A 71,651-nucleotide genomic window follows, 5' to 3' on the forward strand; every position below is an offset into this window, starting at 1 on the left:
TTAGGTACGACTCGTCATACTTTCGATTGAAAGACCCTTTCTTTTTCTTTGCGGTTTCTTGCTCATTATGGTCAGTGGGTGTTTTTCCCCCGCTACCCGTTCCAAAGAAACTTTGTAAACACGTCTGTTTTGAGTTGCCCATTTTCGCAGTTTAGCTAACTTAGTGTGACACTACTGTTGAACTGAACAAGTGAAGTGAGCTCAGGCTGCGCAGCCGCTGAAGCCAATACGTGTTGAGGGCGGGACAGACAGACAGTTATGCCTAAGAAAAGAAGTTAAGACCTTGACAAAAATGCAAACATGTTATATGCAATCTAACAACTGCATATAGACTTATGGCATGTAAAAGAGTGACAGTATTGCGAAGTAAATTGAGTTTATTAAGTATGCATGCATTTTGCATGAACTTTTTTTTTTACTCATGTCGTAGCCTACGAACCTACGGCCCGGTTAGGAATGTCCCGCGGCCCGGTGCCGGGCCACGGCCCGGTGGTTGGGGACCGCTGATTTAGAACACACCGCTAACTAACCGCTAGGCTGATGTCACCATCAAACCTGTATCGACACCCTCTGATGTCAATAAATGACTTGTAATAGTTTATCCACAAACCTTAGCGTCTCACACCCGTCTCCGGTTAGCCTGCTCCCAAGTTTAAGTGCAAAGTTCACACTAAATCCTACGCTGTAACTAGCTAGTTTGAAATTTAGGATATTAAGATGCATCATAACTAGCTCAACGTAAAGGATGACGTCTCTTTTAGTGACGTTAACATCGTTATCTCGACTAGTCTCTATAGAACGATATCAAGGCAAAGAAAAAAGCGCAACTGTCGTCAGCGCTTGCCGATTGGACCCGGGATTGTTGCTCTCCACACGGACAGTTTATCTACATGCAACCACAGCATGCTCGAACTTGATTGGTCAAGATTACTCAGACTACAAACCGAGACCAGAACGCTTCCAATACCACAATCTTCATGTGAACACATTTGTTTACAGAGATTATATTCTCTGTGAGGGAAGTGGTGCCCCATTTGAAGGGTTACCTACCAAAAGTCTATTTTATCTCAGAATGATCTGGAAATTGTTATGCATGCTTTTAGTACCGGATTACTGCAATATTTTATACACTGGTCTGACTCAATCCAACAGTCATAAATTACAGATGGTCCAGAATGCAGCAGCCAGATTGCTTACTGGTACCAAAAAGCACATCACACCAGTCCTGGCTCAGCTGCACTGGCTTCCGGTTAAAGTCAGAATTTATTTTAAGACTTCACTTTTTGTTTTTAAAGCTCTAAATGGTTTAAACCCCCCCCCATATTGCAGAAATGCTTTCCCCACACTCCACCACCAAGTCAACCCGGTCGTCCTCGAATCAGCCGTTCTCTGTCCCCCGTACACATCTCAAATCAAAAGGTGACCGGGCATTCTCTGTTGCTGGTCCTAATTTATGGAATCCCTATTCCTACCTTTTCTCTCTTGCTTTTAACACCCCCCTCCTTTCCTCATATCTCTGTTGGAATTCTTACTGCTTTTATTTTGTTTACTTTGTTTACTTGCTCTTCATTTTGCCATGTAAAGCGCTTTGGGTAAGCCAATTGAGACGACTGACTTTCCATCTAAACCACTCTGTATACCAGAAAACTATGGAAGTAAATCTGTCTCATCGAATTTTGAAAATAAAAGCCATTGAATTTTAAGAACTGAATATTATATATATTCAGCATTAACATCTGGGGACCCAAGGAAGAGCAATACATCTTAGATGTTAGACCGCGGTCAAGCAAGGAGAGTGAAATTCCTCTCCTGGGGGTCACAGAATTCTGCGACCCACCGAAAAGTGTGACCCCAGGGGGCGCTTTTGCACGTTTTCTGCAACATGCACGAGTTTGAAGCGTAGACAGGCATGAAGTCGTTCACTTGCGGAAACATGCACGAGCTTAAAACGTAATGTTTGTATCGTCATTGATCACTCAGATTGGGGGTATTCGTTTTGTGACACAGGGCGCATGTTAAGTGGCTGGAGCAAAATGGTTGATTTGCCTCTGTGGTGGCATAAAAAGAGCGCAACGAGCGCGCAGAGCCAACAGTATTCCGCACCGATCGGCATGATACAGACATGAGGATGACAAATTAAAAGCAAGTTGCTGTCGGGCAACAGGCTGCGGCCGCTTCATTTGTGCGATACTGTCGGCTCTGCGCTCTCGTTGCACAGTGGGCTTCAGATCGCCCCAGCATCACTCCAAACGTTGCCTACCCACTAACCCACTACAAATACCCTTACGCTGCATGTTAATCCAGCCAAGTCACTGCAATCACACACACTTCCCATACAGGCATTAGTTCATCGTTTAATTCATAGCCTACTGCAGTAAAAAAACAAACGGTGTGCATTATAAAAAAAACATAAATAAAACATAAGATCAACCCCCCCCCCCCAACCTTGTTATTAAATGTGCTTAATAAATACATTTGATTTGATTTGATTAGCATTAACAGACCGATACAATGGATAGGGCGTTTAGTAAGGTCCACCACCGTTGCTTCTCTCCCCATAAAAAGCTAGTCAGTGTTTAATGACGTTGATTTACCTTTGAGCATTTCCTATTATAATCTACTGTGTGAAATGCTGTTTAGAATTAACGTTTGTACCAAAAAAGAAAGAACCAGCTAGTGTCGCTCTTATTCCCGCTCTCCTTGCTTGATCGCGATCTAGCATCTAGGATCGATTGCTCTTTCTTGGATGTTAACACTGGGGTGACTTTGGCATGTTGAATTTGGGGACGTTGAAAATATTTTAGTTGAATTTGTTAACGTTGAATATTTGATTTAGAATTTTTTTAACATTGGAAAATAAAGGGGAAAATGATTTGTTGAAAATGTAAAGAGTTAAATTAAGAGGCAAAAAATACAGATACGTTATTTCAATGCATAAATATTCAGTGCTTTAAATTTAATTATTTTATTATTTTTATAGTATATGAGTTCCAGAAAACAAGTTTCTGAAGCTGTTGGCTGGAAATAGCTTTTAGGATAAAAAATCTTGCCTAACGCTATTCCCCTCTGTTTCAGTCCCTTAAGAATGCGCTGTTTCTGGTGTCTGTAGCTGTAATGCAAATGAGCTGCTGCCCATTGACCAATGAGCTGTCAGAGTGAACCACAGCATGGAGGAGAAGGGATTTTTGCCATTTGCGGACTCCCGGAGCTCTATATCTATATAAAAAAATACAATAATAACAATAATAATATTATATACATATATTATATATTTCTGTAATATATATTATATATTTCTATAATATTATATCTAATAACCCAGCCAAAAGCTATGTGCGCCTCAGATGATAATATAGAGACTTCGTCGGACGTCTCTGGTACTTACACAACAAGTAAAGACTGGTAGTGGTCCAAGTCAAGTCCCTGGACAGACTGTTTTTTTAAATGCATTGATGAAACCCATTATCTTCAGAGGTGACCTCAGGGCCGGCGCTCGGCATAGGCGTCCTAGTCGATCGCCTAGGGCGGCAAATGCGTTGGGGTCGCCCTCTGGTGGCGCCCTTAATTAGTCAATTAAAATATACGAAACAAACGGAGAAGGGAGGGGGCGTGGGAGCAATAGCTAGGGCGCACCGAAACCGTCTCCGTAGTACGCAGGACAATGCAACAACCCCATTTGGGTGGAATGAATTGAATTGAAGTAAAAGGACAAGCCCCCCAAGATGTCAACAATAGTAGAACAGCCTGCTCTAGGTGCTGATAATTCAAACATGTTTTTAAAATTAATAATAATCTCAATTCCTATGGTTATTATTTAGATCCTTGATAATCTGTACATCTGCAGTGCTTTCGTTGGAAGTCCGTCCTCCACCACATATTAAAGTGCAAGTGAACCCTCCGCATTCGAAAAAAAACAACAAAACAACCAAAGCGTGTTCTAAGGAGGGTGCCGCCACACGCAGTGGTGTTTATACTGTGTCCGAGAAGCTTGGCCCTCTCTCAGACGTGAGACAATCAACGGTTTACCCAAAGCCTAACAAAAAGTATCATGAAAATCCTTGTGATGGGGTACGTGCAGATTAACCCACAACAACCTCCAAATTAGATTTAATCGAATTGAACAATGTTCAGTATAAATGTGGACCATGACTAGAACATGAACAGAATCCTTCAATGCAATTTCTATATAAACTTAGCTCGGAGCAGGGGCGTAGCTACGCAGGGGCCCTGGTCAGAGGTTGGCCACCCTGTTGCCCCCCCAGTATTAAAAAAAAAAGAATAGAAAAAGATCCTGAACGAAAACGACTTAAGAAAGCTGATATATATGCACTATTAGTTTGATCTAACTTTGACTTATCAATTTTATGTAAAGTGTTATATAGTGCAGGAGGGTGCAATACAGGCCTGAAACCCCCGGGCTGAAAAAAGGGTCCCACTCCGGCCCTGCTCAGAGCAGTTGGAAAAAGAGAAGCCTCATGGCTGGAGGGTGAAGTAACCTCGAGTCTTCTCTTCCTTTATTCGTAAACAGACTTCGTCCAATAAACAGCCAATAGTAAGAATGTGAACTCTACCGGTATTAGCTAATGAACAAATCATTTTTTTCTTCTGAAAAAAGTAGTATTCATACACGTATATGTATGTAAATATGTATGCAACGAACAGGATGTCATTGATCACATCCCCTCATGCATTTCCTATCAGCAGTGCAGTTTGACACACGACTTCCACCCCCAGCAGTGGTTGTTCCGCCAGAGAGGGTGAACTACCGCATACCACACACTCGCACTCCAACGGAGTGTAGCCGCGGACTGTCGTAGGTCACAGGTAATGCATGAGAAACCACACGGGGTCGCCATTTCAATACACACCTTGACCCACCTTGTTACCTTCTGTATACTATGGGGTCAGAACAGTCTAATAATGCATGCACAGAGAAGGATTCACAAATGTTTTTTTTGATTTATATATAAATGACTCTCTTCTCACAAATATATTTCAATGCACACACAAATGGATATCGGTATGTATAAATGTAAAATAAATCCATAAGCTAAAAATACTAACACATTTTTGATACAGACACAAATGTGCGATGTTTTAAATAAACTACAGTTTCCACACGCGAGCCTCTCAACCTCTAGTTGTAATTAAACCTATATCAAAAATGTGGAAACCCCAGTCGATAATGTAACAAATTTCTGAGCGCATAATATTATAACATTTTGCCTATAATTTACGCATAACATTTTTGTTCACCCATTACGCAATGAAGCAAGCATAATAATTTCCTCCTTATATTATGAAGCAAGCATAATAATTTTCTACTTATAAGCCGTTTTCACACATTTATGCCACATTTGTGTATCAGAAGATTCTACCCTGAGGGTGATGCACACTTGATGCTTTATATGCAGACATCGATGTTAGTTAGACATCAGTAGAATCAACGGGGGGTTGAGAGGGGGTGAGCTTGCAAGGGGCGGGATATGACGTAGTGTCTAAATTCGCAAGGGAGGGATAGGCATCGATCAATGAAAGATTTGAGCATGAGTTAGAGACAAATAGAAGAAACGTCGAGGAAGAAAGGCGTCGCGAACGACTGCGTTACCGGAAATAGAGAGTGAATTTGTTTGATTCATTTCACGTTTAACTAACACTTGGACAAATGTAGTTGATTTCTGTGTTTATCTGAGAAAACAGGGAGTGGAAGGACGGGACCCTATAATGTTCAGCTGACTAATAACAATAACACTTATACAGTGTTACGGCTGGGGTTTATGCATGCTGTATGTTTGTAGGCATGTCTTGTTTGCTTCTGTTTTGTGGTGTTTTTGTCTCCCTCCGGTCACTTTTCTCAGATCTACCCCTGGTTTCAGTCACCATCATTCACCCCACTTGTTCCTGATCAGCAATCAAGCTTCTCCTCACCTGATATATAGTCCCTTTGTGTTCAGTTCGGGCGGCGGTTTTTGGGGATCAAGTGAGGACAGGAGGATACCCTGGGTTCTACATCTTGCATCACGTAGGTTTACCTGTTGTTACAACTCTAGATTAGAGTGTGCACCACCCACTGTATTTTTGGGTGCTTAGCACCTGTAAAGGGGGGGGGATGGGTTATTATTTATTTTTGTTTACTTTGGTGCCACTGTTAGTCCACCCCTGGGTTGCTTGTTTTTTTGTGTAAATAAATATTGTTTGATACCTGGTTTCACGGTTTTGTGTCATTACACCCTCCCCCTACGTCTGTTGCCCTATGTTGCGCCCTTCTAATGAGTCACCACCAGGGGGCGTAACATACAGTTATGGAGCATGGTTACACATGGCAGAATATTCCCTGCACAGCTCCAGGGTATCAGGTAGTACACCCTGACCCCTAGACAGGATAATAATAATTATAGGTTCTGGATTCTTGGTTTTGGTTAAAGGATGTAACGCCACACAAGTGGGTTTGTCTCAGAGGGTTATAGTGTTGCAGATAAATGTTTATCGTGTTGAAGATAAATGTTATACTGGGGAGTATGTTTACTGTTAATTATTAATATTCAAAGTAAACAAAATAAATGCCGGTATTTCACTAAAAGGGGGAGATGTAGTGACATACATAGGAACCTGTATGTAAGGAGGCAGGGGAAGGTTGAGGAAGACGCACACTAATGTAAACTAGAGATGGGATTTATGGCTCTTTGAAGGGAGCCGGATCTTGAGGAGCCGTTCTTTTCAAAGAGCCGTTTAAAAGACTGGCTCATTAATTTATTTTTAAGAAGCTAGCCTAGTGGTAATCCTTTTTATCTGGGAAATAATCACTGGGAGGAATGATAGGATAAGATTTGGATCAGAATTATTCAGACTTAGACATTGGATATCTGAGTTTGATATATTTTAAATATTGATTATAATTTAATTTAACATGTGTGAACTAGATTTTAATGTCTGATCTGCATTCATTGTAAACATTCCACAAGGTAGTACTACATCCCTCTGCTTTGACACTGAGAACACTATTTTGGATCTTTGTATACAATGTGTCGAAGTGTAAATACAGATCTTTTCACTTGTTCATCATGTATTACCTTTTTAATTGTAGCACAATAAAAACTAAGCAGGCAATGAACTTCCATGCAAAAATATAATTAACAAAAAAATATTAAAATAGAAAAACCTTTACAAAAAAGTTTCTTTCAAGTATAACACTGCAGAGGAATCCTGAACTGTCCTTCGTAACATTAGTGCAAATCTTAGTAAACAATATTTTTTGAAAGATGCTGCTGCGCTTTCTTTGGCTCATAGTTGCAGTGCTCTGCCTCCGCCGCGGACGCACTCACGTGAAACAAACAAACGCGTGTTCCGCTTCTGACTGATGTGAAATTTGCATAACATTCCACCACGGGTGCACTCTGCACGCTCTCCGACTCAGTGGAGGAGGAGCGTGTGTGCGCATGCTGTGAACGTGACAGCGATAAAAAAAAAAGAAAAGAACAAAAAAGAAAAAGAACGGCTCACCACTGCGACTCGGTTCTCATCGTTCACGTTAAAGAGCCGTTCAATAGATTTGGTTTGTTCGTGAACGTCACAACTCTCATGTAAACAGCTTGGAAAAGTACTCAAGGCTACACAAGTGTCTCTGTCTATTAAACCTGCACGGCATATTAACAATCCTGTTACTTACTGTCCTTAATCTCAGCCAACCAGTGAATTTCTAGCACACTCACCAGAAATATTCAAGTCATTATTTGTCAGCTAGCCTTTGTCCTTCCTAATCAGCCACCATGCAAAAAATACGAAATAAGTTGAATCAAAAACTGTTTAAGCATCGCCTTTGCTTTGAACCGGTTTGTGCCCACCCGCCGAGCGATCCAAAAGTATTAAAGGGAGGGGGGATAGGGCGTCACCATTGAAAACTTGAACAATGAACATGTCAGTCAGTTTTACAGAGGGCCTAGACCACCATAGCGCAATAACAGGTTCAAACATCATCAGTCTTTGTCGGAGCCCAGTAAATGAAAGGGTTATTTTGTGAACTTTTGCGGCCTTTTTATACAAAAGGCTGGAACCACTTTCTTTAAAATAAAAATTAAGCGTTTCTTCTAAAAGGAAACGCACATTGGTGTGGTTGCGCTGTGACATTCACCCAGATACATTCTACTTCTAAGAAGACATGATAGTGTCACGTTAGTGGCCACCCCGTGTGTCTCATTTGTTTTCTGGTAGGATGTGGCTTTGTGGCCACAAGAACAGTAGAAGCACTGATCTTTTTAATGGTTAGGAAAGTTTATGACTCAAAAAGGCTTTTGTGTACATGAACAATGGGGCTAGCTGCAGTGTTCCAGACTTAGAAGAACTACCCACGAGTTGAGAATAGGTAGGAGAAAGTACCACGGTTCACACAAAGGCAAAATGGAGGGGAGTAGATTTGATGGACACCATTACAATTACATTGTAATGGTGTTCATGAAACCATTATGATTGTGGAATCGTTTTATTAATATGTCAGATCAAGGGCGTAGGAACCGGGGGGGGACGGAGGGGACGTGTCCCCTCCAATATTGGAAACAGGCGCAATTGTCCCACCTAAAAATTATACCGGGGGGAGAAAAATAATTTATTTTAGTTTGAAAGCGCAACACAGCATCTTGTCACCGCTTCTTATTCTAAAAAACTGGATGATTGAGCAATTAAAGAATTGATTTGATATTTATCAGTTCATTACTGCCATTCAAAATGTGTTTTCCTTTACATTTACAAATGTATCTTTTTAGTAGAATAAAATATATTTATGAATTTTTTCAGTGTAGTTAATTTATGACATATTTCTGTTCAAACCATTAACGGATCTGTCAGGTTTCCGATATGTGTCCCCCCCAATGTGAAACCCCTGTGTCAGATGACAGGATCAATAAGAAAGTTTTCCTTTGGAGTAAAGTCCAGAACTCTCCATGGGCCGCAGAGATTCATGCTGTCTGCTGGGAAGAAGCCGAATTTCAGTATATCTATAGAAATAATTTATCATGCAGCATAAACAAAATTAGAAAAAAAGTTACTTGTCGGGTTAAATGAAAAATGGTTAAATGATATGTTAAAACCGAAATTACGGACATACGTCCAAATCAAGCATAATTATGAAACAGAATTATATGTTAAAACAAATTTACCAAGAAATCAGAGATCCTTGATTGCCCAATTAAGAATGGGAATCCTTCCCCTGGCACTTGAGGTCGGCAGATTTAAAAATATCCCAGAGGAACAGAGACTTTGTGAACTTTGTGATTTACGAGAAGTGGAGAATGAATCTCATTTTCTTTTACACTGTCCCTTCTATGATGAACGAAGAGTACCTTTTGTAAATGAACTGTTTGCTCAAAACCCTGAAATATTTTGGTGTAATGATGTCAGGATGGAATGTTTGTTTACCTTTAATGTTTATAAGTTAGCCTCTTTTGTTACTAAAGCCTGGATGAAACGTCAGGATGGTTGATATCGTTACTGTTAGTATTGTTTAGCATCTACTTTTGGTTTTTGGTCTGTCTATGTTGTCTTATAATGGTGTCTTGTAAGCCCTTGTGGGCTGGGCATGCTAATGCATGACACAATACTAAAAATTCAAATTCAAATACATTTACATTTAGGGCAATTAGCCGTAAGACACTTTGGATGAACGACACTTTTATCCAAAGTGACTCACAATAAGCAATAAATATATAAAACAATATCGCTGTCGGTACAGTAAGGATGTTCATGGAACCAAGTGCCAAGCACTAACAATCTCTAGGTTAACCCATTGCCCGTATACAACAAAGATAGCTTGGATAAGACGCTACACAATGCTAAGTACTATTGCGTAAGAGGGTTGTGGGCAGAGGCGGAGTGTTTCCCGGTGGGCCGGTCCACTGATTCGGGCCGCGGGCCGCGGCAGTAATTCGGGCCGCTAGCATCCACTAGTGGCCGCTGTGTAGTAGGTCACGCGAACAAACAATCGCGAAATGCACGAGATCTCCGTCAGGATCCCCCGGCCAGCACCTCGCAACCTACCTCAACATCCCCCCCACGAGCCAGGGAGGCCGGCCTGCTGGTTTACACCTGAGGAACTCTCTAGTTCAGATAACTCTGAATGGACAAATAGCTGCATTAGAACATTTAAATGCTGCAGGTTTAATATTACAATGAAACTGTTTCTTACATGATATAACTAGATTGGGAAATGGAAAAAATGTACATAGTTTGTGTAAGTTAATCCTTTTAAATAGAGACTAGTAAAGTCTCAATTAATAAACAACTTTGTTAAACAGCCCAAACAAGTTTCCGGATATGCAGGGGTTGTGCAATTGAACCTTGGTATATTCTTACGCTATAATAGTAGTTCATATGAATACATACAAAAAGTTGAGTTGTATAAGTGTTCAATACTAATGTTGTGCATGAACCTTACTGCCGCTACTTGTGTGCTTATGTGTGATAAGTCTCTCGCTCTCTCTAACTTCCTGTCTGCCTTGGTCATCTCTCGCTTCCTCTAAATTGCTTTGTGTCGCTGGTAGCTTGGTGCACTGCAACAGCGGTGCACTCTACTCAGCCCCACAGACGGCTCATGGTGAACACCTTCCCATGGCCCCTGTCCCCTGCCTCATCACCGCCATACTCCTGCTCAGCGTCTGGCTCTGTGGTACGTCTTCTTCCCTCAACCTCAATCTAATTGGTCTTAGGTGTCTTTTAAAAAACTGTGCGCTATAGTTTTGTATTGTACTATATTTTCCAGTCAGCGAATTCTGTGAAAGAACTGTTGTTGTACAAACGTGATGGATAAAGGGGGTTGTTACTGACAAGTGGGCGAGGTCCGAGGGTGTGTTAACATATCCGTGTGGATCTGAGTGTGCGTCAAGGGTCCGAAATGAACACCTGCCAAAGGCAGATAGATGTGACCCTCTGTATGGCAGGTTACATATTACAACTATTGCAAGGCCATTACGATTCTTTTCCTCTGGCCGGTAAAAATACCAACCAACCCTTATAAATGTTAATTTGATGTGATGTGAAACTTGATGTGAATGCAGTCTTTTGAAGAACTAAGGGCACGTTCATATTGCAATCTGCAAGTTGCCCACATCGGATATATTTTCCTATATAGCCGAGTGTTAACAGCACATAGCCCTAGAAGATCCATAATCAAATCATCATATTTGCGAACACTTTCCTATGTGGTTTTAGCTGGGACACATATATCCTCCCTGTAAAATGCAGTGTGAACAGTTGAAAACTAGGCAGCGTTATGCATTGAGGCTTGTGATGTGAACACAACCATGAACCCTAGTGTCAGCCCTCTCATAACGGTGGACATTGAAGGCTTGCTCATTTTCTGCTTTGCTTTGTTGTCGTAGGTGCCAATAGTCCACCATGTCCGAAGCGAATCGATGTGAAGGTTGGAGACAAGGTGGAGATTCCATCATGCTCAACAGCAAAAGGGATCATCGGATCATATTGGAAATACAAAGGGGAAAAAATAGTTGAAAATCTCCATGTCAAAGAGTCTCGATTCAAAGAAAGAATTGTCACGAACAACACAACTTATAATTTAATCCTCTCCGGTGTAACTCAGCAAGACTCTGGGGAATTTGGATTTTTCTCATCAATGGAAAACAACCAAAATCCAACCATCTTCTTCAACCTGAGCGTCTACGGTAAAGTACAAACCAGTGGGGCAGAATTATAAGAAAGTTATGCAATGTGGTATAAAATGACTAAACAAATGGAGAAGAATCACTGGAAGAGGAAATGGCTGGGGAGTCACCATTACCTGGCCGTTCCGGGCTGGTCTGGTGGCGCGGTGCAGTTTTTTGTGTAAAATGTAGTTCCCTTTATACCAATTATGCACCAGGAAAGTGAACAACTGAACACTTTATTCTGCACTATATCCCATGATGCATTTCAGTTTATCCGATTTTTATCAGCCTAGGTTATGGTATATTTACGTTTATATAGGACTTTAATTTACCAAATCTCTCAAGGCATCTCAAAATGGCGGAAAATCCTCAAACCGGCAATAGATTGTGTGATAAGTCTGTGAGATCCACTTCACGGGTTGCATTAATAGAGCATTATATAGTATTCACTATGGAACAGGGAATGAGGTCACAAGTTAACCATGTCATTTCATATCCAAGTACTTATTCTGTGATTTCTATTAAACAGCTTTCACCCACTCATTACCGAGTCTCAAATGTCTCTCTCTTTAACAGAGGCCATAACTCACATTGAAGCACGGAAAATAAATTTCACCTGGGATCCTGATGCCAGCAAATGTGAAATATGGCTTGAGTGCACCGCCTTGCTTTCCGAAAGCGGGAACAGCGTCAACTACACCTGGGCCATCGGGAATGAAACCCACATGGGTGCTATATTCAAATACTTCACCACAGAGGGCGAGGACACTGGCAAGTGCACCGCTTCCAATCCCGTCAGTGAGAAATCGGCATCGATACAGGTGGAGTGCCGCAACAGCACGCAAGCTGGAGGTACTAAGGAGCGGATGTGATCGGTGGTATTCTGTTTTGGAATTACTGTTAGTGTTACTTTAGAGTTGAGTGCAACCAATCAGTGAGCTGGACCTGCGCACCTATTTAACAAAGGGTCACATGGAGTCTAGAAGATGCAGTCAAGAGAAGTCAAGATTAGAGGTCCAGAGAGAATAAATGGGAACATTCTTATACCAAGCATTTTGGAAAGATTATGGATGGATAGTGTGGTGCCTGAATTTAAAAAACGTATAGAAAATGTATTGTTTTGGTGTCTTCAAATAAGACAAAGGAAAATAAAATAAATGTTACATTGTTAAATAATTAATGAATTAGCTAAACGTAATATACATTAATCAAAATCTGTTTTAGAAATTGACACTATACAATTCAACAGCACCATTACTGATTCTTTCAACAAAAAAGGCATTCAGAAAAGTGAATGTTTGCGGTTTATAATGATTTGTATTATTAATGACTTATTATTTAAAAAATGAAAGGTGTCCAAGTACACTTAATACGTGATGTATCCTGTCCAAATAGGATATGAATATTTTCACATAAAAGAGAAAGAAAGAAACAAAATAAAACTGGAATTGAACTGAACTTTGGTACACATTTGTATCAGTAATATCAGTGAATATTACAATAAGACATTCAAGTTATCACGGCTAGTTATCCGCCAGCTATGGGATCACCGAGGTCAGAACTAGGGCTGCATTTAAGAGCAAAAAATGAAATAGGAACCTAAATACAACTGCAGAACTATTAATCTTTTCTTATTTTTAGTGACGAGAGATGGAGATAATCGGTGCTGGTGATAAATAACCTGTTTTCTCATGAATACAGTATTTTGGCCCCACAGATCAGAGCACTCCATTTCCAAAGATCTGGATCTACATCTCAACTGTGCTGGGAGTACTGGTCCTGGTACTGGTCTGTTTGAGGCGGAGAAAAGCAGGTGGGACATGGTTACCGGAATATTGGAAGGGAAAAAAAATAGACGGGAACATAAAGCGACTTTGCTTAAGTTTAATTTGGTTATTTGATCCTCTTGTCAATATTATAATCTGTTCATGTTTATTATGGTCTTGTTTTAAGCGCCGGAGGGTGTCGTTAAAGAGGAAAACTCATACATTTTCATGTGCATACATAAATGAAACACCAAAGGTGTCCCCCGAAAGAGAACAAAAGGGAAACCTGAGTGTTCCCCTTTAATTTAACAGATTTTAGGGATATTTCTATGTAAACAATGATTTTAAGGCATATTTAATTCAATATGTGCTTGTATTTTCGACTTGCCACTAACCATGTATGTCCAAGAAAATTAAAATGTTGTACTCTGTTGCAGCACCAGAAGCTATGGACACCGTGTACGACTGCATTGAAAATGTTGAAAGGAAAGAGGCAAGTGCTGCGGATTTGTTCACAGATACATGGGGCCTATTGTCTAAGGACATTAAGGGATGTTGTAACAGAATAACATTTCTCTAATGTGTGTGACCTGTGTGTGTATGTTTTAATACTACGTCACAGGATGAGCTGAGTCCGGGACCACTCTATGAACTGGTCCAAAACGTTGAATCTAGGCCCCCACAGCAGTTGAGAAAACACACTTTTCCTCTTGAGAACAAGGTCCTTGTGATAGCGATCACTGTGGTGAAATGGCTTATATTCATGTAATACTTTAAAGGTTTTCTTAAAGGACCGATGCTAATGTTATTTGAACTAGTCACCACTCGTGGAGAATCCAGTCTTGAGAAAAGGCAAAGCGTGCATAGTGTTACACATGTCCAGGAAGCTCACAGGAAGAAATTTATATTTATAAAAAAAGCTACTACAAAATACAAAATATGTCAAATAAGGCATTTTGTAAAGGTCAATGCATATATATATATATATATACAGTGGGGCAAAAAAGTATTTAGTCAGCCACCAATTGTGCAAGTTCTCCCACTTAAAAAGATGAGAGAGGCCTGTAATTTTCATCATAGGTATACCTCAGCTATGAGAGACAAAATGAAAAAAAAATCTAGAAATTCACATTGTCTGATTTTTAAAGAATTTATTTGCAAATTATGGTGGAAAATAAGTATTTGGTCAATAACAAAAGGTCATCTCAATACTTTGTTACATGCCCTTTGTTGGCAATGACAGAGGTCAAACGTTTTCTGTAAGTCTTTACAAGGTTTTCACACACTGCTGCTGGTATTTTGGCCCATTCCTCCATGCAGATCTCCTCTAGAGCAGTGACGTTTTTGGGCCTTCGCTCGGCAAAAAAGACTTTCAACTCCCTCCAAAGATTTTCTATGGGGTTGAGATCTGGAGACTGGCTAGGCCACTCCAGGACCTTGAAATGCTTCTTACGAAGCCACTCCTTCGTTGCCCGGGCGGTGTGTTTGGGGTCATTGTCATGCTGAAAGACCCAGCCACGTTTCATCTTCAGTGCCCTTGCTGATGGAAGGAGGTTTTCACTTAAAATCTCACGATACATGGCCCCATTCATTCTTTCCGTCACATGGATCAGACGTCCTGGTCCCTTGGCAGAAAAACAGCCCCAATGCATGATGTTTCCACCCCCATGCTTCACTGTAGGTATGGTGTTCTTTGGATGCAACTCAGCATTCTCTCTCCTCCAAACACGACGAGTTGAGTTTTTACCAAAAAGTTCTGTTTTGGTTTCATCTGACCATATGACATTCTCCCAATCCTGTTCTGGATCATCCAAATGCTCTCCAGCAAACTTCAAACGGGCCCGGACATGCACTGGCTTTAGCAGGGGGACACGTCTGGCACTGCAGGATTTGAGTCCCTGGCGGCGTAGTGTGTTAGTGATGGTAGCCTTTGTTACTTTGGTCCCAGCTCTCTGGAGGTCATTCACTAGGTCCCCCCGTGTGGTTCTGGGATTTTTGTTCACCGTTCTTGTGATCATTTTGACCCCACAGGGTGAGATCTTGCGTGGAGCCCCAGATCGAGGGAGATTATCAGTGGTCTTGTATGTATTCCATTTCCTAATAATTGCTCCCACAGTTGATTTCTTCACAACAAGCTGCTTACCTATTGCAGATTCAGACTTCCCAGCCTGGTGCAGGTCTACAATTGTGTTTCTGGTGTCCTTTGACAGCTCTTTGGTCTTGGCCATAGTGGAGTTTGGAGTGTGACTGTTTGAGGTTGTGGACAGGTGTCTTTTATACTGATAAGGAGTTCAAACAGGTGCCATTAATACAGGTAACAAGTGGAGGACAGAGGAGCCTCTTAAAGAAGAAGTTACAGGTCTGTGACAGCCAGAAATCTTGCTGGTTTGTAGGTGACCAAATACTTATTTTCCACCATAATTTGCAAATAAATTCTTAAAAAAATCAGACAATGTGATTTTCTGGATTTTTTTTTTCATTTTGTCTCATAGCTGAGGTTTACCTATGATGAAAATTACAGACCTCTCTCGTATTTTTAAGTGGGAGAACTTGCACAATTGGTGGCTGACTAAATACTTTTTTGCCCCACTGTATATATAATTGCAATTCAGAAATTACAATCAGTCATCCTTATAATTGACCAATTTACCGTATTTTGCAGCTTTGGTTTGTATTAAATCGTTTTAGAAGCCCTATACTGTGTTTGTTAAAGATGAATTGAAACGAGTAGCCTGACCTCTTCTCTCCCCAACAGAGCGCTGGAAACACCATCTATGACACCATTCAGCAAAGCCGCCTTATGGACCCTCCCTCCTAACAGAAGACCCCCAGAGCTGCTGCTGGCTCAAGGTGGTCCCTGGTGCAGAAGACGTCGTAATATACAACGCCAAATGTGATTGCAGTGTCCTAAAACCAAATGCTGGAAGATTTGTTTGTGGCTCATCTGTGTGTACTGATTATTAAACAGATTTGTCTTTTCTAACTATTCTCTATAAACAGATTGTTGATAAGATTTGCATTTCGGAAACATCACCAACAAATAACATTTGTGGGTATTAAAACTGTCGAATATACCTGCTGACAAACATGCTTAAATTGCCTAAATGCTTAAAGGAGAATTTCATCGGTGGAGACATGAATCTGTATTGAAAGTGAGTCATATATTTAGTCGAATAGTAACCTAAATTTCAAAATTTGTGCCTTCTTGACCGAGAAAAGGCCAGACATTGACTTTTTGCGCTTGCAGAATGTAGACGACAACTAAGACAATGGCAATCAGCGTTCACTCCCTGAGGGACGTAACATAACAGCCAATCAGCGTGTGCGCCTCCGGATGATATTATGAATTAAAGACTGCGTCGATATTATGAACTAAAGACTGCGTCAGGTGCTGGCCCGACCCGCACCCAAAGGCAAATTAGATGCGCTGCTGAGGCGGTGGTGGCAACAATCCGTTTGTCCTCCATGTCGCGGTTCAGTCGATTGATGTGTGAGATTCATAATACCGTCTGGAGGCGCACAGCTATTGCCCGTGTTATTATATATAATATTATTATAGATGTCTATATATTATATCATTTAGATACAGTGCTCCAGGTCTCCTGCCCGGAGCTCCCAGAGTATTCTAGAATTTCTTATAGAACATGGCCAAAAGCTGTGTGCGCTGGATGATGTTATGAATAAACGACTGCGTCTCTGGTACTACATCATTGCTTCTTTAGCGCTCGTGTGATCTACCGGTCACACAGGTCACGCCAAAATCCATACCATAGTGCACATTCACACCGGTGTTCTCTCTATACCGTTTATACCATAAACCCCTAAAGGCCAATTTCCACCGGAACGGAAGCGGCACGGCAGCGAAGCGGCCTTGTTCCGTAATGCAATCCCCACTGGAAGCGGTATGGACACGTTCTGGCTGATGGCTCAAGACGTGCATGATTATAATAGGCCTATATGAGTTGTAAAAATTATGATTAGAATGATTCATACAATATTATTCACGAGTTATAATTAGGGCCCGACCGATTCATCGGCCTGCCGATTTAATCGGCCGATTATAGCCTTTTTGAAAATAATCAACATCTGCCAAAAGACGCCGATTACAACCGATTTTTTTTTTTTTTTTGAAATGTTATTGCGCTTAGTATCCAGCAGCGTGCGCTCCTACTCCATTCTACTTAAGAAAGGCTCTCAGTCTCACCCACCGCACTCATTTTTGGACACAACACCCGAGCGCATGTAGCTTGAATGTGCTGAGCTCATTGGATAAACCGAGCAGAGTTTCCCCCCACGGTAAGTTTATAACTAGTTTGTGTAATGAACAATTGGTCCTTTTAAACGTGTAGGTCATGCTTAAAAAAAGGAAAAGTACACCTAACCCCCCACTACCCTTCAAATACAGTAAAGCTAACCTAGCCTTGCTAACTAGCAACTTTAGCCGGAGTAAAAAAGAGATTGAATTTTACCGTACAACATGAAAGCAATCTCGCTCAGGCAGCTGCGCGCTCACCTCACCAATGTACACAAGACGCGTTGTTTGAGCATGTTGTGCCTGTTTTTCTTTAGGTCCGAGGCCATGTTAATTTGTTATACTGGTCACTGCTCACGAGCGCAGCACATTGGGAGTTATTTATTTATTTTACATTTGATTGCGGTAGCTTATTATAAATGCATAATTTGTAAATAAGGTATATTTATGTATAAGCCTTGCAGATGGAAAATGCTTTATATCCGAGTTTCAAAATGCCCCAAGTAACTTTAGAAATATTTTTTAAAACTTTATTTCTTAAGCCAATGCATATTTATGACATTTTTTTTCTTTTACAGATGTCAGATAAGACTCAGCAAGGTTTGGGACTACTTCACCAAGGGGCCTACTGGTGAAGCAGTTTGTAATGCATGTGCAGCTTCTGTGAGCCAGGGATCAAGCCGTCAAAAAACAAGAAACACAACCAACTTATGGCAACACTTGAGACTTAAACATAATGAAGCTTATGTGGAATCACAAAGACAGGCTCTTCATGAAGCGCAAAGAAAGGCAGAAGCACTAACTAAGAAAACTAATCAGCCCACACTTGCACAAGTGATTGATAGGAACACAAAGTGGAACCTAAATGACCCGAGAACAAAGGAGCTGGACAAACTAATAATGGAAATGATTGCTGCTGATATATTGCCCTATGCCGTTGTGGAGGGTCAAGGTTTTAAAAGAGTCCTGGCCGTGGCAGAGCACAGGTATCCTCAAAAAAGTGAAAAGTATTTCCGCACTCAGCTGATGGGAGAAGTGTATTCTCAAGTTGCAAATAGAGTAAAGCAACTTCTCTCTGTGGAAAATGCAGGAAGCAGCATTGCTTTTACTACTGACTGTTGGTCGGGATCCACTGAGGCTCTAATGAGCTTGACAGCTCATTTTATTGACAAGAACTGGGAGAGAGTCCAAGTTGTGTTAAATGTAAAGGCCATGTTTGGGTCCCACACAGGCGAGTATATTGCTGAGACTTTCCTGAACTTACTGAAAGAATGGGACATTGACACACAGCGTGTCCACCTGGTGCTGAGGGACAGCGGCGCAAACATGATCAAAGGCATGAGACTTACAGAGATGCCTGGCCTGAGCTGCACTGCCCATACTCTTCAGCTGGTAATCAATGATGGCCTCCACTCCCAGAGGATGGTTGGGGACATTTTGGCGAAACTACAAAGAATAGCCACACACTTCAACCATTCAGTGGTAGCACAACAACGACTCTCTGTTATTCAGCAAGAGGTTGGTGTTCCTAACCATTCCATTTTCCAGACAGTGCAAACCAGGTGGAACTCCACACTGCATATGATTGCCAGGATGATTGAGCAAAAGAGAGCAATCACAGCCTATTCTAGTGACCACGGCCATTTTGTATGTCCAAGTGCAGAGGAGTGGAATGTGGCAGCAAACCTGGCGGAGACCCTGACACCACTGGAAGATATAACACTTGAAATGAGCATGGCCGATTCCTCTGCTTCCTGCATTATACTATGTGTATCAGTGCTGAAGTGTCTGCTCGAGTCAGAGGGACCAAACAGCAGAGGAATCAAGACTCTAAGAAAGACCATGCTGGAGAGCCTGGAGAAAAGGTTCTCTAAGGTGAAAGAGGCAAAAGAGGTGGTGCTCGCATGTCTGCTCGATCCACGCTACAAGGAGCGGCCCTTGTCACCAGAGACACTAGGTCAAGCCAAAGCCTGGGTAATGGAAGAAGCACAGAGGAATCCACCAGAAACACAAGGAGACACTGCCTGTGAAGAAGAGGGAGATCCAAAACGACAGAGAGTGGAGGAGGGACGGGCCCACAGTGTTCTAGACAGTCTGTATGACAGCATACTCTCTTCAACCACTCAGGACGAGGAACCAGAGGAGATCATTGAAGAGCTGGAACGGTATATGAGGGAGCCTGTCATAGACCGGAAAAAGGGGAACCCACTGGAGTGGTGGAAGAGCAACGGTTTCCGCTTCAAGGGACTGTCGGGCCTGGCCAGGAGATACCTTTGCTGTCCACCTTCCTCTGTGCCAAGTGAGAGGGTGTTCAGTACCATTGGCAACATTTATGAGGAGAAAAGGGAGAGAATGCTGAAAAGCTGTGCTTCCTGCACTACAACGTGCCTCTGCTGAAGTGGCAATATTAAGGATTCTATGACTGGCAGGGGCTTGTGAATAGAATTCTATTTGGAAAATATCCATATGCTGCTTGCCCCACACAACACATGTTACCTCGTTAATATACAGTTATTTTATACTATTATTGATTTGTTTTCAAAGATGTGTATAGTTACAAAAAAGTTCTTCTTGCTGCACTTTATGTCAAAAGATTGTCGTGCAAAATGTTAATATGCTGCTTGCCCCACACAACATGTTACCTCGTTCCTATACAGTTATTTTATATTATTATTGATTTGTTTTCAAAGATGTTGCGTATAGTTACAAAATTGTTTTTCTTCCTGTACTGTCCTGTACTACTTTGTTAGAACTATGTTACCAATAAAAATAAGTTCCTGCACTCATTTTTTTAAGATCTTTTTATTTTATTGTCAATAAGATAAGGCTGTATTTGCTCATTTCTCATTTTTGACTGTAAATGTATTCTAAAATACTCAAAGGTTCTGCATTCAATTCACATATTCGTCAAAAGTGTTTAAAGTATATTTAAGATATCAAAAAATACGTTTTATATGCTTTTTTTTTATAATCGGCCGATTAAATCGTTATCGTAATTTTTCTCTGAAAATAATCGGCATCGGCACTCAAAAATCAATATCGGTCGGGCCCTAGTTATAATCAACCCCTACACATCAACATTATAACCCATTAAATACGGTATGAATCTAGATGTCATGGCAACGTCCAATCGCGACACTGGACTTGCCAGCTATGGATACCAAAGATAGAGATAGATGTATAATATTACAATACCCTGTGAATTGCATAGGGGTTGATGTTAGCTCATGAATATTCATGAGAAAATGCAAACTTGGCTGTAGAAGTGTTCTGAGACATTGCTGCGAACCGGCAACTCAAAGATGGCAGAGGCAAGTATCGTAAACGAAATGCTGGTTTGGGGGCCGTGCCGTGCCGGTACCGTATCCAGTGGAATAGCCTGCATTGACTTTAATGGTTTCTATTATTTTCGGCGAGCGGTCCGCTGCCGTGCCGGTTCCGGTGGAAATTGGCCTTTAGTCCCAACCACTGGCACTGATCTGTAATAGGTCTGTAGCGTCAGTTGGTCCCACCCCTTAGGCGGGTTTGAAAAGGAGGAGTGCTTGCAGTTTTTTAGAGCCCCTCCCCTCTTGCACTTCCTGCTTTAAATGACGCAAAAATCGTAATTTCGCGTCATTTAAAGCAGGAAGTGTTAGCGGTAGATACGGATTTCTCCCATCTCAGGGGAAAATTATGGAATGATGCAAAGAGATTCAAAAATATGACTGGGTTTCTAACGATACAAAGCTTAATGCAAATGGGTGAAGTGTCCCTTTACAACAATTAACATTTTAAGCATCAAGTTGACTTTATACCCATTTATTCATGACATTGCCTGTTTCTCCCAGATTCAGACTTGGTTTAATTCCAAATTCATCATTCTTCTGTCCAGAAGGGGCCGTTAACATCTTTCATTGATTTACAGTAACAGTAGCCTAGCTCCTGTTCATGTGAGAAAATTGCTTAAATCTAAAGATTTAAGCAAATGCCTCTCGCACACTCCCATTCTGGATGCACAATGATGAATTTGGAATTAAGCAACATGTCTGAATCTGGGTAATACAGGCAAAGGCCCAGTTAGACTGTTTAACCACTTGCAGCCTGAAGAAAATTGTTGGAATAAATTGGGAGTTTTATTTTTTTTTGAACAATGGATTTTTACCATTTATATTCAGAGAGATGAAAAAAATATACAATGAAAAGGTCACAAATCGAAAGTCGACACTATTTTGAAAATTAAATTAATTGAAGGAACCCAAGAACCCATCTCGGCCAACTAAAATCATGGATCTCTGAGCAGCTCCTCACCGGACCACCTTAAGAAACCCATCCCCAGAGTAAAATACAAATTACATGCCTTTTTTAAATTATTATGCCTTTAGAACAATAAAACAAATTAACAATGTTTTAATATATTAACAAATCAAACCAACAGTAGGGTAAAAAGCATCACTACTGTACAATACAAGGCACGCCAATCAAATCAACAAACTATTTATATCAGAAGGTATAAATAAAACACTTGTCCATACTGGATCCTTCATTCATAGTCTTGTACTCTTCTACTCAAATTTAGCTGTGGATTCTATTCATTCATTCATTTTGGAGAGAAACATACGCAGGGTCAAAAGGCCAGGCCCAAATATCGAAACCAATCTGTGTGTCACTGGTGTTTGAATACATACGAGGAGAATTTACCGTTTGTTTGACCGGCCTCCTTTACCTGAAAAACAAAGAAAAAACGTGACTTTGTGTCATTTGGAGCACACCGCTTACTAACTGCTAGGCTGATGTCACCCTCAAACCTGTATGGACACCCTCTGATGTCAATAAATGACTTGTAATAGTTTATCAACAAATCTGCAGCCTCTCACACCTGTCTCCGGTAAGCAAAGTTCACACTAAATCCTACGCTGTAACTAGCTAGTTTGAAACTTAGGATCTTAAGATGCATTATAACTAGCTCAACGTAAAGGATGACGTCTCTTTTAGTGACGTTAACATCGTTATCTCGACTAGTCTCTATAGAATGATATCAAGGCAAAGAAAAAAGCGCAACTGTCGTCAGCGCTTGCCGATGGGACCCGGGATTGTTGCTCTCCACACGGACAGTTTATCTGCATGCAACCACAGCATGCTCGAACTTGATTGGTCAAGATTACTCAGACTACAAACCGAGACCAGAACGCTTCCAATACCACAATCTTCATGTGAACACATTTGTTTACAGAGATTATATTCTTTGTGAGGGAAGTGGTGCCCCATTTGAAGGGTTAAATACCGAAAGTTACATTTAGATCAGGTTAAAGGTCCCATGGCAGGAAAATCTCACTTTGAGGTTTTCTAACATTAATATGAGTTCCCCTAGCCTGCCTATCGTCCCCAAGTGGCTAAAACTTGCGTTCGGTGTAAAACGAGCACTAGGTATCCTGCTCGCCTTTGAAAAAATGGAAGCTCAGACGCACTGATTCGGAATGTGGCCCCACATTTCGTCATAAAGGGCCAAGTTACTTCCTGTTTCTCTGCCTTGCCCACCCAGAGAATTTGGCCTGCCAATGAGACAATGAGCTACGACCATGCGAGCACCGTGTGTGTGTGTGTGTGTGTGTGTGTGTGTGTGTGTGTGTGTGTGTGTGTGTGTGTGTGTGTGTGTGAGATTACACACACTGTAACGCAAGTGTTGTACACTTCTTTGTTATTTGGACAACCATTCTGCTGTTTGTGTTGTGGCGCATAACGTCCCTGGTATTTCCACAACAACGAGACTGTAGTTGGGGTTGTCTCTGCCATGGTTGAGAAGGAATTGAGGGAAAGAAACTTTGGCCTCGACTCCCTGAAGTACATGAACTGCGACATGGAGAAAGGGATTGTCTCCCGACGGAGCCCCGCTGCCGCGAGGCACCACCGCCACACAGCACCACCGCCCGGCAGCACCACCGCCACACAGCACCACCGCCACACAGCACCACCGCCCGGCAGCCGGCAGCGCGTGGTTCAGTCTACTTCAGATTGATGTGGACGTGGAAGAACCAGAGACGTCGGAGAACCCGACGCAGTCGTTTGTGATCCATAATATCGTCTGGAGGCGCACACAGCTTTTGGCCGTTATAATATGCATTACATGATAAACATATCTAGTTATTATATTATATTATTTAGATATAGAGCTCCAGGACTGTAACGCAAGTGTTGTACACTTCTTTGTTATTTGGATAACCATTCTGCTGTTGGTGTTATGGCGCATAACACGTCGGACTCTCGTCTCCGGTATTCCCACAACGAGACTGTAGGTGGGGTTATCTCAGCCATGGTTGAGAAGGAATTGGCGAAAAGGAACTTTGGCCTCGACTCCCTGAAGTACATGAACCGCGACATGGAGGAGAAATGGATTGTCTCCCGCTTGGGCCTGCTGCCCGCTGCTGAGGGACCACCGCCTCGGCACTGCCTGCTGCCCGCTGCAGGAGGCATTGGTGCCTAAGCGCTGCCCTCTGCCGAGGCGGTGGCCCCTTGGCAGCGAGGCTCCAGCGGGAGACAACCGCGGTCAATAATCCCTTTCTACTCCATGCCGTGGTTTAGTCTACTTAATATTGATGTGGACGTGGAAGAACCAGAGACGTCGGAGAACCCGAAGCAGTCGTTTGAGATTCATAATATCGTCTGGAGGCGCACACAGCTTTTGGCCGTGATAATATATATTATGATATAGATATCTATGTATAATATGATATTATTTAGATATAGAGCTCCGGGACTCCCGCCAGAGCACCCGGAGTGTTCTAGAATATTTACAGAACACGGCCAAAGGCTGTGTGTGCCTCGCCATTGCGATGCATCCACTGTAAACAGAGCGCATGGTACCGTGGCCGCAAGCTGCTCAGGGCCACACCCCCACCCTCCTCCTTGACCCGCCTCTCTCCTCCTCATTTGCATTAAAGCTACAGACACCGACCCGGCGCGTTTGGGGAAAGCTCAATGTGCGACTGGCTCGTAGAGGCTGTAATTCTGCACCACGGTTGAATTTCGGGAACGTCTTCAAATACTGTGTTAGGGGCCCACTAATATCTATATTAAAGCATCCATAAAGTAGCATGCCATGGGACATTTAAGCCACATAATCATGCTACAGCAGTGAGCCAATTGAGACGACGGACCGTCCATCTAAACCCCTCTGTATGCCAGAATACATATTAGAGAAGAATATAGTTTGTTTGATGGACATCACTTATCTGAAAAATAGAAATAATAGTGTGATTTTTTAAGTAGTTTATAATATGCAACGTCATTTACAAAAGGGAAAAAGATTAACTTACCGGTGAGATAATAAATAAATAGAAGCTTCAATTCTTTCTGCAATAACAAAAGGATAGCACAAGTTTAACAATGACATTATGGCTTGTAATAGCTAGTTAACGTCGTGTTCGTATAAAAATATGCAACCTGTCGCAACTAGTGTCATTCTGATTGTAAGTGCAAGTGTAAAGTATACACCGAATAGTACGTTGTAACTAGCTACTTTGAAACTAAAATTTAATCTTTCTCCAGTTGCAGTTGATTACTATGCATCTGAACGTAAATGATGTTGACCTTTAAAGGTGGCATCACATGCCACCAGGTGTGGTGTGATTATCCGTTACAAGCCATTTTGAAAATCTGTCTCTTATGACCTCACAGGTGGGCGTGTCCACCTAGATGTGTGACTGATAGATGAGCAACGTTTTCTACGGTCCACTGGGTATGCTGGTAGACTGATCTATCCAGCACATCTAGGTGGACACGCCCACCTGTGATGTCATAACAGACCGATTTTCAAAACGGCTTGTAACGGTTAATCACACCACACCTGGTGGTATCTCATGGGACCTTTAATATTTCCCTGAGTCAGGTCAAGCTGCTGACACAGACAGCGTCTTATTACTTCATTTCAAAATGTTCCTTCTTTTAAAAAGTATGAGTCATGTAAACCGTAGGAAGAAGGAGGTAACACCCAATCCAGAGAAGATGTAATCTATAGGTTATTTTGTAATTCACCACCCAAAATATCTCGCATCATTTCGTAACTCTTGGTTTACGTTCACTCATTTTTTAATTTACGTTAGACACGTGCTTATCTAAGATTCAGCGGTCCTACTTCTGGGGGGAGGCGACAGAACTTGGGCCAAAAACAAGAAAATGTGTGGGGCGGAGTTACGCCTCCTTTCCTGTTTTTAAATTAGGGATATTTGGGACTTGACTGTTTATTTTTTCTTCCACAACCAACAGTCCCATATGGCTTATTGTCTTCACACTCACCTCTGAGGATATAAGTTATCATCGCAAGCAGAATGCCAAGGAAGCTCCCGAGGAGAACACCATGAAAAAAGGTCGGAGTGTGTTCTTTGGATTGATTCAGAACACGAGAGACAGAGAGACAGCGAGAGAGAGATTAGAGAGAGTCCAAAACGTTTTCATCCGCAAATGGGATCAAGTTGAGGTCTCAGAAGGTGCTTACATTTCATGTCATAGCTACTCATTGCATTGGCAAAATTCGGACACAATAGGCGCTTTCCGACTAAGGAAAAACAGTTTCAGTTTATAACTTCTGCTTTCTAAACAGCACAATTTTTCTTTACTTGTCAAAAATGAAGATTGATATCCAATTTAGAAATACCTACAACCCTGAGTCAGAAATGGGGCAGCCTTACCGCGAACACACGCAACGTCAAGAGTGTGGCTGGCGAACTCCAGCGCTGTGGTGGTGTTGCAGGTGAAGCCGACCTTGTCGTCCTCTCCCATGGAGGCCAGGAGGAAGGCGGAGCGCGGCTGGAGCCACTCGGCCAGGGTCCGGTTGGTGGCGGGAGGCGTGGCGCTCCAGGTGAAGGTCACGGAGGGGTCAGGCGAGGAGCACTGGAGCCTCACGATGCAGCTGCCGTCCTCTGACCAGCTGTGGTGCTTGGTGACCAGGGGCTGCACGAGGCGTTCTGCACACAGAGGGAACATGCCGTTTACAGGAACGTTTTCTACTGAGATTTTGCTCTTGAACCGCCACATCCTTCCAAAGATACAACTAAAATGTCCCGAATGCATCAGTTATTGTAACTCATGTAACATTTAGGACCAGACCAGTTAGGGCCAGTGTCCCCATAGCATTTTCTTCTGGCGGAAAAGCGCCGTCAGGGCGCTGCGATTGAGAGTTTGCTTATCATTATATTTGACAGATCATAAAGTTCTGCATAGACGGACACGGCAAGAACAAGTATCTCCTACATTTTCTTGATCACAAGGGTGACGAGTGCCACCACATCTTATATATGATTGGTTGCCTAAAAATCCACGACAGTGACGACGACGCCTTTCTGCAAAGTTGAGATATGGGAGCGGTTAAGATAGGCACTGAGAGCGGCCGCACAGTTAGGGCGGAGCGCTCTGAAAGAAGACGCTGGGTGCAGGGTATTTTCTTGAGGCTTCCACATACGCCCTCTCCTCAAAGGGAACAGTTAAAAAAAGTGCTCTGAAAAAACTTAATGGGGACACAGGCCCTTAGGAGTTAGCCCTCTTGCTTATGGGTGCCAACAACATTGGGTTCAAACCAAGTACCTTTTGGTAACCCAAGCCACTACAATTGTGAATAGAGTGAAGTAAAGTAAAGTCACTCTTACTTTCAACTCTGAGGACGAACTTGTGGCTGATTTCATCATCTCCTTGGAAACCCACTTCCAAAACATACTTCATGGCATCCTTTCTGGTCAGATTTTTGATCATCAGGTCACCTGGTATCAAAATAAAATCAAACACAACATCAAGGTGATGGATGAGACACGCCTGTTATAATGAATGCAATTTATTTCCTTTGTGACTTTAATGTATAATATAAGCTATTTGGTGGACGCCTTTATGAAAAGTTTATCAAAATAACATTGTGATACGTTTCACTGTCTGTGCATATATTCCTAATCGGAATCAAATCCATAACCTTAAGAGGGTCAAGCCCTGCCCTACCATTTTAGATATACTGTACACACACACACACACAATCACCTGACGAGATGTCGAGGTGGAGCCTTCCCCTGTACCGCCAGAAATGGTCGGTCTTGGTTTTCCCGCGTTGGTAGGTCGCGATCCATGTGTCGTTGGACAGGATGAGCCATTTGATGGAGGATATGTTCCGCTGGGTCACATCTAGGGCAGGGGACAGGGTCACGCTTTCTCCGAGAAAGCCAAGGACCTGCTGGTTCGATCCCACCACTAGAAGAACATGCCACAAGCCCATCGGTTTTTGTAGCTCTTTACCTGCTCACAAGTCAAGTCCCTGGACACACTGGTTTTTGAAATGCATTGATGAAACCCGTCATCTTCAGCGGTGGCCTGGCCAAGTGGGCGGCATGGCGCAGGGTAAAATACATACGGCTTATACGTTTGGCAAAACTCCTTGGGTGGAATGAATTTAATTCAATAAGTTAAAGGACAAGCACCCCAAGTTGTCAAAAGTAGTAGAACAGCCCGCTCTAGGGGCTGATATTTTATGTGTGTATATATATATATATATTTCTTTTAATTAATAATAATCAATTCCTATGGTAATTATTTAGTTCCTTGATAATCTGAACGTCTCCAGTGCTTTGGGTGGAAGTCCTTCCTACCACATATTAATGTGTAAGTGAAGCCTCCGCATTTGACAATAACCCCCTCCCCCCCGAAGGAAAAGTGTGTTTTAAGGAGGGGAAGTGCCACATGCAGTGGTGTTACACTATGTCTGAGAAGCGAAACCCTCAATCGTCGGTTTACTTGAACCCTAACCATGTATTTTAGTAACAGTAACAAAAGGTTTTGGGTACGTAATAAAAAGGTACATGATTTGCCCATCAGACAGAATTGTACACAACACCCCCAAATTAGATTTAATTGAACTGAACAATGTTCAGCCTTAACGTGGATCATGACCAGAACATGAACAGAATCCTTCAATTTGAGTTAAAGAAACAAACTTACCTCGGAGCAGTTGGAAAAAGAGAAGTAGAAGCCACATAGCTGGAGGTTCAACTGACCTAGTCTTCTCTGCCTTTATTTATAGAGAGACGTTGCCCAATGAACAGCCAATAGTCAGATTGTGAACTGTACCATTATTATTTCATGTACATCAAATCATTTTTCTCTTCTGAAAAAAGTAGTATACATACACATCTCTATAGAGGGCAAAAAAAAGGGCAAATATACTGGTCGCACATGCACACCAGATATTAAATTCAGGAGACTACTCGTGTCAAATAGACTGAACATGCCGTTCACATTTAAAGAACAGGATGTCAGCGACCACATCCAGTCATATCAGAAGTGAAGATTCATAATGCGTCTTCCACCCCCAGCAGAAGTTTTTCCACCAGAGAGGGGTTGCTTCCGCCAGACATACACTCACTCACTGACTGTCATAGGCCAAAAAACAACATCCCAGTCACCACAGATAATGCCAAAAACCAAGTAAGTGCAGTGAAGGAAGCTGGACTGGGGCCACAGATAGGGTGCTTTGCCCACGTGATTAATTTAGCATCCCAAAGGGGAATAACAGTACACAAGATGGACAGACTGCTTGGGAGGATCAGAAAGGTGGTTTCATTTTTCCACCGCAGCACAACAGCAGCTCATGTGCTTAAAACAAAGCAGGAAATGCTACAGCTGACTACTCACAAGCTTATACAGGATGTCCCAACAAGGTGGAACTCCACCTTTGACATGTTGGAGCGCTATCTTGAGCAGCAGGCAGCTATATTCTCTGCACTGACTGACAAGGCACTGAAAAAAAATATCAGAGACATTGTCACCTTGTCTGATGATGTGAAAGTGGCAGAGGAGGTCCTCCAGGTGCTCAAACCACTCAATTTGGTTTCAACCCTATTAAGCACTGAATCTGCTCCATGGTCCTACCTCTAAAAACAAAGATTATACAATCCATGGCCCCAAGTGAGGGAGACAGCACCATGAGCCGAGATGTCAAAGATGCTATTAAAGCGGACCTGAACCGCAGATACACTGATCCTCCCGATCTACAGAACTATCTACATAGATTGACTGCACTGGACCCAAGATTCAAGTCCCTGTCTCACCTAGATCCTGCCCTGCGGCAGAGAACATCGATATCACCACTGAGATTGTGGGCAGGCTGGGCACTGAAGAACATGAAGAGGTAAAATCCATTTAAAAATATGAGTGAGTTAGGCCACTTAAATATACTGCAGAACAGTCTTAGTTGTTTTTAAGAATTGTACGTCTTTTATTTTAATTTAATAATTTATTTTATTAAATGTTATTGCTGCAATAATAGTTCTGTGAAAACTGAAAAAAAAAGATTTAACATATCAAATAATTGTTTCTTGAAGGGTCAAGCCACAGAGCCGACAGGAGGAGGCGCAGGGAGATCGCCTCCACAAAAGAAGTCAGCCATGGAGGCGCTTTTCGAGGAGACCTTTGCAGGCAAGGAGGACACAGGCAGGAAGCCGTTTGTTGATGCCGTTGAAGAGGAAGTGGCATACTACCGAGCAGCAAGTGATGGTGATCCACTGAATTGGTGGAAGATCAACGAGTGCAAATACCCTCATGTTGCCATGATGGCTAGATGTTACCTTGCTGTGCCTGGCACTTCAGTTCCCAGCGAGTCTTTCCCACCACAGGGGACAAAGTGACTGCAAAAAGGTCTACACTCTCCCCAGGCAATGCAGACATCCCATCTTTTTGAAAAAAAATTTAAAGTTATAAATCCAGGTCTACTGTGCTTCTTTGTGCACTTTATTTTGTTTGTGCACTTTATTTTGTACAGCCTGTTATTCACTGTTGAATGTTGAAAATAAAACAAAAAAAGCAATTGAAAAGAAGACCCATTCAGGACTCTGGCACTGGAACACTAGCCGCAGGTCGGAAGAATGAATCAATAGTTTGCGAATTGTTCAAACACACGTAGCAGGTTGTGAAATCTTTCTCCTTCTCACAGAGACGTTTACGCATGCTCGACATTTAATCTCCAGAACCCTCCCCCTCCACACATTAGCCACTAACTAACCATTTCCTATCCTTCTCACACTCATTGGCCTTCTTTTTCAAATTTCGCGCACTCACATTTTGGTCGCAAAATGCGATCATTTGGTCGCAGTCGGGAGCCCTGAGGTATAATGAAAGTTATAAATTGTAATTCACCATCTTGCTGCAATCAGTAATTCAAGATATTTGGACACCTATTTGAAAAGGAGGAAATAGCTTTTTATTTTTACAGGAATTCTGATAGTAGACAGGTCCTCATTCTTAAGAAGAATAAATTATATTTTTATAATTCAGTGTTGCTCAGCAGATCGCTGTCAAGGAATGTGGATCTTTTTTTTGTGGTAACTTGTCAACCCCAGTGTCTTCTGTTGCTAAGCGACATCAACGTCTTTGGCGGCGGACTATTGATCAACGCTTCGGAGATGGCAGCACAGGCGAAGGTGGTACGTCAAAGACTCAAAAAGGGAGGACTAAAAACCAAGGAAAAAGAAGCTTGGAAAAGTGCTGTCTGGAATAACTTTGATGAAGTGGTGAATTAGGTTGACACTAGTGCAGACTATGCCATTTGCAAAGACTGCAAAGCTGTTTATGTACATGACAGTCACAAGACGGGTACGTCTAACATGGTGCATCACAAGTGTGCTAAACCCCAAACCTACACAAACACCTTGAAAAGTCTCGTCCGTCGGGATCCCAATAGAGTATCACAGGATGTCAAATCAAAGCTGACAGATTCATGTGTGGGCCTGTGCTCTCTTGGTATGCGCCCGTTCGATAGTGTCTGGTAAAGGATTCCACCAAGTGGCCCAGATGTTGATTGACATATGTGCTAAATTCGGTTCCGTTGACGCTGGTGCTATCTTACCCCATAGGCAAACGGTCTGCAATCGGGCAAAGAACCAGGCTTTCATTGATAAGCAGAACGTTTTGGATGCCATCCAGAGAGCTCTATGCAGCAACGGTGGTATTGCCGTAACCACAGATATGTGGACTGATGAATTTAAAAAGAGGGCATACATAATCTTTACGTGTCACTACATCAACGAGTGGAAGTTGGTAAATCGTATTTTGGCAACTGTGGAATTTACACTACCCTGAAAAAAAAACAACGAAAACCTCCATGAGCAGATAACCAGTGTGTTAATGTCCTATGGAAAACAGACAGATAAAATAGTTTTTGTCAGTGACCAGGGCTTGAACATAAAGGCCTCACTCCGATCCTATCACTGGATTCCATGCTCCGCACACATCATTAACACGGTGCTGAGACATACGTTGAGTACAAAGGGCACCGATTCCAATAGCATTGAGGATGTAGTGGACATGATAGATTACTGCAAAGAGCTTGTTGCATACCTGAAGAGAACCGGTGCGATCACCAGCCTAAAGCACACCGTGAATCAAGAATGTGAAGTGCGGTGGAACAGTAAAGTCACAATGTTGGAATCGATACAGAAACAATACCAGGACATAAGAGAGCTGCTAAAGAACATAGACCAAGAACATCGCCTTGATGACATCCACCAGGATCAACTCACACACTTGATCGACTTTCTCACCCTTTTCAAGTTAGCAATCAACAAGCTTGAAGGGGAACATTACCCAACCAGGGGTTGACACTTAGGTTTCAAAAGCACTTGCCCATCGGGCAAGTACAGGTCATGTTCAACTTGCACGAATGTGATGTTCACTTGCCCAAATTATAATGAGAATCTGAACAGGCCTCACATTGTGCCAGGCACCTGGCCTGGTTTTGGGGGGCTCAGAAAACTCATCCTAGCTCAGACTGAAGCTGAATGTTTAGCTTCCACACATGTTGTGTTTAAAAAAATAACAAACTTCTCTTTGTTTACTTATTTATCGAACGGTCACATTGTGCCATGAAGTGATTTCAGTCCACCGTTGCAACCTATTAAAGCTATCGCCCAGTTATATGTAGACCTGCATGATTTTATGCAAATGTACATAACTAAATGTCAGAGGTAGTAGCAAAGATATGTCTTTTTTAACTTTCACGTTTCTTGTAGCTCTAACTGAATAATCACAATCGCGTTTCTAGTAGTGTTGTCAGTCACAATACTGGATTTTCTGACTTCGATAGTATACCTGGAAGAATATCGATATTCTATACCATTTTCGATATCAGGGGGAAAGTTTTTTTCAGGAAAGAACGTACCCAAAGTAAATATATCTCCACAACTGCAAGGGCAATAATGTCATCTTTGTGCCAAAAGAAAGATTGTTGTGCAAGTGAAATATTCAATGGGGAATATTCCTCTAAAAACTTCCATATAGATGGATCAGCAGAGGAAAATCTACTTTCCTTTTGGGAGAAACAAGGCCAGTCATTCCCACGACTACAGCACCTTGCGAAGAGAATTTTATGCATTCCAGCAACAAGTGCTGCGACCGAGCACTCCTTCAGTGCAGCAGGGCGCTTTATAGAAGCCAGGCGCTCTCGCCTGAATCCTGACACTGTAGATGCTATTTTATTCCTGCATAGTGCTAAGAAAACTCTAAATAGACCTAAGGTTAATAGGTTAATTTTGATGGTTAGGCTGCACGTTTTGGGCGCACCACAATATACAGTGGTAAGAATAAGTTTATGCACCCATGCTAAAGTTGACTAAAAATAGGAATCTATCTTAATGTAAGTCGCTTTGGATAAAAGCGTCTGCTAAATGCCCTAAATGTAAATGTAAATGTAAATGTAATGCCTTAAACAAATTTCAAAGAAAAATCCAACCTTTTAGGCCAGCAATTTTCTTTGTGAATGAGGCAGGCAGATTTATATTTTTAAAGGCTACTATGCAACCTGATAAAGTCACCTAGGTCTTTGGAATTCAAATAGCCCCATATCAACAGATACCCTTCACCATATAGAGATTGCCATGGTTATTTTCAGTTAGCCTAAAAGCTGTCAGTTAGCCTAATGATTTTCTCAATGAAATGTGATGTGGGGCTATTTTAATTTCAAAAGCCTAGGTGACTTTATCAGGATGCATAGTATCCTGGATCCATGAAATGAATGACCTTTAAAAATAAAAATCTGCCTGCCTATGGGAATTTAACAAAGGGTCAATTTAGCCTTATATTTTCCAACTATTTTACACATTTAAAACGGTTTGTTTGCCTACATGATTGCGCTTACTCCGTCCAAATCATTTTATTTTGAGTAGGCCTACAGCTATTCAACTTTTCTATACGTTTCAAACTGCATATTTAGTTTAATCATTTTTACTGCCTGTTGTTTCTTGTGGCACAAATGGTCGAATAGGTCTGATAGATTGATACATTGTCTGATAGAGATAGGATATCAATATGGATGATGCGTTTGTGATGCGGTTGCGGATGAAATAGCCCATCTGCGCATCTCTACTACCCAGCTAATGCATATTCAACCACCTAACCAAGTGTTTCCCCAGCACTGTATGGTTAAGGCGGCCGCCTTAACAATAGGGCCCCGCCTTGACTACCAATGTATAATAAAAAAAAAGAAAATTTATTTTAATGCATTAACAAAGTGCAAAACTCTCGTAGGGAAAAAAAAAACATACTTCCATCAAGTACAAAAAAGAAAGATAAATAATGCATCGGTAATACTGTTCAAAACAATAGTCGTGCCATAGAGCTTTTTGAATGGGATTAAAACGGCGGCACCAGGTGGTTGTACCGCAGGGCCTCATAACGGTGCCTGACTTTCTTTTAACGGCCCCTGCCCCGCCCCCATGGTGTTGCGGCGTCTCCCATGGTGTTGCGGCGTTCCCCATGGTGTTGCGGAGATTTTAGATTAAAGCAAATTACCAAGGAAAGTCAAAAGAATCATTTAAAGTCATATGCAAATGCAATAACACGGTTTTGGGTTTCATAACTGTGCACATGCACAGCAATAGCGATATTTTTCACATATTGGACCTGCACAAAATATATATTAAATATATTATGTTTAAATGCTTTTGTTTTAGTTTCTTTGACAGTATTGTTAGAATAGGTGCTGACAGTGGGTTAAAGAAAAGTTATATTAGGTTAAGGCAGTGCATACGTATAATTCATTCAGGTTTAACAACAGGAAAGCAGTAATGTTAAACAGTGAGTAATTGAGAGTAATAAGACCAGGTTATACAGCTATTCAGTCTGGAGTAATGATATTGTAATGCTCTAGGTCATTTGAGTTTATAAATTTATGTTTACCTTTACTTACAGTATGTTTAAAGAGGTAATTCTACACTTAAAAGAGACAGTATTTTCATAGCTGAGGTTACATGCTTATACTTACGTGTGGGCCCTGTAATAGTAAAGTCAACATGCATTTAGGTGCCTAGCATGGGTAGCTAGACTAGTAACTGTAGAAGAGATATTGAGTACAGGGCTCTCAAGTTTTGAACTGTCGGGGGGGGGGTTGTATATTAACATGTGACTGCATACAAATGTGGTGCCATAAGGACATGCTGACTAATGTATGATAATAAGCATTATTGGCCCTTAACACTAATATTCAGAAACAACACTGCCTCAAAAGGCTATTGGCCTAAGCAACACCAGTAGAGGCATATACTTTTCCCTGAACAAAAAAATAATTATATATTTATGTGGCATTCAGTCCAATGCTTAAAATACATCTGTGGCACTCAGTAGGCCAATGCTGTGATAAAGTGTGTGTAAAGTATGACCAAGTGTTTCTTTCTGTTCAATAGAAACAACTTTATCAATCCCCTGTAGGATAAATTTGTTAATGTTTGTCCCTGGTAAAAACCAAAACAATGGTAAAAAAATAAAATAAATACAAAACATGACGGTAACTCTAAAGTCACTTCCACCAATGCAAAGAGAACAGAACAGAGGAGGGGAGGGCGTAGCCTAACTTGTTTGTGAACTACCCAGAGAAACGCAATGCAAATTGATTGTGAACATGTATGAGGCTTTAATAAAATCCCGGACGATTTTTGAAATTCCGCCCGGACACATTTTTTTAAAAGTGTCTCAAAAAGAGGGCAATTCCAGGCAAAAGAGGACGTCTGGTCAACCTACGTACGGGGAACCCATTTGATTCCTACCTGTTCCACTGTTAAATAGCGGCGCAAGTTGGTGAGCGCTATCCTGGTAATTTCTCTGCGTGACAAATACGAAGTGTAGCGTGTGAGCGTTTGCATGGGTTGAAATGCGTGTGTCTCACGCCCAATGCTTGAGACTTGAGAGCCCTGCTATTCTTTTCGTAGGATACTCTGCTGTTGGCCTTAATGGGCAATATTTGAAACCTTTTTAACCCTATTTTCCTGTGACATTCCTGCGTCCCCCTCCCTCCTACAGAGCCATTTCAGCACCGTGTCAGTGGACAGTTACAAGCCTACGAACGTCATATGAGCAGTGCACGCACGTTCATGTTAAGAGGAGTTTCATGAAAGGCTCCAAAGAAATTTACGAAGGTTCGCAAGATCCTTTGTGAGAATGATCTTTCGAGCTTGGATCCGTCATTATCGGGAAACGGGGCCCAGTTCACACACAAATGCAAACAAGTTCAAAAATGAAAAGCGTCTTTTAAGTTCAAGTTTAACAGTTTGTATATAAATGTAACATCCAAATACATTTTTAATGAAAATTGCAAATATTTTTTTAATTCTTATATTTATGGATTTATATTACATTTATTTAAAACAAGACACGTGTGTGGATCAGAAATTTGTTTGTGAAACTTATTTTTGTTCATGGATTTATTTTACATTTATACATAACGATATGCATTTCTGTGTGCATTGAAATGAATTTGTGAGAAGAGTCATTTATATATAAATCACAAAGTACATTTGCGAATCCTTCTCTGTGCATTCATTATTAATGAGACTGTACTGACCCAATACACCTCCAACTCACATACAGCCTATAATTGAACCAGTTATATCCATCCAAACGAAGTTAAAACTTGCACGCACAAACAAAAATCTTTACCATTCAAATTGACCTAAAAGCTTATTTCCACCAACCAGGGGGCCAACAAATATTAACATACACAAGCATAAAAAAAGAAAAAACAGTGACTTACAGTTTGCGTCAGTTTCTTCTACAAACTTGAATTGTGTAAACCACTGTTTCTTCTTCATAGTTGACCTGTCAATGAGTGTAAAGGAGCAGATTAGTTTCAGAGGTCAAAAACACAACACAGTGGCAATGTGGCTAATATACAAGTTACACGCTGGTGTAGTTGTGCGTATAGCCAGGTATACAGCGTGAAACCGGCATTCAGAGGGATTTCCATAAAAACATCACAGATGTAAAAACACCACCAGTCAGTCAATGTTAAAGGCCGTGTTGCAGGGTTTATTTTCCAACGAATTTGTGCAATTTGCTTGTTGGTAATAAAGATTTAAACTGTTATTTATTGTATTTAATGTTGTTAGGTATCAAAAAACGGAATGTAATACGAAAAAGTATTTTAACGGTTTGCTATTGATTCTCATTTCCCCCAGAATGCATTAGATGACGTCACGTTGGGGAGACGGACCAAAGCCGCATTTAGACCCTTGAGAGTAGAGACTAGTAAGAGTGTTCAGCAGATTATACAGATACATAGATAAATACATAGATATATATAGTTAGTATATGCTACACGTGAACCTCCTAACGTGGCACAATTTGATTGGTTCGCTATCTCGGAATATTGGGCAATATCCCATGATTGACATCTCAAACTCGATATTGTTTTCATCGCAAAATGTCCGCTAATAACAACAAATAAACCTTCGGTCTCGGGGGCTATTCCCCACTATTCACTTCACCTTTGGCGAATAATTGTTGACTAATAGCCTAGATAGATAGATAGCCTAGTCAAGTCTTTATTAATAACAAACTACACAAATCGTCGGGAATTAATTAAGGTGATTCGGCTCACACAGTATAGCCTACAAGACCACACAAAACAAGGGAGACAACAAGTCTGACTGGACATACACAAAATACCTCACATTAAAACTAGACACATGCGTTGATATATTGACAGATAGAAAGATAATTAAATATGTTATATTATTTGCCTTGCGGAGCCAGCCAATCCTGTGCGCGTATGCAAATTAGCCATGTGCGCCTTACACAAGAAAGAGTAATCCTACTAAAAAAGTAGGATTAGAAGTCCTACTAAAAACTGATAGCAAGCAAAAGCCAAACCAGACTATCAATCACATACTTTGTGTCCATTCTAATTTATGGTAAGAGGCTAGTGTTTAAATCTTTGCAGTGACTGAATGTTGATGATAAAACGGATTGTTTTGTCGGTGTGTGTGTGTGTGTGTGTGTGTGTGTGTGTGTGTGTGTGTGTGTGTGTGTGTGTGTGTGTGTGTGCGCGCGCGCGCGTGGTCATGTAGGCTATCATGCTGGCTTGCATCCATGAAATATTGTAATGTTATGGCCTAGGCTACTGCATATTGAGAACATTTAGTTCGGTGTTGCGCAACAATCTGGCGATGAGGACATCCCCGAATATTGAAGGGTATTTCGCACACTGCCATCTCAATATATAGCCTAACATATAAAAATATAACACTGTACTAGACACAAATGGATTTTCCACTAGCTAGTGGTGGTCAATACATTGTAGTGTATAATACTGCAGAGAAACTAGTAAAGTCAACACAGCTTTATGTTACGGCGTAACATGGCAGGCACTGCAGCTCTCGACAATGCATTACTTTAGTCTGGCATTTCTCAAATGTAGTGGTCACATAAAAAAGAGGGAGGGGCTCATTTTGCATACCTAATAGCCGCGGCTATTAGGTATGCAAAAGAGGCTAATCGTCCGCGGCTGAGCCGCGGATAAATGCGTCTAAGCCGCGGTTTAGAGCGTTTAAACCGGCCGGTTTCGGTACGGATTCCGGCCGGTTTAGCACTGTTACCGCGCCATTCTGGGGCCGGATTATGGCCTTCTTGGCTTTCCATAGTCAGCATCCGCCGGTTTGGACGGTGTGCTTTGTGTATGTGTTCAATGTACATCTGTGTGGTCGTATTTGCGGTAGATTGATGGTTAAATAATGTCACACCACGATCGGTTATCCTTGCAGGCAATCATTTGCAAGTGCACTGATTGCTGTCCGATAGGCTAAGTTAGCCCATAGTTAGCATTATGCCTTCTATTTCTAGATCTTCTGGCTAAGTTTACCGGTACTTACAACATAATCGCTGTCACTAGATATAAAGAAAACGTTGACTTTCACTCGGTGCTCTTCACTGACAGTAAAAATAAATAAGTGTCGTTATTGTATGCACTGCTGTTCACTGATGGCGGTGATGGCTTTGACCGCCATCAGTTCTCGGCATTCCTCATTCGCCCTCTCACGTCTGACAGCTTCGAAATTATACATTATATCATACTGCTGTGGGCCATCATACATGTTATTTGTGGTTCTTGCCACCTCTTAGACTATTTTGGAGACATTTTATAAATGATACATATTTTGAGTGCTTTATATACCCATTAATAAAAACTTCCGGTTAACCTGCACGTAGGCCATATTCAGTAAATATTGTCATGGATGATCTTATACGCCCACACAATAGGCTCTCGACGCCAAGCACTTTCTAAGCAAAAAAACGCACAAAACTGACGAAAACAAATAAAGCCTAGCTAGGAACGAAAGGGGCAACGAAAGATGCCCACTCGTCACTTAGTCAGTTTAACTATAACGTTATGGCGATAAAAACTTTATTTATTAAGTGGTCATTCCCGGAGTGGTTCGTGTTCTGGGGTACCGTGGCAGCATGGCACCACCCAACTCGTTAGAACAGTTCAGGGGGTTTATACTCACAGCAGGTCCAGAGAAGTACGTTCGGTTTACAGTAATAGGTCTTGTTAACTGTGGAAAGTGGTCGATTTTTGAAAATAATATGAATGAACAATGCCAGAAACCGACTGCTAAAAAGGGGGGGAAACCAAGGTGCTGTTCGGTCGGTGTGTTTAACTGAAACCGTGAGCTCGCGGCCGCAGGTGCGCTGTTAATTAAATGCACATGCGCACCTCTGGTCTTCTTGGTGACGGATGGCGGATTCAGGACGTAATTTATGGATGGGCCTAGGAATATCTGGATGAGCCTAGGTTTTTTTTTAAAGCTTAAACAACACGTGTATATATAAAGGCCTGTAAAATGATGAAGTGGAGAGAACTTGCAGATCGGTAGTAGGCTACATTTTAATATGCACTCATGTCAGAATATCACATACCAGTCTGTCAGATGTAGGATAATAAAAAATAAAACACAAATCCAACACTGCATATCTCGTTATAATAGTGACTACAACCCAAACATGAATATAACTGGATCAAACGCATCAAATGAATTCAGAAAAAACTTTCAGCAACAGCAATCATGCCACGCAGGCAAGCATACAGAAACAAAAAAAAACCTTTAAAAAAAACGACCTAAAGAGAGCTGTTTAGCCATTGCTCAGTGAGGCTGCTGAATCAGTGAGGTAAACACCCATCCACTGTCGGCGCCGACAGTCACCTTGATATTGCGTAAAGATGTCACTGGACAGGACTAATGAGTACGAGAGGAGTTTCAGTGGAGCCATTTAGTCTTTGGGGTTTCCAGCTCACCACCATATCCCTAATATTCTTTCCTCTTTTAAAACATAAGCGAGGTTTCAGTGACGATAAATGATTTAGACTGGGGTCACATTCTAAAAGTTTCCAATACTTATTGACAATTTGTTTGACCTACTTTGATGCAGTGAAATATTCAGACGCAAAAGTCACTCTACTTTCTGAGTGTTTAGGTGTAGGGTTTAGTAGTAATTTTCTGTCCCTTTTGTAGGCCTTTTCAACTGCTTGGTCAATTAGTGTTTCATCATACCCTCTTTGTCTAAAACGTTGGGACATTTCATGTACTTTAATTTCATGATCTTTTTCATTGCTACATATCCTTCTTAGTCTGAAACTGACCATAAGGGATGCTCTTGATTGTATGATCTGGATGTAAGACGCATGTAGTACTGTGTTTCTATCAGTTGTTTTTCTGTCAATGGATGTTTCCAATTTCTTTTCGAGATTCACAGTTCATCAGTAATTCCCCAAAAAATATTTTTTCACAATTGTATTTCATGGTGAAATTTAACAATGGATATGTTCCATTCATGTCATCATTCAATTTAAACTATTCATCTTCAGACCCAAATTAGCATAATTTGGTGCAAGGTTGTTTCCTTGTTCCATAACTAAATTAGTAGAAAATTGGTATCAAAAGTAAACCGATACAACTGCACAACTTCTGGTTACCAAAAATGTCCCTCACTCAACCGAAGGATGGTACGTTCAGCTGTACAGCGGCATTACGATGGGGACAGGACAAATAGGCAAGCTTTAATCCAAACGATCAGGATCAGGGACCTCTAGTTGACCATGACCTTCCCTATGGTTATTAAATGATAAAATAAAGACAATAAAAAAAAACACATATGGCCGTCCAGGTACCATTCCCGAGGACCTCTTCACGATCGCCGGTCAAGCAATGGCCTGAAGCAGAGGAGAGAGGAGAGTGTTATCCTTAGTACCATTACCACATTACCATGTTTCTGTGCTCAACAATCCCACCAAAACGGCTGACTGGAAACACTCACCAAACACTCGGATCGTGTCTCTGACCGGAGGGTTGACTCCTTGTTGCCGGGCCAGACAGGCGTAGGTGCCTGGCTCGGTCACCTTCACAGACTGACTGGAGTAGTGGCCTTCGCTGTATTGGGAGGCGGCCGGCGGTGCTTCTTCTGCAGGGATCACAGTTCCGTTCGGGTAATGCCACTCCAGGCCGCTGGGCTGGGGCTGGCCTCCTCTGGAGAGGCAGGGCAGCCACACCCAGCCGGAGGACCCTGGGCTCTTCGACCTCCAGCCTCAACCGAGGCTCCACCGCTGTGAGCAGGAGCAGGAGGGCGTTAAATCATTTATATTTAGGGCATTTAGCAGACGCTTTTATTCAAAGCGACATACAATAAGTACATTTGTCAGAAGAAAGATAAGCAAAAATATATCGCTGTCGGTACAGTAAGGATGTTCATAGAACCAACCAGAAGTGCCAAGCTCTAACAATCGTTAGGTTTACCCATGCCCCGTATACAACAAAGCTAGCTAGGATAAGATGCTACATAATGCTAAGAACTGTTTTTAAGTGCAAGGACATACAACACTTTCAATGCTATCAAAGATTCAACTTTCTTATAGCAGATTACTCATTGGCCTTCCTTCTAGACTTTAAATATGCAAACTGGTGCACAATATCATCAAAATCCAGACCTTCAATTTTCTATGGCCAGCAAAGAAAGTGCAGACAGTGTGTCTGTGACATTCAACACTTTTCCCCACTCTCCTCCAGCGCGTCAAGTCACGTGACTCTCGCTCGCTGTGTCCGTGTAGAGCTGACGGCAGGCGGCATTTTTTGCAGGCAGCTACAAACGCTGTTTTTGACGTGATTTAACATAATATTTGGATCGAACGGGTTGCAAAAAAGTGCATACAGCGTTTATTACGTGATCTTACATAAGTTGAGGGTGCCAAGGGCCCCTTAGATATCCGGTGCCCCTGTGCAAGTGACCAGTTGCCCTTATGGTTAATCCGGCCTTGAGGAGACGCAACACAAACGAGATGTTAACTTAGTTAAAGATCCCATGGCATACTACTTTATGGATGCTTTAATATAGATATTAGTGGGCCCCTAACACAGTATTTGAAGACGTTCCCGAAATTCAGCCGTGGTGCAGAATTACAGCCTCTACGAGCCAGTCGCACATTGAGCTTTCCCCAAACGCGCCGTGTCGGTGTCTGTAGCTTTAATGCAAATGAGGAGGAGAGAGGCGGGTCAAGGAGGAGGGTGGGGGTGTGGCCCTGAGCAGCTTGCGGCCATGGTACCATGTGCACTGTTTACAGTGGATGTATCGCAATGGCGAGGCACACACAGCCTTTGGCCGTGTTCTGTAGATATTCTAGAGCACTCCGGGTGCTCCAGCGAGAGTCCTGGAGCTCAATAGCTAAATAATATCATATTATACATAGATATCTATATCATATAATATATATTATCACGGCCAAAAGCTGTGTGCGCCTCCAGACGATATTATGAATCTCAAACGACTGCGTCGGGTTCTCCGACGTCTCTGGTTCTACCACGTCCACATCAATCTGAAGTAGACTGAACCGCGACATGGAGGAGAAAGGGATTGTTGCCCGCGATTGTTCACCGCAGTTGTCTCTTGCCGGAGCCCCGCTGCCGACGGACCCCCGCCTCGGCAGTGGGCAGCCCTTAGGCACCGCCTCCTGCAGCGGGCAGCGCCGAGGCAGTGGTCCCTCGGCAGCGGGCAGCGGGAAGCGGGGCTCAAGCTGGAGACAATAGCGGGCAACAATCCCTTTCTCATTCATGTCGTGGTTCATGTACTTCAGGGAGTCAAAGCCAAAGTTCCTTTCCCCAAATTCCTGGGGAGATAACCCCCACTACGAGTCTCGTTGTGGAAATACCAGAGACGAGAGTTCGACGTGTTATGCACCATAACACCAACAGCAGAACGGTTATCCAAATAACAATGAAGTGTACAACACTTGCGTTACAGTCCTGGAGCTTGATCTAACTATATCATATAATACATATTTACACGGCCAAAAGCTGTGTGCGCCTCGAGACGATATTATAAATCGGACATTAAGGAATGTTTTAACAGAATACGATTTCTCTAATGTCCGTGACCGTTTGTGTATGGTTTCAAGACTACGTCACAGGATGAGCTGAGTCTGGGACCACTCTATGAACTGGTCCAAAACGTTGAATCTAGGCCCCCACAGCAGGAGGTGAGAAAACACACTTTTCCTCTTAAGAAAAAGGTCCTTGTGATAGCGATCACTGTAGTGAAATGGCTTGTAGTCATGTAATACTTTCAAGGTTTCCTTAAACGACGATGGTAATGTTATTTGAACTAGTCACCACCACTCGTGGAGAATTCAGTCCTGAGAAAAGGCAAAGCGTGCATAGTGGTACACATGTCCAGGGAGTACACAGGAAGAGATAAAAAAAGTTACTACAAAATATGTAAAATAAGGCATATTTTTTACAGATCAATGCATATATATTAAGGATTGCAATTCAAATATGTTTCATTCTGAAATTAGAAATTGCATTGAGTCATCCATATAATTTAACACCATATTTTGCAGCTTTGGTTTTGTATTAAATCGTTTTAGGAGCCCTATACTGCGTTTACTCTTCTCTCCCCAACAGAGCATTTGAAACACCATCTATTACACCGTTCAGCAAAGCCGCCTTATGGACCCTCCCTCCTACCAGAAGACCCCCAGAGCTGCTGCTGGCTCAAGGTGGTCCCTGGTGCAGAAGACGTCCTAATATACAACGCCAAATGCGATTGCAGTTTCCTAAAACCAAATGCTTAAGATTTGTGTGTACAGATCATTAAACAGATTTGTATTTTCTAACTATTCTCTAGTCTATATACAGATTGTTGATAAGATTAGCATTTGGGAAACATCACCCACAAATAACATTTGTGAGTATTCAAACTGCTGACAAACATGCTTAAATTGCCTAAATGCTTGAGACAATTATTATTTTAAGCATCAAGTTGACTTTATACACAATTTTTCATGACATTGCCTGCTTCTCCCAGATTCAGACTTGGTTTAAATCCAAACGCATCATCTTCTTTCCAGAAGGTGGCGGTAGCATCTTTCATTGACTTGCAGAGATACAGTAGCCTAGCTCCTGTTCATGTGAGGGAAAATGGCTTAAATCGAATGCCTCTCGCACACTCCCATTCTGGGCGCACAGTGAAGAATTTGAAATTAAGCAACATGTCAGAATCTGGGTAAAACAGTCAAAGGCCCACTTACAGATATCTCTATCCCTTTAAGCTTGTTGAACCATTTGCATCTTGATGATAATTGCTGTAATAAATCGGGAGAGATCTAGGAAACAAATATTTTTGAACAAAGGATTCTTACCATTTGGTTTCAGAGAGTTGGAAAAAAAGATGCAATGAAAAGGTCACACAAATCCAAAGTCCACACTATTTTGAAAATTAAATTAAATGAAGGAATCCAAGAACCCGTCTCGGCCAACCAAAACCCAGGATCTCTGAGCAGCTCCTCACCGGACCACCTTAAGAAACCCATCCCCAGAGTAAAATACAAATTAACAAGCACACAAAAGCCTTTAGAACAAAAAAACGAATTAACACTAGTAAGTAAGTAAGTAAGACTTTATTGTCATTGCACATGTCACAAGTACAGAGCATCGAAATTGCCAGTTACATCCCGTCCAAGAAACATAAAAAAGACAGTGTGGGGAGACAGGACGGAGAAGACTGTCGGGGCGCATGCGCTCCCTCATTATTAGATAAGAAAAGGAAAACGAGGGAAAACGAGTGAAAAAAAAAAGGTAATTCCCAAACTAGGCTCCTCTAAGGGGGGCACAGTGTAGAGATTAGGAAAAAAACACCTCAGCACATAAGCAACATATTAAAAACATCACAAACACATGTGGGAGGGGGGAAGGGTGTCGGGGAGGGGAGGTGTCCCAGCTCAGACACCGGGGGGGGGACGCAGCCAGCAGGCGCGTTGCATCGCTTACGGCACACTGAACTGTGACGAGGGACGGAGAGGGGGCGGGGGTCCAGAAGGCGTTGAGTCCAGGGGGTGTGTGTGTGTTATGTGTCTTTGTGTGTGTGTGTATGTGTGTGAGCCCAACGACTCCATCCCCACCCAGACTCAACAGTGCCTCTCCCGTCTGATGCTGGTGACGAGGACACAACCGTTGCCGTGGAGACGACCACGAAGAGTTCTGATCCGGAGACAAAGTTCACGGGAGGAGGAGGGTTGGGGGTTGGGGGCAGAGCGTCTGTCTGCATAGCAACCAGGAGAGTGGAGAGATATCGGCCTTCCAAGGCCGATGTGGAGGAGCCGAATGAAAATAACGATTGCTTTGGGTAAGGCCGACTCTGCAATTTTCGCCTGCCTTAAGTCTCTCTGGTACTCCATATTCCAAATTCCAAGTAGCCGAATTTCGGTGGCCCGTTTAAGCCTATACCAACTTCTCCAGAATGGTATCCATCTTGCGAAAAAGTCCAAGAATTCCGTCCTGCTTGCGATCAAGTTCGCATATCACACTGTTTAATATATTAACAAATCAACCAACAGTAGGAGCAGAAGGTTTAAATAAAACATTTGTCCATACTGGATCCTTCATTCATAAAGTCTTGTTCTCTTCGGTCGCCACAGATGTGCTAAAAAAAAGAAAGTGAAACGCAAATCATTTAGCTGTGGATTCTATTCATTCATTCATTTGGGAGAGAAACATATGCAGGGTCAAAAGGCCAGGCCCAAATATTGAAACCAACCTCTGTGTCACCGGTGGTTGAATACATAGGCCTCGTTTACCTGGAAAAAAATAGAAAAAAGCGTGACTTTGTGTCATTTAGAACACACCGCAATCTAACCGCTTGGCTGATGTCACCATCAAACCTGTATGGACACCCTCTGATGTCGATAAATGTCTTGTAATAGTTAGCCTCTCGCAGCCTCTCCACAGTAAACCTGTTCCTAAGTTCAAGCGCAAAGTTGACACTAAATCCTACGCTGTAACTAGCTAGGTTGAAACTGAAATTGTAGTAACTTAAGATGCATCACAACTACCTCAATGTAACCTCTTTTAGTGATGTTAACATCGTTATCTCGACTAGTCTCTATAGAACGATATCAAGGCAAAGAAAAAAGCGCAATTGTCGTCAGCGCTTGCCGATGGGACCCGGGATTGTTGCTCTCCACACGGACAGTTTATCTGCATGCAACCACGGCATGCTCGACCTTGATTGGTCAAGATTACTCAGACTACAAAGCGAGACCCAGGCACGGCGCCAGGATTCCAGTTGTGCATGGGCCACACTAATTGTGGGTGGTCCTTAAATTAAAAACGTTATCAAATCCTTGTTTAACCTAATACAAATGACTGACTAATATACTGTTATATTATCTGTGCATAATAGCTTGAAGCTCTTTAAATATTTTGTTGCATTGTAGAAAGTTTCGGTGCATAGGACGGACCTATCCTCGATCGCTCCTTAGGCCTATAGACTGTACAAGTGGGCAGGAATCGAATATTTCCCACATAGTTTAGTTATGCTTGTATAACATGGGGCCGTCTATTTTAGAATTCTGTTTAATTGTTTTAAGTTTTCAACAATATTTCGATATCATTAGCAACAGACTGAGCTTGGCTTATTATTATACAAAGAAGATGCATTCAATTGTAGCCTAGGCTACTATGAGATAATAACTAATACAATAGCCTACCGCGATTTCACGGTCATCCATGAAGATAACAGCCCTTTAACGCAAATCGGATCAAGCATCAATATCAACAAAGATTGCTGCGTTGCAAAAATAAAGCATTTCAGAATGTTTTTTTTTTTTTCAAGAAAAGTTTTGGGTGGGCCTGTTGAACAATGGGTGGTCCTAGGTCGGTCCGGCCCACCCATAACGCCATGCCTGCCGAGACCAGAATGCTTCAAATACCACAATCTTCATGTGGACACATTTGTTTTCAGAGATTATATTCTCTGTGAGGGAAGTGGTGCTCCATTTGAAGGGTTAAATACCGAAAGGGTTATTTAGATCAGGTTAAGCCACATAATCAGTGAGCCAATTGAGACAACGGACCGTCCATCTAAACCCCTCTGTATGCCAGAATACATATTAGAGAAGAATATGGTTTGTTTGTTGCATATCACTTATCTGAAAAATAGAAAGAATAGTGTGATTTTTAAGTAATTAATAATATGCAACTTCATTTACAGAAGGGAAAAATATTACCGGTTACGGTAATATTTTTTACCGGTGAGATAAATACAATCTTCAATTCTTTCTGCAGTAACAAAATGATAACACAAGTTTAACAAAGACATTAGGGCTTCTAATAGCTAGTTTAAAAATATGCAACCTGTCGCAACTAGTGTCAGTCTGATCGTAAGTGCAAGTGTAAAGTATACACCGAATAGTACGTTGTAACTAGCTACTTTGAAACTAAAATTTCATTGTAAATGACGTAAATTATGTTGTCGCTTAAAGGTGCCATGACATGCCACCAGGTATGCTGTGATTAGCCGTAACAAGCAATTTTGTCTCTTATGACATCACAGGTGGGAGTGTCCACCTAGATGTGTGACTGATAGATGAGCAACGTTTGCTACAGTCCACTGGGTAGGCTGGTAGACTGATCTATCCAGCACACATCTAGGTGGACACGCCCACCTGTGACTTTCAAAACGGCTTGTAACGGCTAACCACACCACACCTTGTGGTATCTCATGGGACATTTAGTATTTCCCTGAGTCAGGTCAAGCTGCTGACACAGACAGCGGCTTATTACCTCATTTCAAAATGTTTCTTCTTTTAAAACGTCATGTCAACCGTAGGAAGAAGGAGGTAACACCCCATTCGGGGAAGATGTAATCTACAGGTTATATCGTAAATAGTGGTTTACGTTCAGACTCATTTTTGAATTTGCGTAATCCTTATCTAAGATTCAGCGGTCCTACTTCTGGGGGGAGGCGACAGTACTTGGGCCAAAAACAAGAAAATGTGTGGGGCGGAGTTACGCCTCCTTTCCTGTTCTTAAATTAGATATGTGGGGCTTGACTGTTCTTTTTCTTTTAATTCCACAACAAACAATCCCATATGACTTATTGTCTTCACACTCACCTCTGAGGATATACGTTATCACGGTAAGCAGAACACCAAGGCAGGTCCCGAGGAGAACACCATAACCAAAGTGAGGACAATGGGAAGGGTGCGGGGTGGGCTTTGGGATTGGCTCTTTAGACGGGTTGAGAACGAGAGAGAGACAGGTTAGAGAAGCAGAGTCAAAAAGCGTTTTCACCCACAAATGGGACCAAGTTGAGGTCTCAGAAGGCGCTTACATTTCATGTGAAAGCTACTCATTGTAGTGGCTAGATGCGGACACAATAGTTTCCGACTGAGCAGGCCCACTGCTCCCTATACGCGGAGCACGCAGAGTGGGTAGGGCACCAAGTCCCTGGGGGGGCACCAAAAATTGAGTTTTGTAAAAAAAAAAAAAGAATTATTACATTATTGAGATACAAAAATATATAAATTAGTTATGAAGAGGCCCACCGTTGTTATTTCTTAATTGTATAACCGATCACTCAATTTCGGCAAATTAGATGTTTTTACCTAATACATAAAAAGTGGCTCCCCACCCCCCAAGCCCCCCCGTTACAGGTGTGTCTTGGGGGAGAGGATCCGCCCAACTTCACCGTTTAGCAGCTCAGTTAGCGGCTCAGATAGTACCTGCCTCTGGGAAGGAGCTTTCTGAGCAGCTCCTAACTAGTCGACGCTGATTGATTGGATACGTTTAAGGCGGGATATGACGTGAGTAGAACTCGACACAGCCACAACATATAAACAGCTCCATTTAAAAAAAAAAACATTCAGAGCAGACAGAATAATATACTAATAATATACTAATATCGACACATTTGAACTCAGTTGGGTAGCTGCTACAAAGGTCCATGCATTGGAACGGACACTTAGGGGAACTAAACGAGTGGGCGTAACCAAAACACTGAGCCCCTTTCCAAGAAGTCATGAGTTCCTCTAAGTGCTTGGAGAACTTGTGATCGTTCCTCCCTCAAACTGTTTCAGTTTAACTTCTGTTTTCTGAAGAGTCATCCATTTCCCCACTTGACACATCTCAGGTACGTTATTTTTCTATACTTGTCCAAAATGAACACTGAGATCCTATTTAAAAATGGGGCGGCCTTACTGCGAACACACTCAACATTAAGAGTGTCCCTGGCGGACTCCAGCACTGTGGCGGTGTTGCAGGTGAAGTTGACCACTTGGTCCGCTCCCATGGAGGCCAGGAGGAAGGTGGTATTCGCACGGAACCCCTCAATCAGGATCGTGGCGAGAGGCGTGGCGCTCCAGGTGAAGTTCACGGAAGGGTTCGGCGAGGAGCACTGGAGTGTCACCATGCAGCTGCCGTCCTCTGACCAGCCTTGGTGCTTGGTGACCCGGGGCTGCGCGAGGCGTTCTGCACACAGAGGGAACATGCCGTTTACAGGAACGTTTTCTACTGAGATTTTGCTCTTGAACCGCCACATCCTTCCAAAGATACAACTAAAATGTCGGTTATTGTAACTCATGTAACTATGAGGTCGTTTAGCTTTTATCCAACGGGCATTTAGGACTAGACCAGTTAGGTCCGGTGTCCACATAAGATTTTTCTTCTGGCGGAAAAGTTTGCTTATTATTATCTATATTTGACAGATCATAAATTTCTGCATAGACTGAAACGGCAAGAACAAGTATCTCCTCCATTTTCTTGATCACAAGGGTGACGAGTCCCACCACATCTTATATATGATTGGTTGCCTGAAAACCCACGACAGTGACGACGACGCCTTGCTGCAAAGTTGAGATATGGGAGCGGTTAAGATAGGCACTGAGAGCGGCCGCACAGTTAAGGCGGAGCGCTCTGAAAGAAGATGCTGGGTGCAGGGTATTTTCTTGAGGCTTCCACATACGCCCTCTCCTCATTGGGAACGGTTAAAAAAAATTGTTCCGAAAAAACGCAATGGGGACACAGGCCCTTAGGAGTTAGCTCTCTTGCTTATGGGTGCCAACAACATTGGGTTCAAACCCAGTACCTGTTGGCAGCCCAAGACACTACAATTGTAAATACGGTGAAGTAAAGTAAAGTCACTCTTACGTTCAACTCTGAGGACGAACTTGTGGCTGATTTCACCATCTCCTTGGAACCCCACTTCCAAAACGTACTTCATGGCATCCTTTCTGGTCAGATTTTTGATCATCAGGTCACCTGGTATCAACAGAGCAGGAAAACAAAAGCAAACACAACATCAAGGTGATGGATGAGCCACGCCTGTTATAATGAATGCAATTTATTTCCTTTGTGACTTTAATGTATAATATAAGCAATTTGGTGGACGCCTGTATGAAAAGTTGATCAAAATAACATTGTGATACGTTTCACTGTCTGTGCATATATTCTTAATCGGAATCAAATCTGTAACCTTAAGAGGGTCAAGCCCTGTGCTACCATTTGAGATATACTGTACACACACACACACACACACACACAATCACCTGACGAGATGTCGAGGTGGAGCCTTCCCCTGTACCGCCAGAAATGGTCGGTCTTGGTTTTCCCGCGTTGGTAGGTCGCGATCCATGTGTCGTTGGACAGGATGAGCCATTTGATGGAGGATATGTTCCGCTGGGTCACATCTAGGGCAGGGGACAGGGTCACGCTTTCTCCGAGAAAGCCAAGGACCTGCTGGTTCGATCCCACCACTAGAAGAACATGCCACAAGCCCATCGGTTTTTGTAGCTCTTTACCTGCTCACAAGTCAAGTCCCTGGACACACTGGTTTTTGAAATGCATTGATGAAACCCGTCATCTTCAGCGGTGGCCTGGCCAAGTGGGCGGCATGGCGCAGGGTAAAATACATACGGCTTATACGTTTGGCAAAACTCCTTGGGTGGAATGAATTTAATTCAATAAGTTAAAGGACAAGCACCCCAAGTTGTCAAAAGTAGTAGAACAGCCCGCTCTAGGGGCTGATATTTTATGTGTGTATATATATATATATTTCTTTTAATTAATAATAATCAATTCCTATGGTAATTATTTAGTTCCTTGATAATCTGAACGTCTCCAGTGCTTTGGGTGTAAGTCCTTCCTACCACATATTAATGTGTAAGTGAAGCCTCCGCATTCGACGATAACCCCGTCCCCCCCGAAGGAAAAGTGTGTTTTAAGGAGGGGAAGTGCCACATGCAGTGGTGTTACACTATGTCTGAGAAGCTAAGCCCTCAATCGTCGGTTTACTTGAACCCTAACCATGTATTTTAGTAACAGTAACAAAAGGTTTTGGGTACGTAATAAAAAGGTAGATGATTTGCCCATCAGACAGAATTGTACACAACACCCCCAAATTAGATTTCATTGAACTGAACAATGTTCAGCCTTAACGTGGACCATGACCAGAACATGAACAGAATCCTTCAATTTGAGTTAAAGAAAAAAACTTACCTCGGAGCAGTTGGAAAAAGAGAAGTAGAAGCCACATAGCTGGAGGTTCAACTGACAACTGAGCCTTCTCTTCCTTTATTTATGTTACGTGTTTTATACACATTAGCTTCCCACACAGTCACAAGGGGAGCAGGACCAACATAAGCTGCAATAACTACTCCAGCTACAGACAGCAGCACCTTGATACAAACGGGGAGCGGGAGTCAGATGAGGTCAGAGACATAGGGCAGACCAGTTGAGAGCTGTAAGATAGTTTTGCGGTATTTCTCTCCACGCGTGTTAAATACAATTCCCTTCTTTTGTTTCATAGTAACCATACCAAAATACTTTAACAAATAAAGTGAGTTAAAAGCGACCCGGATTGAACTACTTTCTTCAAGAACACGACAATAAACAGATTTTTGCCCAATGACAAGCCAATGTTCAGAATGTGAAATCTAATCTTATAGACAATAATACAGTTTTCTCCTTTTTGGATGGGATCCGGTAAAAACATAACCCCGGCTTCACTCCTCGGCAGTTAATGCATCCAATCGCACAGCCATGGGCGTCAGTTTGGTTTAAAATGTGCTGGAGACAGAGGCACAATCAGAAGTGCACTTTCAGAAGTGCTGGGTACAATGAGGATGCACTCTTTTTTCTCTCTTTAGTGCCGGTAATGAAAGGTTCTGAAAGACGGCATACACATGTAGCTAATTACTAAGAAATAAAATGTATACAAAATCTGTCTGCCACGTTTTATGAAGAAAACGTTTCCCAGAAGCATCGCACATATGACCCTCTATGTTCTGCTCCATGTATCCAATGTTGACACCGTGACATGACATGGCTAAGCTAACAACATAAACAAGAGGGGCTAGGAAAGGAAATCAACTGCGTGTTTATGTTCAGAAGGGCCAAACGTGTGGCTACACACAGCACTACAAAAGTCGAAAAGAAAAAAATGTTTGTTGCACAGTTGAACGATGTATCACATCATGAGCTGGCTGTTCTCAATTCACAACATGCATTCCATCAAAACTAGCCTACATCAGGCATTCTGACCAAAACTCATGCACCCCCCAACCCCCCCACACACACACACAATTATTCCAGAATTCAAGCAAAGCAAGAATGACCAAAAGTCACTTTGTTTCAACAAGAGACTGACTCCACCGACTATCAATTGCAAGTTAAAACAGCCGACCACTTGAGGGCAAAAAACAAAAAAGACCTCGCCACAGCACCAGCAAATCTTAAGCAATAAATATCGCTTCTTACCTTTATTTATGTGGCAGTGGTCTGCAGATGCATCCCTTGGTGTAGCCTACCAAATCCATTTAGTTCAACAGGTTATCGTTCTGATAGTGTCCATGGTACTAGCAACCTGCTCTGGTGCTTTTAACCAATGTATTCAGGCTAAACTGACTTGATTGTCTGATGCCTCATCATCCCAGCCAAAGAGTATTGGTATTATTAGTAATGGCTACTTGCCAAATCGAAAAAATAACTTCTCACAGTGTGTCTTTTACCAATGTATTTGTTATCATTCGTAACGTTGATCAGCAGAGAAATAGTTCACCAAAGCTTAGCAACCGAATACGCTGGGGTTGATAAGTTACCGGACTGCAGAGTGAAACAGATGACATGAATCAGAGGCAAAAAAAACAACACTTTCCTTAACAGCGGTCAAATATGGTGGACGTGAGCATTCCACTGCATTGAGAAGACCCGTGTAATAAACACATTTTTTTAGGAAGGCCCATGCAAGTGAATGGAGCAGTCTACAGCATTGAGAAGAGCCGTGTAATAAGTACGGGATAATGTATATAATGCCGGTCATTATTGGGAAAATAAGCCGTAGGCCGTAGTGTTGATCAGCATCGAAATAGTCACCAAAGACGATGACGTCGCTTAGCAACCGAAGACGCTGGGGTTGAAAAGTTACCGGACTACTTGAGGAGTGATACCAAAGACGTCATTATAGGCAAAAAGTCCTTTGTTTTCCTTGACAGCGGTCAATTACACTTAGCAACAGTGAATTATCAAATATAATTCGCCGCCGGAAGTTGTGAAGAGCGCATGCAAGTGAACGGAACGCATTGAGAAGACCCGTGTATTAATCCATAATAATTCAACTCGATTTTTATTTTATTTTTTACAAGTGGTGGGTACAAAACTAATCTTGACAAATCTGGTGGGGACGCGTCCCCATCTTCCCCGGCGTAATCGACGCCTATGCGCACAGCAACTATCTGGCATATCGTTTTAACCTCAAAATACCAACATTCGTTCGTATGGTCAAACTGGCGACGTCCTGGCAGATCCTTGATTAGTTAACTAAGTTGCTAGAGAACGTTGTTCTTGCCCGCCAGCCAGTCGTCGTGACGTCACTTGCAAAGTATGAATAGGGAGCGGCGGGCCTGCACACACTCTCGCACTCCAACTCACTGGAGTGTAGCGGCGGACTGTCGTAGGTCAGAGGTAATGCCACAGAAAAAACACAGGGTCACCATTTCAATGCACACCTTGACCCACCTTGTTACCTGTTCTGTATATTACCTTCTGTGTGAGGAAATGGCGGAGTGGACTGACAAACTTCGACTTCACCGACTCTAATCTTATGGAAGTAAATCTGTCTCATCGGATTTTGAAGATAAAAAGCCATTGAAGTTAAAGCACTGAATATTTATGAATTGAAATAGCAATCTGGATTTTCACTTTATGAGGTTTTCTAACATTAGGTATCCTGCTCCATCTTTGAAAAATGAAAGCTCAGACACTCCGATTTCGAATTTGGCCCCATATGCCATCAAAAGGGGCCAAGTTACTTTCCCTTTCTCTGCCTTGCCCGCCCAGAGTACTTGGCCCGCCAATGAGACAATGAGAGACTGTTTGAGTGCCACATATGTGTGTGAATACACACACTGTAACGCAAGTGTTGTAGACTTCTTTGTTATTTGTATAACCGTTCTTCTGTTGGTGTGATGGCGCATAACATGTTGGGTTCTCTGACGTCCACAACTTTTCCACAACGAGACTCGTAGTTGGGGTTATCTCAGCCATGGTTGAGAAGGAATTGGGGGAAAGGAAATTTGGCTTTGACTCCCTGAAGGACATGAACTGCGACATGGAGGAGAAAGGGATTGGTGCCTCGGCAGCGTTCAGAGGGCAGTGGACAGCGCCGAGGGGGTGGGGTCTCGGCAGTGGGCAGCGAGGCTCCGGCCGGAGACAATCGCGGTCAACAATCGCGGGCAACAATCCCTTTCTCTTCCATGTCACGGTTCAGTCTACTTCAGCTTGATGTGGAAGTGGAAGAACCAGAAACATCGGAGAACCCGACGCAGTCGTTTGAGATCCATAATATCGTCTGGAGGTGCACACAGCTTTTGGCCATGATAATATGTATTATATGATATAGAAATCGATGTATAATATGATATTATTAAGGTTGGGAGCTCCAGGACTGCCGCCGGAGCACCCGGAGTGTTCTAGAATGTTGACAGAACACGGCCAAAAGCTGAGTGCGCCTCGCCATTGCGATACATCCACTGTAAAAAAAGAGCATATGGTACCGTGGCCGCAAGCTGCTCAGGGCCACACCCCCAACCTCCTCCTTGACCTGCCTCAAAAAAAAACAGCACGTTTGTTGAAAGCTCATTGTGGGACTGGCTCGTAGTGGCTGTAACTCTGCACCAAGGCTGAATTTCATGAATGTCTTCAAGTACTGTAATAGGGGCCCACTAACAGCTATATAAAAGCATCGATAAGTAGCATGCCATGGGACCTTTGACGTCAACGTCTTCGGCGAACTATTTGTCTGCTGATCAACACTACGAATGGTAACAAATAAATTGTAAAAAGACACAACGTATGTGGAAGGGAAAATAGCTTTATTTTTATTAAAATATTATGCTGCTGTATTTTCAGAGACCCCCACAGATATTTGAGTTTGCTGCTTTCATGAGAGCCAGAACTCTCTCTATTGGACCTCAGCTCCCACTGGCTACTGCCTTACTAGAACCCTGCTCGGGAAGGAGCGCCCAACAGCAAACTGCTTTTAATTTGTCATCCTCATATCTGTATCATGCCACTCGGTGCGGAATACTGTTGGCTCTGTGCGCTCTTTATTCTACCACAGAGGCATATCAACTGTTTTGCTCCAGCCACATAACTTGCGATAGCTCGTTCGCGTGACCTACTACACAACGGCCACTAGGAGATGCCGGCGGCCCGAATTGCTGCCGCGGCCCACATCAGTGGACCGGCCCACCGGGAAACCTCCCGATCGTCCCGATGGCCACTCCGCCTCTGCCCCCAATGTTTCCGCACGTGAACGACTTCATGCCTGTCTACGCTTCAAATTCGTGCATGTTGCTGAAAATGTGCAACAGCGCCCCCTGGGGTCACACTTTTCGGGGGGGTCACAGAATTCTGTGTAACACCCGCTCGCTCTTAGCCTGGCTATACCCACGCTGCCTTGCGCGCAAGTTCATATCGCGCTGCTAGGCAGCCTGGAATTCATGGATCTTCCCCTGAGATAGGGAACCAATCACAGAACGGGGAGGGACGGCAAGACGATGACGACGTCTATGCGACACACCCATCGTCGAATTTCTGTCACTCTACATACATCATCTGGTATAATTGATACGATTGGCTATGTGCTACGTACAGACACATATGATTGACATTCTTAGCGCCCAATAAACGGCTCCGGGCAATCGTAAACCACGCCTCAAATACGAGAAAATGAATGTGTGGTTCCCAGACCTCTTCTCAATGTAGATTGAGATAAGGTCTGGCGTTAGCCAGGCTAGCTCCCTAGACTTGCTTGTCCGCAATCTAGCATCTAGGATTGATTTGCTCTTCCTTGGGTCCCCCGATGTTAACGCTGAATTTCATACATTGAGTTTTGCAGCTGACTTTGGAATGTTGAATTTTGGGACGTTGAAAATATTTAAGTTGAATTTTCTAACGTTGAATATTTGACTTTGAATTTTTTAACATTGAAAAATAGAGGTGAAAATGATTTGTTGATAATTTAAAGAGTTAAATCTAGAGGCAAAAAATCAAGATATGTAATTTCAATGCATAAATATTCAGTGCTTAAAATTCAATGGCTTTCTATTTTCAAAATCCGATGAAACAGAATTACTTCCATAAAATCTGGACTTCCGGTGTTCATCCGAAACTGCGGGAGATTTTATTTCCGCCTGAAATAAATGTCATGTTTTAGAGTGAATACCACCTAGTGCCTTATCAGTTGGTAGCCCTATAGGAATATAGGGCCAAAGCACAACATCTGAAGTCAATAAAGTAGAGTATAGATGAAGGTACAGGCAGTAGAGGTAGGTGCAGGCAAAATCTCAATGCAAAACTGACTATACAACCTTTATGTGACAAACGGGTAGATATCTTGGGAACCCATTGTACAATTTTGTCACTTGACCCCACTTTTGAAACACTCGCATGTGCACCATATGGCCACCAGATGGCGTTAAAGGGCATCTGTTCTAATTGAAGACAATTTAGCCAAATGATTGCTAATAGAGAATAAAAAAATTATGCTTTTAGTTGCAAAATTGGGCCCATCCACCGGATATCCGTTTTGGGTGTTTGATGCGATCAAACAACTTCGAGGACAAAAACAACAAAAAACAGACATCATTTGTGAGAGTTTGTTTTTGGTTTGTTATTTGCGAGTTTAAATCACACAGGTTTGGATTATTGGAATCAGTGGAGGCTCAGGTTTCATAGTGTAGTCTCTCTTGGGGTGTGTCACATATACATTTCTTCACCGTTTAAAGGCCTTCAGATCTCTTTTAAATATAATGTCATATATTTATGGATTTATATTACATTTATTTAAAACAAGACACATTTGTGTGTGGATCAGAAATGTGTTTGAGAAGCTTATTTTTGTTTATGGGTTTATTTTACATTTATACATACCGATATCCATTTGTGTGTGCATTGAAATGTATTTGTGAGAAGAGTCATTTATATATAAATCACAAAATACACATGTGAATCCTTCTCTGTGCATTCATTATTAATGAGACTGTACTGACTCCATACACCTCCAACTCACATACAGCCTATAATTGAACCAGTTATATCCATCCAAACAAAGTTCCCCTAATTAAAACTTGCACGCACAAACAGAAATCTTTACCATTCAAATCGACCTGAAAGCTTATTTCCACCAACCAGGAGTCCAAATAATATTAACATACTCAAGCATAAAAAAGAAAGAACAGTGACTTACAGTCTTCGTCAGTTTCTTCTTCAAACTTGAATTGTGTAAACCACTGTTTCTTCTTCATAGTTGACCTGTCAATGAGTGTAAAGGAGCAGATTAGTTTCAGAGGTCAAAAACTCAACACAGTGGCAATGTGGCTAATATACAAGTTACACGCTGGTGTAGTTGTGCGTATAGCCAGGTATACAACGTGAAACCGGCATTCAGAGGGATTTCCATAAAAACATTAGGAGATGCGGCGATCTAATGGAAGCTGGGCCGCATCCAATGGTAATGATGATCAGTTTGTAAATCAGGTTTAAAGGTTCCATGGCATGCTACTTTATGGATGCTGTTATATAGGTGTTAGTGGGCCTGAATACAGTACTTGAAGATGGTCAAGAAATTCAGCCTTGGTGCAGAATTACAGCCACTATGAGCCAGTCCCACAATGAGCTTTCCACAAACGGGACGTTGTTTAGAGGCGGGTCAAGGCAGAGTGTGGGGGTGTGGCCATGAGCAGCTTGCGGCCACTGTACCATGCGCTCGTGTTTACAGTGGATGTATCGCAATGGCGAGGCGCACACAGCTTTTGGCCGTGTTCTGTAAACATACTAGAAAAACTCTGTGTGCTCCAGCGGGAATCCTGGAGCTCTAGATCAAAATAATATCATAATATACATAGATATCTATATCATACAATATATATTATCACGGTCAAAAGCTGTGTGCGCCTCCGGACGATATTATGAATCTCAAACGACTGCATTGGATTCAAAGACGTCTCGGGTTCTTCCACGTCCACATCAATCTGACGTAGACTGAACCGCGGCATGGAGGAAAAAGGGATTGTTGCCCCCGATTGTTGACCGTATTTGTCTCCCGCCGGTGCCCCGCTGCCCGCCGCCGAGGCACCACCACCACGAGGCACCACCGCCACGAGGCGGTGGTGCCTCGTGGCGGTGGTGCCTCGGACGGCGGGCAGCGGGGCACCGGCGGGAGACAAACACGGGCAACAATCCCTTTCTTTTCCATGTTGCAGTTGAGTACTTCAGGGAGTCAAAGCCAAAGTTCCTTTCCCCCAATTCCTTCTCAACCATGGCTGAGATAACCCCCACTACAGTCTTGTTTATGGAAATACCAGAGAACTCGACGTGTTATGTGCCATAACACCAACAGCAGAACGGTTATCCATATAACCAAGAAGTGTACACCACTTGCGTTACAGTGTGTGTATTCACACAAACACAAACACCCACACCCACACACACACACACACACACATATACACGTGGCGCTCATTGTCTCATTGGCGGGCCAAATTCTCTGGGCAGGCAAGGCAGAGAAAGAGGAGGTAGCATGTCCCCATATGGCGACATACGGGGAAAATTCCAAATCGCCGCGTCTGAGCTTTGTTTTTTCAAAGGCAGAGCAGGATGCCTGTGTGGTATATTACGAACCTTTCTACACATACCCAGGCTTTCTCGGGACAGCCTGGCTCGACAGAGACGCAACTCGCAATCAGTTAAATGGTACCACGACGCTCAGTTTAGATTCAATTAGTCGAGCCAGGTTTTCCGCTTTAGGTTCAATGCGTGCTCACATAAAAGGGGTGTTTATCGCGTCATTTGACTCACCCTTAGGCACAATGGATAGAAGTAGAGCAGTCTATTTCACCCAAGATGAGCAAGTCATCATCATGAATTCATACGAGGAGTTCAAAAATGAAATCACAGCCAAGGGAAACACGGTTGCCCGTAATAAGGCTAGGGAGGCGTGCTGGCAAAAAATAACTGACCGTGTTAATTCATAAGTGAAAACATTCTGCATATTGTCTAAAAAATATCTATCCTGTATCATCATGCCTTTTACCCCCATAGATGTGGTGCCAGCACGATCCTAAGAACATGGGTTCAAGTGAAAAATAAGTACAAAAATATAACTCAATGTGGTAAGTTGTAAACATCAATTTGAATAATTTCAGGTGAATCTAGCCTCTGATATTCAATAGCCTAGGCTCCAACCTTTAATCGCATGTTGATTACCTGTAGCAAATAAAAAAGAAAACGCAGAGTAACACCACTGGGAGGGGGACAGCTCCACCGCCCTCCACCGTGTCGGAGGAGCTGGCCCTCGCCAACAATGAAGGTCGGCCGATGATGGCAGGAGTGGAAGGGCGATGTCCTCTGACCCCGCTGCCTCTTCATCTAATGCGCATGTGTTTGCAATGAACATAAAAAATGATCTTGCTAATCAAATGTGAGATGATTGAGTGTAAATTAATTGTGTCATTTTTAGTTAGTAGTTAGTAGTAGTGAAGGTACAAACATTTTTTTGGCGGAGCCGTCGACAGTGGTTTTCAATCGCTAAGCAGAGGTAGCATATAACTGTCAAAGCAAAGTGTCATGTATTCTTCTAAAGGTTGAATTTTTTGGAAAGAATATCCTATAATGGGTTTCCCTGATTCTTTCAGGACACAAACGATAATGAGACTCTGTCGGCCTGTGACTCCAGGGCGACTATGGAGGTGATTTTTCTTAAGAATTCTCACAGCTATAATATGAATTTGAGGAATAAAAAATGCCTATTGTGTCACTGACATAGCTGTTGGTTATGTAAGGGATAATGGACAACATGGCACTTGACTATCCAAGGTTAATGTACGTTGAACGTGATGCCACCTTTGAACTTTCTAAAGAACCATCACAATGGGAAACTCAACTGAGAAGTGCTGTAACTGTTTCACATGAATCTTCCTTTTGATCATTTATTCTATAAAGGGATATGGCATTGGATGAGCCATCCACCTCAACCTCCTCATCAAGGCCTCCACGAGGAACAGACAAGGTTTTTATTTAGGCTATTCCTTTTTTAAGGTGCACCACAAGGCTATGACCATGGTAACTGAATTACGATTGTAACCCATAATTTCCATAGATTGAAACAGATACTGTAAGGGCGCTGTATAAGTGAAATTTGGAGCTTGATAATGATAAAAAAAACTTTCAAGATAAAAAAACTCAAGCTAGAGTTGAACAAAAGTCACAATGAAGTTATATGAGATTATCAAATGAATGAATGACACATTATCATTCATACCAAATGTAGCCTACTTAATAAGCAAAAACTAGACCAAGTGATATAGAGAGTTTTATTGACTCAGTCAGTGTGGGTTGAATATGAAACTTACAGAACACCACAGATTAGGGAATTGTGAACAGCCTGTCACTTAGGCCCCTGCACGTCTAAGCAGGCAGTAACTTCCTGCAAGCGTAATTGAATGTAGAGTTAGTGGAACTAAAAACTAAAATCATTGCTGATATGAATGTTGACATTCTGTGGGCAAGGCCTTTCAAAATCTAAGGGAGAAAAATTGGGTACAAAAGAACTTGCGTCAATTTGGATTAATCGCGTTGAACAAAACGCGTAATTAACGCGTTGACTTGCCCAGCCCTAAAAAAAACCCCTGCATCCTTCCAAGAGGAAATCTAAATGAAACAAAAAAACTTATCAAAAAGCTGGTTAGAGATGGCCCGTCTGACCGCCGCTCCTGTGGGACGGGGTCCACGACATCATCTGCCACCAGTGGCACATGTGGGGCTCTCTCTTTGTGGATTGGTGCAATATTTTGGAGCACCACACATGCCGTGGTGATTTGGCTTGCCCTCTCCGGCTTGACCCTCAAACCACGGAGGCAGTTCCCGCGGGCCTTGATTACCCCAAAGGTCATCTCTATCCTCACCTGGCATGCGCTTAAGGCCCTGTTGAAGAGAGAGTCCCACAGAGCCACAAGTGTAGCTTAAAATGTCCCAATTCTTATGTCATATGGAAAGAGTCGACCCCCGGTCGATTGTTGCGCAGTGCCACGGGCACATATTTACATGCAGTTGGTGATGGTGGGTCGCCGTACGGCGTCATCTTGTTGGGGACACCAACAAGAATTCCATCATAACGGCCTATTAGAAAGAACATAATGTGATCAGTGCCTTAATCAACACTTACAGTTAGTGATCTAGTGTATTGCGCCACACCTTGCTGAAACAGTCGGCAAAGACTTGACTCCCGGAAAATATGGGAGTCATGGACCGAGCCAGGCCATTTGCCATCCACACTGGTAGCCATAAGTTGATGGTCACAAGCAGGGGCGTAGGAATGAGTTTAACATTGAGGGGGATACATATCGGAAACCTGACAGATCCGGTATAATTTTTAGGTGGGACAAATGCGCCTGTCTCCGATATTGGAGGGGACACGTCCCCTCCGTCCCCCGCGGTTCCTACGCACTTGGTCACAAGTCATCTGAAAACTGCATTTGTGTTACCATAGTTGGGCCATTAAGAAGCACCTTACCAAACATTTTAGTAGGCTACCTGCATGCAATTTCACTTCCCACAAGATATAGCCCAGATAATAGGCCTACTTTACCTGCACATTGATACTATGGGTTGACTTTCTTGACAAAGTCAGCTTCATGTTCTCCCCTAAAGGTCCAGTGATGGGGACATGAGTGCAGTCAATTGCTCCAATCAGTTTGGGGAATCCTATAAAGGGATTAGAGAACTGTAGAATGTTACAAATGCAAACGTGTACACACTGGGCATTATTCCTTAACCTTTAGTGAATAAGTCCTTTTCCATATGACATAAGAATTGGGACATTTTAAGCTACACATAAATGCACATCACATGGGAGACGAATCCCGCATGCAGAAATTCAAGACTGCGCGCTACCTCCACTTAGGAGGTTTTCTTTTAGCTGAAAGTGTATAAAATCCTTCCTTGACAATTTGACCGGGCAAAAAGCTGGGAAACGCCCTGAACAAAGTATTGATCGCAGCTACAACCTTGCGAGTAGCACGGCACACCGTATTTTGCTTATATGTTCTGCATCACCAACTGCATGTAAATATGTGCCCGTGGCAAAAAATCGCAGTGAAACACAGACACACTGCGCAACAATAAGTGCACGGCTTTTTTGTGAAGCATTGCCTACATACGGTGATGGCCAAAATAACCTAACAAACAGACCACATATACAGTACAGATATAGGCACACGTTAAGGCCCATGGTGAAGACATGTCCCAACAAAAGAGGCCGTCAGATGCTCACACAATGCACACACTCATTCGAATCTATCTGCTGGTAACACTCGGCCACAGCCCGGGGTACTCAAGGCCAGGCAGGTGTTCTCGAGAAACCCCCACACCAGCCTTGACACACACAATTCGCTAGAAGAAAACACATAAGACTGATACACTCTGAAGGACATTACGCTCATTTGAAGCAGAACCTCTACAGAGACGAAGCTCCGGACGACCTCAGCGCTGTTAGGGACTTAGACATTTTCGCTCGATCGATCTCTTACGCTCTATAGCTCAGTATAACCTTTTTCACCTTACTAAATAAATCCGAGGCCCTCGTGCCGACAATTTTATCTCCTCTCTGTCTCACTTTATCTGTTCAAGTAACTAGGCAGACTATTTTTCCCAACAAAGGTCCAACAAGTACGATCAAAAAACGAATACCCTCTGATGAGAATCTGTATCTCTCATACAGAACATCGTCAGACAATACAAAGAGATCGGTTCTGTCCCGAAAAACCCTCTGTCTCCGAGTCCGGAGAGACCCCTGTACGATAAGTGCGCCGAGGTCCACGGGAACACCCACAAATGGTGACGCCATTGTCAGAGGAGGGGCGAGGAAGCTGCGCGTCGATTTAAGTAGCCGATCTCCCGATAGACTAGGCCGAAAACCTGCTCCCGACCAGGTTTGGTTGAGAGCATAAGTCACCATGGAGGTACAGCGACGCTAAAAGAGATCGAATTTCGTGTCCCAGCTAACCAGAGGCGGAGTGGCCATCGGGACGATCGGGAGGTTTCCCAGTGGGCCGGTGTTACACCGAATTCTGCGACCCACCGAAAAGTGTGACCCCAGGGGGCGCTGTTGCATATTTTTTGCAATATGCACGAGTTTGAAGCGTAGACAGGGATGATAAAAACATAAATAAAACATAAGATCTCCCCCCAACCAATTACATTTTTATTAAAGGTGCTTAATAAATACATTTGTTATGATTTGTTTAGCATTTTACAGACCTATACAATGATAGGGCGTTTAAGTACGGTCCTTCACCGTTGCTTCTTTACCCATAAAAAGCTATAGTCAGTGTTAAATTACACTGATTTACCTTTGAGCATTTCATTATAGGCTACTGTGTAAAACGCTGTTTAGAATTAATGTAAGTATCAAGAAAAGAAAGACCCACCGGTGGGGGGAGATCTTATGTTTTATTTATGTTTTTGTTATAATGCAAACGTGCATGTTGCAAAAAATGTGCAACAGCGCCCCCTGGGGTCACACTTTTCGGTGGGTCGCAGAATTCGATGTAACGCCGGTCCACTTATGTGGGCCGCGGCAGTAATTTGGCATCCCCTAGCGGCCAGCGGTTTTATTTAATTTCCAATTGTATTTTTTATCTCTAAAGAAATTACCTCATAGCTCTATACGTCCTCGTTGGTGTGTGATAGTTCGTTGATAGTATGAATGTTGTAGCTATTGTATGATCATCTTATATACAAATATTTGTGGTTAACTTCATATCAAGAGAGAGTGTGTGTGTGTGTGTGTGTGTGTGTGTGTGTGTGTGTGTGTGTGTGTGTGTGTGTGTGTGTGTGTGTGCGTGTGTGTGTGTGTGTTTGTGTGTGTTGGATCATCACATGTCATACCATCCGTCTTTTCTTTCCCACGCCCGTTCTTGATGCAATACCATTTGTTGCCAGCAGAGGTCCTGCGAGGACTATATCAGTGGCAAAATACTATACTTCATTACCCGATGGTATAGAATGAGCCATGGCTGCCATGCATAACATTCTAAAGAAGGAAGTACATAATTTTCCTCCAGTTCTTCACAGAAAGAAAATTCAAAAGCTATGAAATGCGATAATATCTGACTAGCAAGTCAAAAAAAGGGACCCGAAAGTGAGTTTTCATGACTGACCGGGTCAGCTCAGACTGTCACTTGACCGTCTATCACAGGGGTCGGCAACCTGCGGCTCCGGAGCCGCATGCGGCTCTTTAGCCCCTCAGCCGTGGCTCCCTGCAGTTTTCTTAAAAAAAAAAAAAAAAAAAAAAAAAAAAAAATATTATATATATATTTTTATATATATCGTCAACTAAACGAGAGGTCGCAATGGATGCGCAATAGCGCTACCGTGAGGGGGGGAGTGAATGACAAAGCTTCGTTGATTTGCAGGTGGCTAATCCCAGTAGGAGTTAAATCTTTAACTGGCATCTGGCATCAGGAAGTAGCCTAGATGCTGCCATTGGCAGGAGGCGGGACATGCCAGTGAGCCGCCAATCAGCAGCATCCACCGTTGACAGCCAATTGCACGAACGAATACTGAGCGAGAAGGGTTTACAGCATTAAAGTTCGTAGTCAAAAAGTTATTTAGCTGTGTTGAATATTAAAGTTTCAGTACGTTATATTTTGATAATAAAGGTCCTTACAGTTTTTTCATTACTTGACTATTGTATCGCTATGCTATGCTATGCTATCTATTCCTTGTTTACATTGCTGGCCATGACCGATCACGTAGAACGTCAACGGTTGACGCTGCTGACTGGCTACTGTAGTCTACTGTAGGCTACTGTAGGCTATCCCTGATGCCACATGACAGCTAAAGATTTAACCATGTAACTCCCTCTCTGACTAATATTGAGTAAACTTACCATGGATAAATCCAAGAAAAGAAAAGTGGCAGAGGAAAATCGAGATTTTAATTCAGCGTGGACAGATTCATTTGCTTTCAGTACTACTGATGCAGGCTTAGCTATATGCTTGATATGTGGCGAGAAATTAGCCAATAACAAAAAATGTAATGTTGAAAGACATTTCCAGAACAAGCACTCCGCATTTGCTGAAAAGTACCAAGCAGGAGATGAAAGGAAAAGAGCGATTTCGGAACTGCTGCGGAAATGTGAGCAGAGTAAAATTACTTTTAAGAAATGGATCAAGTCTCCAAATTCAACAACTGCTGCTAGTTTTGCGGCAGCTCAGGAGATCGTCAGGTGCGGAAAGCCATTCACAGATGGAGAATACTTGAAAGAGACATTCATTAAAATATCAGAACATCTATTCTCGGACTTTAAAAACAAAACTGAAATTGTTCAGAAAATCAAAGATATGCCTCTCTCTGCAAAAACCGTAAAGGACAGGACCATTAAGATGTCAGAAAACATCACCAGTCAACAAATTAACGACATAAATTCAGCTCCAGCATTCTCCATCGCCTGTGATGAGTCCAGTGATGTGAACGACATTGAACAACTAGCGCTGTTATGCAAATACGTGAACTCTGACGGGCCGCAGGAAGAAATTATTGAGTTGATACCGCTCAAAGGCCAAACAGGGGGGAGGACATTTGTGAGGCTGTGGTGAATTGTTTAAAAGCCAAAGGAATAAATACCACCAACATGGTGTCAGTGGCTACTGATGGGGCACCTAGTATGAGAGGAACACAGAAGGGGTTTATTACTTTACTTCAGAAGTCGCTGGGTCGAGAGCTGCTGACGTTTCACTGCATCCTGCACCAAGAAGCACTGTGCGCTCAAACATTTCCCCCCGAATGCAAAGAGGTGATGGACCTTGTCATTCAGATAGTCAACAAAATAATGGCAAAAGGGTTAAACCACCGACAGTTCTGTTCATTGTTAGATGAAGTCGACAGCGCATATTCGGATCTCCTGCTGCATAACAAAGTCCGGTGGCTGTCCAGGGGAGAAGTGCTTAAACGGTTTGCGGCTTGTCTGGAACAAGTGAATACTTTCCTGGAAAGTAAGGGCCTCACCTATCCAGAACTGGAACACCCAGATTGGCTGGAAAAGCTGCACTTCATGGTGGATATGACAGGTCACCTTAACATGCTGAACAGAAGTCTCCAGGGAAAAGGAAGCACTGCCCTTCAGCTGCTGGAGTATGTTTTGGCGTTCGAGCGCAAGATGACAGTGTTTGCCAGAGATGTGGAGAAAGGTACGTTCTCTCACTTCCCCTCCCTGAGAGAGTTCAAAACGTCACACAACATCAATTGTGAGTACTTGCAGCACACGATCATTGCAATGCAAACTGCATTTGGACAAAGATTCAGTGAGTTCAGAAAGGAAAAAAGCACATTATCCTTCCCCGTCACACCCCTGGACATCGACCCGTCCATGCTGAACATGTCAGCATTCACTTTCGTGAGTCAACCCGATCTTGAAATTGAACTGGCTGACATAGCTGACAAAGAGGTATGGGTGTCCAAGTTCAAAAGTCTGACAGCTGATCTCGAAGACGTCGCCCGTCGGAAGGCTATTCTCGCTCGAGAACACAAATGGAGCGAAATAGAAAACCTTCTCAAACCCGACAAACTTGTGTTTGAGACATGGAATGCAATTCCCGAAACTTATCACAACATCAAGAAGTATGCCTTTGGAGTCCTGTCCATCTTTGGATCCACATACTTATGCGAGCAAATATTTTCTAACATGAACTATGTCAAATCAAAATATCGCTCACGCCTCACAGATGTCAGCCTGCAATCCTGCGTTAAGATGAAGGTCACGTCCTACAGCCCCGACATAGAAAAGCTCAGCAGTGATGTTCAGAAACAGAAATCACATTAAACAGGTGAGGACACTACAATTTAATAGGCTATTATTTTGCACCAAAAAATATATATTTTAGAAACTGAGCTGGTGTGTTATTTTGATTTTTGTTCAGATTCGATGGTTTATTGCTGTGGCCGAGGAAAAATCAAGAGGATGACAACAAACCTATGTTTACCTGTTTAGGTGTTCTTTATGTTTAGACTTATTATAGCCTACTCGTTCTATATGTTTGATTTATTTCAAAGTTATTTCTCCTCTTCATAAGAGTTTGAGGTTTTCCTGTTAGAACAGCAATCAAATGTTCTTCAACAGCTTTCTCTTTGTTGTTTTATAATTTCATGAATGCAACGAACTATGTTCTTTATGTTTAGACTTATTATACTCGTTCTATATGTTTGATTTATTTCAAAGTTATTTCTCCTCTTCATAAGAGTTTGAGGTTTTCCTGTTAGAACAGCAATAAAATGTTCTTCAACAGCTTTCTCTTTGTTGTTTTATAATTTCATGAATGCAACGAACTATGTTTTTTTTTACAGAGTGTCACAGGGAGGGGGTGAATTAAAAAGTTTGCGGCTCCAAACATTTTTTTTTTGCGGGAGATGGGCCAAAATGGCTCTTTTGATACAAAAGGTTGCCGACCCCTGGTCTATCACCACATGTCATACCATCCATCTTTTCTTTCTCTCGCCCGTTCTTGATGCAATACCATTTGTTGCCAGCACAGGTCCTGCGAGGACTTTCTCAGTGGCAAAATACTATTTAATTTGGTTTCTCTCACACTAAACTTTTAGTGTGAGTTCGAGAGTTTCAAAACTTGAAACTATTATTGTAATAAAGGACTAGCCTATAAGGCACTTTTAATTTCATTACCCTATGGTATAGAATGATCCATGCATACAGTACATAACTTTCCTCAAGTTGTTAAATAAATTCACAAGTTGTGAAATGCGTTGATTTCGACCGGGTCACCTCAAAGACTGCAACTTGAACCTGTCCCTTTTAGTCAAGCTCTTCTTGCTTTGTCTCTTTCTCTTCCTCCATCCAGCTCTAAAGAGACCCTATTTTAGTTTGAGGGTGTCATTCCCTGTTTATTTAACTTTAGGTTTCTTCCTGCAGCTTTCCTTTTGGTCGTGCAAGTGGAATTAATCTGAAACCAAACATGGAACTGGCAAAAATTAGCTCTTCACACTCATTCTCTCACATACAAAATCACACACCCACACACAAACCTGCATGCATACGCGCACAATCAATTTCCTGGTAGCAATAAACTTGCTCTGATCTAACTTATATGGTAGTATGCACAGACACACATATTTAGTTCCTGCTACCTTGAAGCAGTAGTTGTTATTTGACCGGGATTGACTTTATTGTGACACGCACACAAGCCCACAAATCGTTTCTCATCTTTTGACCGCAATATACTCATTTGACTGTTCTGGCACACACACCTCATCTCTCGCTCATCTGTGCATGAGTGCGTGGGTGGGGGGAAAGGGAGAGAGAGAGAAAGAGAGAGAGAGAGAGAGAGAGAGAGAGAGAGAGAGAGAGAGAGAGAGAGAGAGGGAGAGAGTGAGAGAGAGAGAGAGAGAGAGAGAAGGCTTAGGGGGGAAGAGAAACAAGGATGTAGAACTCAACGGCGTTAAGAATGAGGAAGTTAGCACAGATACACTGTATATACACCTGCGCCGTCAATAAAAGCAGTCCCCTGTGGCTTGAAAGCGGCTTTATACACCTTTCCCTGTGTCCTGATGCGTTGCCGCTCATCGCTGTTGCCATGGGCATAACATTCACACCTAACTCTTTGGACTCTTACTTTCGCCGATACTCGATACTTGAGTAGAAAAGGGTACAATGGTGGCCTCATGCTCCGACAGCTCATTTCAAAGTCTGCTGCGGTCGCCATGTTCAATGAGACACCCCTGGGTATGAGGGTCAGGGTGGATGGATAGGTGTGGTGGTTTTAAAAGCAACCCTCATGTGGTTTCGACTGTACCTAAATCTATGTTAGGTGCAGATTTTTTGCAGTACCCTTGTTTTAATAACCTATCCAGCAGTCGTAATCTTTAAAGTGGTTCCTAAGCTGAAGAACATATTTACAATGTGTTCATCCAGTGTGCATTTAGCTCGGTAGCCATCTTGAGACATGAATGTATTTATGTATTGCTTTTATCTCATCAAACAAACCCTGTCATGTGTCTTCAGCCTTTTATCCTTTAAATGCTGGTAAGCTTGTTTCTATGAGTGCACATCGTCTTTGTTATTTGTTGAGATGGTTGAGGAGTACCAAGATCTGGGTTCGATAATGTTCGATAACCTGTTGAAATGCATCTCCAATACAGAAGATATCCTCAGGGAATGTCGGCAGCGGCAATATCTCCTAAGGAAGCCCAGCTCCTTTGGGGTCAGCAGGCCTATCCACCTATGTGTCAAGATATTCTCTGTTTGTTACACTCCATCAGCCTTCAAAAACAGGAACACCTTGCAGAGCACAGTCAAAATCTGCTCTCAAATGATCGGACTGAGCAGCGGATGCTAAAGTAGGCTGGCAGGGCTGGCAGGGTCTGGCAGGAGCCCTCACAAGTCCTGCTGCACAAGTCCTGCAAGTGCTGCCTTCGAGTGGCTCTCCTCAGGACACCAGGTTCTCAGCCCAAGCTGTAGGATACAGAGAAGAACAAGCCACCGTTGTCCCCAAGTCTGTGCTGCTTCTCAACTCCTCAACCATTCCTGACCCTTTGTCCACCACGTTGAGCACATCTGCTAGCTTGTTGTCCGTACTGCGTCACGGTATGCGCAGGCAGCCAGGAGGGCCTATGTTATTCTGAACATTAGCATTTATTAATTAAACATTAAAATGGACTGTGTCTCTATATAGCCTACTCTCATATCACCCTAGTTGGTGAGAATTTCTCTTACCACTCAGCTTTGTTAGTTTCCCCAACCACATAAAACACATCCTGTTGTGAGCTGCAGCTTTAATAGGTTATCAAAAATTATACTCGTAGGCTCATAGGTGCAGATTTTTTGCAGTACCCTTGTTTCAATAATGTATCCAGCAGTCGTATTCTTTAAAGTGGTTCCACTTTTTTATCCTTGAAACCTCGATAATTTTTTACCATACAAACAGCCTATCAGATGGAGAAAGGGTTAAGACTCTGGAAACAGCGTAATCAATGATCAGTGGATTCAATTGATGCCCATATCAAGACAACTGGTACTATGTTTTTTCTGCCTCAGCAGTTGAGCAAGAAATAGAACAGTGGTTTTAGGAAACCCCTGAAATGTTCCAAAAGAAAATCAGGGATACAGGCCTGTGCAGATTATTTTCATGTCTTATTTAGCTTTTGTAAGCGTAAATACATCCACCACAAATTGTGTTGACAATACGCCGAAAGGAATTCAATGAATTCAATTCAACAGAATGTCCAGAGGTATAACAAAGTACAACAATAAACATATCAGCTATGAGTGAATGTAGGTGTAATAACATGTGGGGATATCTCAGGGTTCCATCTTGGGCTCTGTGTTGCTTAGGCTTTATATGGTGATACTGGGAAATATGAAATATTGCTAAAGATAAACTAAAATGACCTATGGTCACATTGAAGCCAAAAGGTGTGGTGTGAGAGAAGTTTGAATGTGTTCAGACATGTTGCTTTCCCACCAAAGTCAATGAGAAGCACATTACGCCATCCGTCCCACGCAACAGATACTCTGTAAATTGCAAAAACAGAAATTCATAATATGAATGCAGATTGATATCTGAAACACCACTGTTATGTCTTCTTCACTAAATGGCTGTTTTTAAATCTTGTGCTAGAAAGTTAAGTCTCAAGCTTGATAGTAAAAAGTTTAAATCATTCTATATCCCTGCAAAGCAGCAATACGTTTAAAGTTGCGTTGTTGTTTTGCCGGCTCTTGACTGTGGCAAAGATGGGAGACCAGACTATAGAGTGAAATTATCTTAAACATTTATTCACAACCCAAGTCTATAAACAACAGAAAATATATATAAATGTCAGTAATCAGTAGTGT

At 42.4% G+C, this 71,651-nt stretch overlaps 3 protein-coding genes and 1 pseudogene across 9 annotated transcripts; 1 reads left to right on the forward strand and 3 right to left on the reverse strand.

Moving 5' to 3' along the window:
* Nucleotides 1-10,455: 10,455 nt before the first annotated feature.
* On the forward strand, nucleotides 10,456-16,397 carry LOC307091256 (SLAM family member 7-like). Of its 3 annotated transcripts, none has more exons than XM_079758202.1 (7): nucleotides 10,456-10,654; nucleotides 11,367-11,666; nucleotides 12,225-12,500; nucleotides 13,366-13,461; nucleotides 13,852-13,907; nucleotides 14,037-14,135; nucleotides 16,170-16,397. In XM_079758202.1, exons 1-7 carry the CDS (start codon nucleotides 10,597-10,599, stop codon nucleotides 16,230-16,232), a joined length of 948 nt encoding a protein of 315 aa, XP_079614328.1. In that variant the 5' UTR covers nucleotides 10,456-10,596; the 3' UTR covers nucleotides 16,233-16,397. The 3 variants fall into 3 exon arrangements, with proteins under 3 accessions (XP_079614328.1, XP_079614327.1, XP_079614329.1); XM_079758201.1 differs by having other exon boundaries at nucleotides 14,037-14,101; XM_079758203.1 differs by lacking the exon at nucleotides 14,037-14,135.
* Nucleotides 16,398-21,742: 5,345 nt separating this feature from the next.
* LOC307091417 (SLAM family member 9-like) lies at nucleotides 21,743-28,927 on the reverse strand. Of its 3 annotated transcripts, XM_079758385.1 has the most exons (9): nucleotides 28,799-28,927; nucleotides 28,611-28,680; nucleotides 27,660-27,866; nucleotides 27,281-27,391; nucleotides 26,327-26,602; nucleotides 25,935-26,018; nucleotides 24,956-24,992; nucleotides 22,344-22,368; nucleotides 21,743-21,961 (listed from the first exon to the last, which is right to left on the reverse strand). In XM_079758385.1, exons 2-8 carry the CDS (start codon nucleotides 28,645-28,647, stop codon nucleotides 22,365-22,367), a joined length of 756 nt encoding a protein of 251 aa, XP_079614511.1. In that variant the 5' UTR covers nucleotides 28,648-28,680; nucleotides 28,799-28,927; the 3' UTR covers nucleotides 21,743-21,961; nucleotides 22,344-22,364. The 3 variants fall into 3 exon arrangements, with proteins under 3 accessions (XP_079614511.1, XP_079614510.1, XP_079614512.1); XM_079758384.1 differs by having other exon boundaries at nucleotides 28,611-28,882; XM_079758386.1 differs by lacking the exon at nucleotides 21,743-21,961 and adding an exon at nucleotides 21,980-22,230 and having other exon boundaries at nucleotides 28,611-28,882.
* A 15,950-nt stretch (nucleotides 28,928-44,877) lies between these two features.
* Nucleotides 44,878-52,090, reverse strand: LOC307091440 (SLAM family member 9-like). Of its 2 annotated transcripts, XM_079758417.1 has the most exons (8): nucleotides 51,749-52,090; nucleotides 50,800-51,006; nucleotides 50,402-50,512; nucleotides 49,454-49,723; nucleotides 48,370-48,483; nucleotides 46,963-46,996; nucleotides 46,011-46,050; nucleotides 45,872-45,896 (listed from the first exon to the last, which is right to left on the reverse strand). In XM_079758417.1, exons 1-7 carry the CDS (start codon nucleotides 51,783-51,785, stop codon nucleotides 46,047-46,049), a joined length of 777 nt encoding a protein of 258 aa, XP_079614543.1. In that variant the 5' UTR covers nucleotides 51,786-52,090; the 3' UTR covers nucleotides 45,872-45,896; nucleotides 46,011-46,046. The 2 variants fall into 2 exon arrangements, with proteins under 2 accessions (XP_079614542.1, XP_079614543.1); XM_079758416.1 differs by lacking the exon at nucleotides 46,963-46,996 and having other exon boundaries at nucleotides 44,878-45,896.
* Nucleotides 52,091-61,459: 9,369 nt separating this feature from the next.
* LOC307091310 (putative nuclease HARBI1) lies at nucleotides 61,460-63,653 on the reverse strand (annotated as a pseudogene). The gene is made up of 6 exons: nucleotides 63,463-63,653; nucleotides 62,727-62,985; nucleotides 62,392-62,512; nucleotides 62,003-62,109; nucleotides 61,853-61,927; nucleotides 61,460-61,769 (listed from the first exon to the last, which is right to left on the reverse strand). The product of its transcript is annotated as a putative nuclease HARBI1 (transcript).
* Nucleotides 63,654-71,651: the final 7,998 nt, after the last annotated feature.

This window comes from Pollachius pollachius (genome assembly GCF_949987615.1).
Source record: "Pollachius pollachius genome assembly, chromosome: 20".
In the NCBI taxonomy this organism is placed as follows: Eukaryota; Metazoa; Chordata; class Actinopteri; order Gadiformes; family Gadidae; genus Pollachius; species Pollachius pollachius.

Bases quoted from the DNA above. Each gene is read 5' to 3' on its own strand.
- LOC307091440 (XM_079758416.1), bottom strand. From the start codon at position 51,785: ATGTGGCTTCTACTTCTCTTTTTCCAACTGCTCCGAG. The intron at 48,484-49,453 runs GTAAGGCCGCCC...ACCCGTCTAAAG, and splicing joins TAATGTTGAGTGTGTTCGCA to AGCCAATCCCAAAGCCCACC. The intron at 45,897-46,010 runs GTTGGTTTCAAT...TCTTTTTTTTAG, and splicing joins CAACCACCGGTGACACAGAG to CACATCTGTGGCGACCGAAG.
- LOC307091256 (XM_079758201.1), top strand. From the start codon at position 10,597: ATGGCCCCTGTCCCCTGCCTCATCACCGCCATACTCCTGCTCAGCGTC. The intron at 10,655-11,366 runs GTACGTCTTCTT...TTGTTGTCGTAG, and splicing joins GCTCAGCGTCTGGCTCTGTG to GTGCCAATAGTCCACCATGT. The intron at 13,462-13,851 runs GTGGGACATGGT...ACTCTGTTGCAG, and splicing joins TTTGAGGCGGAGAAAAGCAG to CACCAGAAGCTATGGACACC.
- LOC307091417 (XM_079758385.1), bottom strand. From the start codon at position 28,647: ATGTGGCTTCTACTTCTCTTTTTCCAACTGCTCCGAG. The intron at 27,392-27,659 runs GTGATTGTGTGT...TTTTGATACCAG, and splicing joins CCACCTCGACATCTCGTCAG to GTGACCTGATGATCAAAAAT. The intron at 26,019-26,326 runs GTAAGGCTGCCC...ATCAATCCAAAG, and splicing joins TGACGTTGCGTGTGTTCGCG to AACACACTCCGACCTTTTTT.